This window comes from Populus alba, chromosome 15 (genome assembly GCF_005239225.2).
Source record: "Populus alba chromosome 15, ASM523922v2, whole genome shotgun sequence".
Lineage (NCBI taxonomy): Eukaryota > Viridiplantae > Streptophyta > Magnoliopsida > Malpighiales > Salicaceae > Populus > Populus alba.
Genome location: NC_133298.1, coordinates 483350 through 553083, shown reverse-complemented (window position 1 = coordinate 553083; position 69734 = coordinate 483350). Strand labels below are relative to the sequence as shown.

The following is a 69734-nucleotide window of genomic DNA, read 5'->3' as shown; positions in this document are numbered from 1 at the left end:
CCGACCCATAGAGGGCGTTTAAGCCGTTCTTGGACGTAAAACCAAGGAAAGATGTGAGCCACAATCACAACTACCTGTACATACATGCTTTTTGAAATAAATAATTAATAAAGAGAGAGAGAGAGTGTGTGAGACTACAGTTGGCCTACATATAGGTGGTATGATTGCATTTTCCATTTTTCATCTTTAAATTCTTCTCTCCTTCCCTTCATTTCTACTCATCCCATACATTCATCAAATATAGAAGTGTGTAGAAATGGCAGGTTCCTCAAGTCATCATATAAGAAATAGTTGTGTTTTCGGTGGATCCAGTCCTGGGAAAGAAAAAGAGTTTTTAGAATCAGCAAATCATCTTGGTCGGGTACTAGCTAAGAGAAAGATTCATTTAGTATATGGGGGAGGCAGTCTTGGGTTAATGGGAGGTGTGTCAATGGCTGCATTTTTAGGAGGCAGTCAAGTTTTCGGGGTTGTCCCCAAAGCTTTAGCAAATGGGGACATCATTGGAAAAACAATTGGAGAGGAACTACAGGTCCCAACAATGTCTGACCGACTGAATACCATGTTTAACCATGCTGATGCCTTCATTGCCTTACCAGGTGGTCTGGGCACATTGGAAGAGATCTTTCATATTTCATCTTGGGCCCAACTGCACATTCACCATAAACCTATAGGTTTGTTAAATGTTAATGGTTTTTATGATAAGTTGCTATCTTTCCTTGATCAAGCTGTGGAACAGGAATTTCTAACATCTTCGGCACGACAAATCATAATCTCTGCTGCTACTGCTGAACAATTGATTGACCAACTACAATCTTTCATCCCTGTCATTGATCCTTACATGAGTCGCCTAGATTGGTCAGCTAAGGAAAGCCGTAAAAAGCTTAGATTAGATTTGAGCCTTTATTTGTGAAACCTTGTGTCTTTTGTGTTATTAATAGCATATTATTTTGTTTTTGTTACTCTTATATTTGTTTAAGTGTGTTTCAGGTTTGTCATTGTTCGCTGTTTCAGGTGATGTCTTCTATACTCTATCTTTCTACCTTCGAACATTGAGGACAATGTCTCGTTTTGGTTGGGGGGAGAGGGTAGTAGTTAAAAAAAAAAAAAAAAAAACCTAACCAACTAACTGTGTTTGTTTTTTATAAAAAAACCATTTGGCAAAACTGTTATTACTAGGATGGCAGAGTAAAGAGGAATTATTCTTGAGACGCATCTTAGTAAAAATTTTCTAATGGTTATTTGCAATATTCATAACAAGGCCTATTAGAATACTTCTTGAAATATTCAGGTTTACAAACTCTCGCATTGTTATCACTTGATTCTGCTCCTATACTCATTTAACAAGTATTATTAAACCTTCATTTTCACACACACACACTTTAACATATGATTGTGGGTTGCACATTAGATTATTACATTAATTATGTTCTTTTGTTGAAGGTAACAACTAAGGGAAAAGGATAGTATATAATTTTCAAAAAAAAAAAAAAAAAAGATAGTATTGATGATAATAAAATGTGGATAAGTTTGGTTTCTTAGCCTCCCTAACCTAAGCAATTAAGCTCGAAGGGGTGTTTTAACACCTAATACCCTAAAGTTAACTGACTTGGGAGTTATTGGCCCAAAGCTTGTTACATGGGTTAAGGAGAAAAGCTTAAGGGAATCAAACATTGCACTATCTACGTATCAGTATCTGCAACCCGAGTTGTTAAGCTCGTAGGGGTGTCTCAACACCTAATGCCCTAAGACCAACTGGTCTGGGAGTCATTATCCTAAAACTTGTTACTTGGGTTAAAGATACATTATGTTTTAAGTTGTATGTGTATATAAATAAAATTAAAAAAAAAGAGAAAAAAAAAGTAATAATAATAATAATCCCAACCCAAGGAAGTTCACCTTAAACATTTGAACATAATATTGTTTTCTTCCAACAAAAGCCCCATCATCTATGTTTTCATATATTGAGCACATAAAAAGAAGGTTTATTAATATCTTGTTTAAGAAGTATGAAGCAGTAATATAAATTTAATGAGAGTTTGTTTATCTGGATAGAGTAATAGAAGTTGAATGATGAATGCCTTGCTTTGTGAAACTTGCAAATTGTTTCTCTATTTTAACGCTTTAGATTACTAGGGACTAGTAATAAGCTGGTTGGGGGGTGTGATTAGTACTTAAAAGTGCATGTTTATCAAGGTTTTATATCATCATTTTGCACTTGAAGTATCAATAACTCCTTAACGAAAACATGTTTTATAATAACAAGTTTGATAGTATAAGATACCTTAATTTATGGTAAATGCTCATTTTAAATGCAGGACTATCACATAAATAAAAGGATTGATTGATGAGTTTAAGCATTGAAAGTTAAAGGACAAAGAGATGGCCAAACTTAGAAAAGAGATGTCGGTGCAGTCCAAACCGGAACATTGCTCGGTAATTGGATCATATCTGGAGCTCTAAATCTCGGATTTAGGTCCATTTTATATGGATGGAAAGGTAAGATAAAGGCCTACAACTTTCATGAGGAGCCCAAGATCTAAAAAGGTCGTTTTGAAGTCCAAATTGAAGAAACAACGAAGAAGTCCGAAGTTGTCCTGCAGCCCAGACACTATTTAGTGTTCAGCCCATATCTTGAGTTCTAGAAGTCCAAATGACCTCATCTTTTTTTTTGTTGAAAGCTGAGACAATTTTCCTAGAACATTCCTGAGGATTCTGGGCAAATTATGATGTTAGCAATGACGTCTTGTTCAGACAAGAAGATAAGGATTGTTATCAAGTCAAGATGTGGCCACCCACTCATCAATTAGTCAACAAATCAATAGTTCCAAATTTTGGCCTATAAAAGGAGGCACTTACCATGTATTGAGGCATCTTGGTTTTCAGATCAAGATCATGCTCTTGCTTTCTCTCTTTGTATTACTTATGTCTTGCTTTCATTTAATATCAAGTTTATGACACTTCATTTCCTTTCCTTTACTTAAGTTAACTTCTTTCTCATTTATGTTCTTATCTTGTTCATCTATGTTTCTTTCTTTCATTATGTTTGGCTAAGTTAATTATGTCAAGGTGAAAAGGGTACACTAATGGTGTAAGAATAAGTATAATATAAACTTAACATGGACCTTAACATTGGATACTAACATGTTTTATATTTGTTATCTTGTTCACTTTTAATACTTTGCTTGTTAAATGGTTAATCTAGATTCATGTTGTATAACACTTGGTACAACAAATACTTGGTACTTTCATAGCCCATACTGTATGGTATAACCGACACCTGAGCTATAAAAGGGACTTGATTTGTTGTTAACATAAGTTATAATCATGAATGCCTGCCAACATTTACAAGTATTAGCTTTATTCGAATAAGATAACTAATGTAATCATGTTAACAATTTATAATCTGATTGGAACCTCCTTTATGTGTGGTTTCCAATTGAGTAATAAGAGTTTATATTATACTTGTTTGAAGTACCATTAGTGGATCCTCTAACCTTGACATTTGTTTTTATCGTTGTTTAATCCTTACATTAATCTTCCAACTCAAAGTTCTCATTAATTTCTTCCTTCTCTTCTTTATTATTGTTATTATTATTATTATTATTATTATTATCTGTTCATAAACTCAGTATATAGGCTGGAAACCTGTGACCCGATTTTTAGATAATTCTCAGGTATAACAACGTCACGTACTGAATATTATTATTATTATTACTATTACTACTACTACTATTGTTATTATTATCGTTATTATTGTTATTGTTGTTGTTGTTGTGTTGTTATTTATAATTTATACAATTAACCTCTCTGTGGTTCGACCCCGGTCTTGCCGGGTTATTTATTACTTCGACACTCCTGCACTTGGGAAAAGACATCAAGCTTTTGGTCGTGTCACTCACCGAGTCAAAGCATTTTGCCGTTTGCGGAAGAAGTCTGATGTGGAACAAGTACTAGAAGCATACATGATTAAGAGGGATCACCCGAAATTCAAAGGCAACAGAATTTCGGCAACTGGGGATCGAAGGCGGAATGCAGCGAAACTCACCGAGTCAAAGCCTTTTGCCGTTTGCGGAAGAAAGTCTGATGTAGAACAAGTAGTAGAAGCATACATGCTCAAGATGGATCACCCAAAATTCAAAGGCAACTGAATTTCGGCAAAACGGGCATCGAAGTCGGAATGTCGCGAAACTCACCAATCAAAGCATTTTTGCCATTTGCGGAAGAAGTCTGATGTAGAACAAGTACCAGAAGCATACATGATGAAGAGGGATCACCCCGAAATTCAAAGGCAACTGAATTTCAGCAACCGGGGATCGAAGGCGGAATGCAGCGAAACTCACCGAGTCAAAGCCTTTTGCCGTTTGCGGAAGAAAGTCTGATGTAGAACAAGTAGCAGAAGCATACATGCTCAAGAGGGATCACCCGAAATTCAAAGGCAACTGAATTTCGGCAAAACGGGCATCGAAGTCCGAATGTCGCGAAACTTACCGAGTCAAAGCCTTTTGCTGTTTGCGGATGAAAGTTTGATGTAGAAAAGTAGCAGAAGCATACATGCTAAAGAGGGATCACCCGAAATTCAAAGGCAATTGAATTTCGGCAACCGGGGATCGAAGTCGGAATGCAGCGAAACTCACCGAGTCAAAGCCTTTTGCCCGTTTGCGGAAGAAAGTCTGATGTAGAACAAGTAGCAGAAGCATACATGCTCAAGAGGGATCACCCGAAATTCAAAGGCAACTGAATTTCGGCAAACCGGGCATCGAAGTCGGAATGCGTGAAACTGACCGAGTCAAAGCCTTTTGCCCGTTTGCGGAAGAAAGTCTGATGTAGAACCAAGTAGCAGAAGCATACATGCTCAAGAGGGATCACCTGAAATTCAAAGGCAACTGAATTTCGGCAAACCGGGGCATCGAAGTCGGAATGTCGCGAAAACTCACCGAGTTTTTGCTGTTTGCGGATGAAAGTCTGATGTAGAACAAGTAGCAGAAGCATACATGTTAAAGAGGGATCACCCGAAATTCAAAGGCAACTGAATTTTGGCAAAACGGGCATCGAAGTCGGAATGTCGCGAAACTTACCGAGTCAAGCGCCTTTTCGCCGTTTGCGGAAGAAAGTCTGATGTAGAACAAGTAGGAGAAGCATACATGCTCAAGAGGGATCACCTGAAATTCAAAGGCAACTGAATTTCGGCAAAACGGGCATCGAAGTCGGAATGTCGCCAAACTCACCGAGTCAAAGCGTTTTGCTGTTTGCGGATGAAAGTCTGATGTAGAACAAGTAGCAGAAGCATACATGCTAAAGAGGGATCACCCGAAATTCAAAGGCAACTGAATTTCGGCAACAGGCATCGAAGTCGGAATGCAGCGAAACTCACCGAGTCAAAAGCCTTTTCCGTTTGCGGATGAAAGTCTGATGTAGAACAAGTAGCAGAAGCATACATGCTCAAGAGGGATCACCCGAAATTCAAAGGCAACTGAATTTCGGCAAACGGGGCATCGAAGTCGGAATGCAGCGAAACTCACCGAGTCAAAGCAATTTTTTACCGGAAAGAAAAGTCTGATGTCGAGAACAAGTAGCAGAAGCATACATGCTCAAAGAGGGGATCACCCGAAATTCAAAGGCAAGTGAATTTTCGGCAACCAGGATCGAAGTCGGAATGCAGCGAAAACTCACCGAGTCAAAGCCTTTTGCCGTTTGCGGAAGAAAGTCTGATGTAGAACAAGTAGCAGAAGCATACATGCTCAAGAGGGATCACCCGAAATTCAAAGGCAACTGAATTTCGGCAAAAACGGGCATCGAAGTCGGAAATGCGCGAAAACTTACCGAGTTAAAGCCTTTTGCTGTTGCGGATGAAAGTCTGATGTAGAACAAGTAGCAGAAGCATACATGCTCAAGAGGCATCACCCAAAATTCAAAGGCAAATGAATTTCGGCAACCGGGGCATCGAAGTCGGAATGCAGCGAAACTCACCGAGTCAAATGTTTTTGCCGTTTGCGGATGAAAGTCTGAGGTAGACCAAGTAGCAGAAGCATACATGCTCAAGAGGGATCACCCGAAATTCAAAGGCAACTGGATTTCGGCAAAAGGGGCATCGAAATGTCGGAAACTCACCGAGTCAAAGCGTTTCGCTGTTTGGGGAAAAGTCGAGGCGTTTCGGCGAAAAAGTCAAGCGTGGATGTAGACCAAGTAGCAGAAGCATACATGCTCAAGAGGGATCACCTGAAATTCAAAGGCAACTGAATTTCGGCAAAACGGGCGTCGAAGTCGGAATGTCGCCAAACTCACCAAGTCAAAGCATTTTGCTGTTTGCGGATGAAAGTCTGATGTAGAACAAGTAGCAGAAGCATACATGCTAAAGAGGGATCACCCAAAATTCAAAGGCAACTGAATTTCGGCAAAACGGGCATCGAAGTCCGAATGTCGCGAAACTTACCGAGTCAAAGCCTTTTGCTGTTTGCGGATGAAATTTTGATGTAGAACAAGTAGCAGAAGCATACATGCTCAAGAGGGATCACCCGAAATTCAAAGGCAACTGAATTTCGGCAACCGGGGCATCAAAGTCGGAATGCAGCGAAACTTACAGAGTCAAAGCCTTTCGCCGTTTGCGGATGAAAGTCTGATTTAGAACAAGTAGCAGAAGCATACATGCTCAAGAGGGATCACCTGAAATTCAAAGGCAACTGAATTTCGGCAAAACGGGCGTCGAAGTCGGAATGTCGCCAAACTCACCGAGTCAAAGCGTTTTGCTGTTTGGGGATGAAAGTCTGATGTAGAACAAGTAGCAGAAGCATACATGCTAAAGAGGGATCACCCGAAATTCAAAGGCAACTGAATTACGGCAACCGGGGCATCGAAGTTGGAATGCGGCGAAACTCACCGAGTCAAAGCGTTTCGCCGTTTGCGGAAGAAAGTCTGATGTAGAGCAAGTAGCAGAAGCATACATGCTCAAGAGGGATCCCCCGAAATTCAAAGGCAACTGAATTTCGGCAACCGGGGCATCGAAGTCGGAATGCAGCGAAACTCACCGAGTCAAAGCCTTTTGCCGTTTGCGGAAGAAAGTCTGATTTAGAACAAGTAGCAGAAGCATATATGCTCAAGAGGGATCACCTGAAATTCAAAGGCAACTGGATTTCGGCAAAATGGGCATCGAAGTCGGAATGTCGCGAAACTCACCGAGTCAAAGCGTTTTGCTGTTTGGGGATGAAGTCTGATGTAGAACACGTAGCAGAAGCATACCTGCTCAAGAGGCATCACCCAACATTCAAAGGCAACTGAATTTTCGGCAAAACGGGCATCGAAGTCAGAATGTCGCGAAACTTACAGAGGTCAAAGCGTTTCGCCGTTGCGGAACAAAGTCTGATGTAGACCAAGTAGCAGAAGCATACATGCTCAAGAGGGATCACCTGAAATTCAAAGGCAACTGAATTTCGGCAAAACGGGCTTCGAAGTCGGAATGTCCGCGAAACTCACCGAGTCAAAGCCTTTTGCTGTTTGCGGAAGAAAGTCTGATGTAGAACAAGTAGCAGAAGCATACATGCTCAAGAGGGATCACCCGAAATTCAAAGGCAACTGAATTTCGGCAACCGGGGCATCGAAGTCGGAATGCTGCGCGAAACTCACCGAGTTCAAAGCGTTTCGCCGTTTGCGGAAGAAAGTCTGATGTAGAACAAGTAGCAGAAGCATACATGCTCAAGAGGGATCACCCGAAATTCAAAGGCAAATGAATTTCGGCAACCGGGGCATCGAAGTCGGAATGCCGCGAAACTCACCGAGTCAAAGCGTTTCGGCCGTTTGCGGAAGAAAGTCTGATGTAGAGCAAGTAGCAGAAGCATACATGCTCAAGAGGGATCACCCGAAATTCAAAGGCAACTGAATTTCGGCAAACGGGCATCGAAGTCGAAATGCAGCGAAACTCACCGAGTCAAAGCGTTTCGCCGTTTGCGGAAGAAAGTCTGATTTAGAACAAGTAGCAGAAGCATACATGCTCAAGAGGGATCACCCGAAATTCAAAGGCAACTGAATTTCGGCAACCGGGCATCGAAGTCGGAATGCCGCGAAACTCACCGACTCAAAGCGTTTTGCCGTTTGTGGAAGAAAGTCTGATGTAGAACAAGTAGCAGAAGCATACATGCTCAAGAGGGATCACCCGAAATTCAAAGGCAACTGAATTACGGCAACGGGGGAATCGAAGTCGGAATGCCGCGAAACTCACCGAGTCAAAGCGTTTCGCCGTTTACGGAAGAAAGTCTGATGTAGAACAAGTAGCAGAAGCATACATGCTCAAGAGGGATCCCCGAAATTCAAAGGCAACTGAATTTCGGCAAAACCGGGGCATCGAAGTTGGAATGCTGCGAAACTCATCCGAGTCAAAGCGTTTCGCTGTTTGTGGAAAAGTCTGATGTAGAGCAAGTAGCAGAAGCATACATGCTCAAAGAGGGATCCCCCGAAATTCAAAGGCAATGAATTTCGGCAACCGGGCATCGAAGTCGTCAATGCCGCGAAAGTCACCGAGTCAAAGCGTTTCGGCGTTTGCGGAAGAAAGTCTGATGTAGACCAAGTAGCAGAAGCATACATGCTCAAGAGGGATCACCAGAAATTCAAAGGCAACTGAATTACGGCAAACCGCGTATCGAAGTCGAAATGCCGCGAAACTCACCGAGTCAAAGGGTTTCGCCGTTTGCGGAAGAAAGTCTGATGTAGAGCAAGTAGCAGAAGCATACATGCTCAAGAGGGATCACCCAAATTCAAAGGCAACTGAATTTCGGCAACCGAGGTATCGAAGTCGGATTGCCGCGAAACTCACCGAGTCAAAGCACTTCGCCGTTTGCGGAAGAAAGTCTGATGTAGACCAAGTAGCAGAAGCATACATGCTCAAGAGGGATCACCCGAAATTCAAAGGCAACTGAATTACAGCAAACGGGGAATCGAAGTCGGAATGCTGCGAAACTCACCGAGTCAAAGCGTTTCGCCATTTGCGGAAGAAAGTCTGATGTAGACCAAGTAGCAGAAGCATACTTGCTCAAAAGGGACCCTCGAAATTCAAAGGCAACTTAATTTCGGCAACAGGGGGCATCGAATTCGTAATGCCGCAAAACTCACCGAGTCTAAGCGTTTCGCCCTTTGCGGAAGAAAGTCTGATGTACAACAAGTAGCAGAAGCATACATGCTCAAGAGGGAACACCCGAAATTGAAAGGCAACTGAATTACGACAATCGGGGCATCGAAGTTGGAATGCGGCGAAACTAACCGAGTCAAAGCATTTCGCCGTTTGCGGAAGAAAGTCTGATGTAGAGCAAGTAGCAGAAGCATACATGCTCAAGAGGGATCCCCCGAAATTCAAAGGCAACTGAATTTCGGCAACCGAGGCATCGAAGTCGGACTGACGCGAAACTCAGCAAGTCAAAGCATTTCGCCGTTTGCGAAGAAAGTCTGATTTAGACAAGTAGCAGAAAGCATACATGCTCAAGAGGGATCACCTGAAATTAAAAGGCAACTGAATTACGGCAACTGGGGCATCGAGGTCGGAATGCCGCGAAACTCACCGAGTCAAATCGTTTTGCCGTTTGTGGAAGAAAGTCTGATGTAGAACACGTAGCAGAAGCATACATGCTCAAGAGGGATCACCCGAAATTCAAAGGCAACTGAATTTCGGCAACCGGGGCATCGAAGTCGGAATTCTGCGAAACTCACCGAGTCAAAGCGTTTCGCCGTTTGCGGAAGAAAGTCTGATGTACAACAAGTAGCAGAAGCATACATGCTCAAGAGGGATCACCCTAAATTCAAAGGCAACTGAATTACGGCAACCGGGGCATCAAAGTCGGACTGCCGCGAAACTCACCGACTCCAAGCTTTTCGCCGTTTACGGAAGAAAGTCTGATGTAGACCAAGTAGCAGAAGCATACATGCTCAAGAGGGATCCCCCGAAATTTATAGGCAACTGACTTACGGCAACCGGGCCATCGAAGTGGGAATGCTGCGAAACTCACCGAGTTGAAGCGTTTCGCCGTTTGCGGAAGAAAGTCTGATGTAGAGCAAGTAGCAGAAGCATACATGCTCAAGAGGGATCCCCCGAAATTCAAAGGCAACTGAATTTCGGCAACCGAGGCATCGAAGTCATCAAGCCGCGAAACTCACCGAGTTAAAGCGTTTCGCCGTTTGCGGAAGAAAGTCTGATGTAGAGCAAGTAGCAGAAGCATACTTGCTCAAGAGGGATCCCTCGAAATTCAAAGGCAACTGAATTTCGACAACCGGGGCATCGAATTCGGAATGCCGCAAAACTCACCGAGTCTAAGCGTTTTGCCCTTTGCGGAAGAAAGTTTGATGTACAACAAGTAGCAGAAGCATACATGCTCAAGAGGGAACACCCGAAATTGAAAGGCAACTGAATTACGGCAACCGGGGCATCGAAGTTGGAATGCGGCGAAACTCACCGAGTCAAAGCGTTTCGCCGTTTGCCGAAGAAAGTCTGATTTAGAGCAAGTAGCAGAAGCATACATGCTCAAGAGGGATCCCCCGAAATTCAAAGGCAACTGAATTTCGGCAACCGAGGCATCGAAGTCGGAAATGACGCGAAACTCTCCAACTCAAAGCATTTCGCCGTTTGCGGAAGAAAGTCTGATTTAGACCAAGTAGCAGAAGCATACATGCTCAAGAGGGATCACCCGAAATTAAAAGGCAACTGAATTACGGCAACCGAGGCATCGAAGTCGCAATGCCGCGAAACTCACCGAGTCAAAGCTTTTCGCCGTTTGCGGAAGAAAGTCTGATGTAGAACAAGTAGCAGAAGCATACATGCTCAAGAGGGATCACCCGAAATTCAAAGGCAACTGAATTTCGGCAACCGGGGCATCGAAGTTGGAATGTCGCGAAAATCACCGAGTCAAAGCGTTTCGCCGTTTGCGGAAGAAAGTCTGATGTAGAACAAGTAGCAGAAGCATACATGCTCAAGAGGGATCACCTGAAATTCAAAGGCAATTGAATTTCGGCAACCGGGGCATCGAAGTCGCAATGTTGCGAAACTCACCGAGTCAAAGCGTTTCGTCGTTTGCGGAAGAAAGTCTGATGTAGACCAAGTAGCAGAAGCATACATGCTCTAGAGGGATCACCCGAAATTCAAAGGCAATTGAATTTCGGCAACCGGGGCATCGAAGTCACAATGTCGAGAAACTCACCGAGTCAAAGCGTTTGGTCATTTGCGGAAGAAATTTTGATGTAGACCAAGTAGCAGAAGCATACATGCTCAAGAGGGATCACCCGAAATTCAAAGGCAACTGAATTACGGCAAACGGGGCATCGAAGTCGAAATGCCGCGAAACTCACCGAGTCAAAGCGTTTCGCCATTTGCGGAAGAAAGTCTGATGTAGAACAAGTAGCAGAACATACATGCTCAAGAGGGATCACCCGAAATTCAAAGGCAACTGAATTACGGCAACCGGGGAATCGGTGTCGGAATGCCGCGAAACTCACCAAGTCAAAGCGTTTCGCCGTTTGCAGAAGAAAGTCTGAAGTACAACAAGTAGCAGAAGCATACATGCTCAAGAGGGATCACCCTAAATTCAAAGGCAACTGAATTACGGCAACCGGGGCATCAAAGTCGGAATGCCGCGAAACTCACCGAGTCAAAGCGTTTCGCCGTTTGCGGAAGAAAGTCTGATGTAGACCAAGTAGCAGAAGCATACATGCTCAAGAGGGATCCCCTGAAATTTATAGGCAACTGACTTACGGCAACCGGGGCATCGAAGTTGGAATGCTGCGAAACTCATCGAGTTGAAGCGTTTCGCCGTTTGTGGAAGAAAGTCTGATGTAGAGCAAGTAGAAGAAGCATACATGCTCAAGAGGAATCCCCCGAAATTCAAAGGCAATGAAATTTCGGCAACCGAGGCATCGAAGTCGTCATGCCGCGAAAGTCACCGAGTCAAAGCGTTTCGGCGTTTGCGGAAGAAAGTCTGATGTAGACCAAGTAGCAGAAGCATACATGCTCAAGAGGGATCACCAGAAATTCAAAGGCAACTGAATTACGGCAAACCGGGTGTCGAAGTCGAAATGCCGCGAAACTCACCGAGTCAAAGCGTTTCGCCATTTGCGGAAGAAAGTCTGATGTAGAGCAAGTAGCAGAAGCATACATGCTCAAGAGGGATCACCCAAATTCAAAGGCAACTGAATTTCGGCAACCGAGGCATCGAAGTCGGAATGACGCGAAACTCACCAAGTCAAACCATTTCGCCGTTTGCCGAAGAAAGTCTGATTTAGACCAAGTAGCAGAAGCATACATGCTCAAGAGGGATCACCCGAAATTAAAAGGCAACTGAATTTCGGCAACCGGGGCATCGAAGTCGGAATGCCGGGAAACTCACCGAGTCAAAGCGTTTTGCCGTTTGTGGAAGAAAGTCTGATGTAGAGCAAGTAGCAGAACCATACTTGCTCAAGAGGGACCCTCGAAATTCAAAGGCAACTGAATTTCGGCAACCGGGGCATCGAATTCGGAATGCCGCGAAACTCACTGAGTCTAAGCGTTTCGCCCTTTGCGGAAGAAAGTCTGATGTACAACAAGTAGCAGAAGCATACATGCTCAAGAGGGAACACCCGAAATTGAAAGGCAACTGAATTACGGCAACCGGGGCATCGAAGTGGGAATGCGGCGAAACTCACCGAGTCAAAGCATTTCGCTGTTTGCGGAAGAAACTCTGATGTAGAGCAAGTAGCAGAAGCATACATGCTCAAGAGGGTTCCCCCGAAATTCAAAGGCAACTGAATTTCGGCAACCGCGGCATCGAAGTCGGAATGACGCGAAACTCACCAAGTCAAAGCATTTCGCTGTTTGCGGAAGAAAGTCTGATTTAGACCAAGTAGCAGAAGCATACATGCTCAAGAGGGATCACCCGAAATTAAAAGGCAACTGAATTACGGCAACCGAGGCATCGAAGTCGGAATGCCGCGAAACTCACCGAGTCAAAGCGTTTTGCCGTTTGCGGAAGAAAGTCTGATGTAGAACAAGTAGCAGAAGCATACATGCTCAAGAGGGATCACCCGAAATTCAAAGGCAACTGAATTACGGCAACCGGGGCATCGAAGTCGGAATGCCGCGAAACTCACCGAGTCAAAGCGTTTCTCCGTTTGTGGAAGAAAGTCTGAAGTACAACAAGTAGCAGAAGCATACATGCTCAAGAGGGATCACCCTAAATTTAAAGGCAACTGAATTACGGCAACCGGGGCATCAAAGTCGGAATGCCGCGAAACTCACCGACTCCAAGCTTTTCGCCGTTTGCGGAAGAAAGTATGATGTAGACCAAGTAGCAGAAGCATACATGCTCAAGAGGGATCCCCCGAAATTTATAGGCAACTGACTTACGGCAACCGGGCCATCGAAGTTGGAATGCTGCGAAACTCACCGAGTTGAAGCGTTTCGCCGTTTGCGGAAGAAAGTTTGATGTAGAGCAAGTAGCAGAAGCATACATGCTCAAGAGGGATCGCCCAAAATTCAAAGGCAACTGAATTTCGGCAACCGAGGCATCGAAGTCATCAAGCCGCGAAACTCACCGAGTGAAAGCGTTTCGCCGTTTGCGGAAGAAAGTCTGATGTAGAGGAAGTAGCAGAAGCATACTTGCTCAAGAGGGATCCCTCGAAATTCAAAGGCAACTGAATTTCAGCAACCGGGACATCGAATTCGGAATGCCGCAAAACTCACCGAGTCTAAGCGTTTGGCCCTTTGCGGAAGAAAGTCTGATGTACAACAAGTAGCAGAAGCATACATGCTCAAGAGGGAACACCCGAAATTGAAAGGCAACTGAATTACGGCAACCGGGGCATCGAAGTTGGAATGCGGCGAAACTCAACGAGTCAAAGCGTTTCGCCGTTTGCGGAAGACAATATGATATAGAGCAAGTAGCAGAAGCATACATGCTCAAGAGGGATCCCCCGAAATTCAAAGGCAACTGAATTTCGGCAACCGAGGCATCGAAGTCGGAATGACGCGAAACTCACCAAGTCAAACCATTTCGCCGTTTGCCGAAGAAAGTCTGATATAGAACAAGTAGCAGAAGCATACATGCTCAAGAGAGATCACCCGAAATTCAAAGGCAACTGAATTACGGCAACCGGGGAATCGGAGTCGGAATGCCGCGAAACTCACCGAGTCAAAGCGTTTCGCCGTTTGCGGAAGAAAGTCTGAAGTACAACAAGTAGCAGAAGCATACATGCTCAAGAGGGATCACCCTAAATTCAAAGGCAACTGAATTACGGCAACAGGGCATCAAAGTTGGAATGCCGCGAAACTCACCGAGTCAAAGCGTTTCGCCGTTTGCGGAAGAAAGTCTGATGTAGACCAAGTAGCAGAAGCATACATGCTCAAGAGGGATCCCCTGAAATTTATAGGCAACTGACTTACGGCAACCGGGGCATCGAAGTTGGAATGCTGCGAAACTCATCGAGTGGAAGCGTTTCGCCGTTTGTGGAAGAAAGTCTGATGTAGAGCAAGTAGCAGAAGCATACATGCTCAAGAGGGATCCCCCGAAATTCAAAGGCAATGAAATTTCGGCAACCGAGGCATCGAAGTCGTCATGCCGCGAAAGTCACCGAGTCAAAGCGTTTCGGCGTTTGCGGAAGAAAGTCTGATGTAGACCAAGTAGCAGAAGCATACATGCTCAAGAGGGATCACCAGAAATTCAAAGGCAACTGAATTACGGCAAACCGCGTATCGAAGTCGAAATGCCGCGAAACTCACCGAGTCAAAGCGTTTCGCCGTTTGCGGAAGAAAGTCTGATTTAGACCAAGTAGCAGAAGCATACATGCTCAAGAGGGATCACCCGAAATTCAAAGGCAACTGAATTACGGCAACCGGGGAATCGAAGTCGGAATGCCGCGAAACTCACCGATTCAAAGCGTTTCGCCGTTTGCGGAAGAAAGTCTGAAGTACAACAAGTAGCAGAAGCATACATGCTCAAGAGGGATCACCCTAAATTCAAAGGCAACTGAATTACGGCAACCGGGGCATCAAAGTAGAAATGCCGCGAAACTCACCGACTCAAAGCGTTTCGCCGTTTGCAGAAGAAAGTCTGATGTAGACCAAGTAGCAGAAGCATACATGCTCAAGAGGGATCCCCCGAAATTCAAAGGCAACTGAATTTCGGCAACCGAGGCATCGAAGTCATCAAGCCGCGAAACTCACGGAGTCAAAGCGTTTCGCCGTTTGCGGAAGAAAGTCTGATGTAGAGCAAGTAGCAGAAGCATACTTGCTCAAGAGGGATCCCTCGAAATTCAAAGGCAACTCAATTTCGGCAACCGGGGCATCGAATTCGGAATGCCGCAAAACTCACCGAGTCTAAGCGTTTCGCCCTTTGCGGAAGAAAGTCTGATGTACAACAAGTAGCAGAAGCATACATGCTCACTAGGGAACACCCGAAATTGAAAGGCAACTGAATTACGGCAACCGGGGCATCGAAGTTGGAATGCGGCGAAACTCACCAAGTCCAAGCGTTTCGCCATTTGCAGAAGAAAGTCTGATGTAGAGCAAGTAGCAGAAGCATACATGCTCAAGAGGGATCCCCCGAAATTCAAAGGCAACTGAATTTCGGCAACCGAGGCATCGAAGTCGGAATGACGCGAAACTCACCAAGTCAAAGCATTTCGCCGTTTGCGGAAGAAAGTCTGATTTAGACCAAGTAGCAGAAGCATACATGCTCAAGACAGATCACCCGAAATTCAAAGGCAACTGAATTAAGGCAACCGAGGCATCGAAGTCGGAATGCCGCGAAACTCACCGAGTCAAGGCGTTTTGCCGTTTGTGGAAGAAAGTCTGATGTAGAACAAGTAGCAGAAGCATACATGCTCAAGAGGGAACACCCGAAATTGAAAGGCAACTGAATTACGGCAACCGGGGCATCGAAGTTGGAATGCGGCGAAACTCACCGAGTCAAAGCGTTTCGCCGTTTGCCGAAGAAAGTCTGTTGTAGAGCAAGTAGCAGAAGCATACATGCTCAAGAGGGATCACCCGAAATTCAAAGCCAACTGAATTTCGGCAACCGCGGCATCGAAGTCGTCATGCCTCGAAAGTCACCGAGTCAAAGCGTTTCACCGCTTGCGGAAGAAAGTCTGATGTAGACCAAGTAGCAGAAGCATACATGCTCAAGAGGGATCACCCGAAATTCAAAGGCAACTGAATTTCGGCAACCGAGGCATCGAAGTCATCAAGCCGCGAAACTCACCGAGTTAAAGCGTTTCGCCGTTTGCGGAAGAAAGTCTGATGTAGAGCAAGTAGCAGAAGCATACTTGCTCAAGAGGGATCCCTCGAAATTCAAAGGCAACTGAATTTCAGCAACCGGGACATCGAATTCAGAATGCCGCAAAACTCACCGAGTCTAAGCGTTTGGCCCTTTGCGGAAGAAAGTCTGATGTACAACAAGTAGCAGAAGCATACATGCTCAAGAGGGAACACCCGAAATTGAAAGGCAACTGAATTACGGCAACCGGGGCATCGAAGTTGGAATGCGGCGAAACTCACCGTGTCAAAGCGTTTCGCCGTTTGCGGAAGACAGTCTGATGTAGAGCAAGTAGCAGAAGCATACATGCTCAAGAGGGATCCCTCGAAATTCAAAGGCAACTGAATTTCGGCAACTGATGTAACCATATTATTCGATAGTTTCACCCGCATTTAACTAGTGTTTTGCATATGTTATTTATATAAAATGCCTTGATATTCTTTGTTTTATGTTTTGAAGGCATTTTTTGATGAAAGATGCAAAAAGGAGTAAATTGGAGGTAATTGGCAGATTTGATGTTCAGTCGGTATTTTGTGCAGAGCGTGAGTTCCAGAGATCGAAATGAAGTGATTCCAGTGGCATTAAAAAGCTAACATCCATACCTTTTTGGAAATGTAATGCAAGAAAAATAAAAAGAGAAAGATCATGGAAATCACATCCTTCAAAGTCAAATCTCGCAGTCTGCCAATGTTGACCTTTGCCCATTCAAAATTCAATATCTGGAGCTTTAGAAGTCCAATTGATGCAAACTCAATTGTGTTGGATTCCTTACTCAAAGATCTATAAACGCTCCAAATTTCAGCCAAAAACGATGTCATATGAGGAGATATGATTTTTTCAAAGATGACAGCTGAATTCTGCCAGCAAGCAGGTTGCGTGAAGAAACGAATCAAAATTTCATCCAGAAGCATCCAAACCGACCAGCAATTTAGCTCCTCTAGTAAATATTCTAGAAGGTCAAGGAAGGTAGCCACCAACCTCAAGGAAGGCAGCCACCAACCTCAAGGCAGCCACCAACCTCATGGCAGCCACCAACCTCAACCCAGCAGCCAGCAGCCTTCACACTACCACCATCTATTGATGTTCACACTTGAGCTTTGATATTTTCTTACTTACAATTTGTGTATAAATAGAGGGTGAGTAGAAGGAGGTAGAGAGAAAGAAGAAGGGAGGAAACACAAACTCTCCTCTCTACAAATCAGAAATTATGTATTCTTTCATCTTTAGGAGTAGTTGTTCAATAGATATGCAAGGCTAAGCTCGTTTTCTTGGTTGCAAGGACACAACAAACCTTCGGATTTCAAGAACTGTGAGATCTATTCTTCCTTTTATTTTCAGTTTATGTTATGAATGAGTATGATTGTTTTCCTATGCATATTTCTTATGATTGTTTATCTTAATTGCTAGAGCGGACTCTAAGTTATTATTGTGAACAATCCATTGCTAAGTTTGATATCAAAACCGGGAGTTGTGGTATATAAACTTGTGAAGCAACTAAGCTTGATAATTGTAGCGGAACTACGTTATTAAACTTAGGGAGAACATTCGATCATAGCAACACAAATTGACAACTTGGTTGTTAAGATTAATGAATTTATCTGGATCTTAAGGCTGCCATTGGATTAAATCATTAGTGCGGACACTGTGATTGTTTGTTGGTTAGGGCTAGTTATACGGCGGATCCGTTAATTAACCAATATTAAGAAAAGATAAAATTCATAATATAAACTGGAGTTTCGTTTCAAGGATCAGTTCTAATTTCCGTTGGTGGATGTGTGCTTGCAACCAAGGTTTGTTTTCTTGATATATTTCAGTTTCAATTGATTTTGTTTGCTAGTTTAATTTCTTCTATATTTTAGATAATCACAAACCAAACCCCCCCAATTACATAACGTACAACATAAAAATCTGACTTCAAACTTCCTCGTGGGATCGACCCCTTGCTTGCTCTATACTATCTTGTGTTGTGTGTTTTAAGCTAGGGTAATTAATTTGTGCGACCGCGACATCGCAACAGCAACCGAGGCATCGAAGTCGGAATGACGCGAAACTCACCAAGTCAAACCATTTCGCCGTTTGCCGAAGAAAGTCTGATTTAGACCAAGTAGCAGAAGCATACATGCTCAAGAGGGATCACCCGGAATTAAAAGGCAACTGAATTACGGCAACCGGGGCATCGAAGTTGGAATGCGGCGAAACTCACCAAGTCCAAGCGTTTCGCCATTTGCGGAAGAAAGTCTGATGTAGAGCAAGTAGCAGAAGCATACATGCTCAAGAGGGATCACCCGAAATTCAAAGGCAACTGAATTACGGCAACCGGGGAATCGAAGTCGGAATGCCGCGAAACTCACCGAGTCAAAGCGTTTCGCCGTTTGCGGAAGAAAGTCTGAAGTACAACAAGTAGCAGAAGCATAGATGCTCAAGAGGGATCACCCTAAATTCAAAGGCAACTGAATTACGGCAACCGGGGCATCAAAGTCGGAATGCCGCGAAACTCACCGACTCAAAGCGTTTCGCCGTTTGCGGAAGAAAGTCTGAAGTACAACAAGTAGCAGAAGCATAGATGCTCAAGAGGGATCACCCTAAATTCAAAGGCAACTGAATTACGGCAACCGGGGCATCAAAGTCGGAATGCCGCGAAACTCACCGACTCAAAGCGTTTCGCCGTTTGCGGAAGAAAGTCTGATGTAGACCAAGTACCAGAAGCATACATGCTCAAGAGGGATCCCCCGAAATTTATAGGCAACTGACTTACGGCAACCGCGGCATCGAAGTCGGATTGCCGCGAAACTCACCGAGTCAAAGCGTTTCGCCGGTTGCGGAAGAATGTCTGATGTAGAGCAAGTAGCAGAAGCATACATGCTCAAGGGGGATCACCCGAAATTCAAAGGCAACTGAATTTCGGCAACCGAGGCATCGAAGTCATCAAGCCGCGAAACTCACCGAGTTAAAGCGTTTCGCCGTTTGCGGAAGAAAGTCTGATGTAGAGCAAGTAGCAGAAGCATACTTGCTCAAGAGGGATCCCTCGAAATTCAAAGGCAACTGAATTTCAGCAACCGGGACATCGAATTCAGAATGCCGCAAAACTCACCGAGTCTAAGCGTTTGGCCCTTTGCGGAAGAAAGTCTGATGTACAACAAGTAGCAGAAGCATACATGCTCAAGAGGGAACACCCGAAATTGAAAGGCAACTGAATTACGGCAACCGGGGCATCGAAGTTGGAATGCGGCGAAACTCACCGTGTCAAAGCGTTTCGCCGTTTGCGGAAGACAGTCTGATGTAGAGCAAGTAGCAGAAGCATACATGCTCAAGAGGGATCCCTCGAAATTCAAAGGCAACTGAATTTCGGCAACTGATGTAACCATATTATTCGATAGTTTCACCCGCATTTAACTAGTGTTTTGCATATGTTATTTATATAAAATGCCTTGATATTCTTTGTTTTATGTTTTGAAGGCATTTTTTTGATGAAAGATGCAAAAAGGAGTAAATTGGAGGTAATTGGCAGATTTGATGTTCAGTCGGTATTTTGTGCAGAGCGTGAGTTCCAGAGATCGAAATGAAGTGATTCCAGTGGCATTAAAAAGCTAACATCCATACCTTTTTGGAAATGTAATGCAAGAAAAATAAAAAGAGAAAGATCATGGAAATCACATCCTTCAAAGTCAAATCTCGCAGTCTGCCAATGTTGACCTTTTCCCATTCAAAATTCAATATCTGGAGCTTTAGAAGTCCAATTGATGCAAACTCAATTGTGTTGGATTCCTTACTCAAAGATCTATAAACGCTCCAAATTTCAGCCAAAAACGATGTCATATGAGGGAGATATGATTTTTCAAAGATGACAGCTGAATTCTGCCAGCAAGCAGGTTGCGTGAAGAAACGAATCAAAATTTCATCCAGAAGCATCCAAACCGACCAGCAATTTAGCTCCTCTAGTAAATATTCTAGAAGGTCAAGGAAGGTAGCCACCAACCTCAAGGAAGGCAGCCACCAACCTCAAGGCAGCCACCAACCTCATGGCAGCCACCAACCTCAACCCAGCAGCCAGCAGCCTTCACACTACCACCATCTATTGATGTTCACACTTGAGCTTTGATATTTTCTTACTTACAATTTGTGTATAAATAGAGGGTGAGTAGAAGGAGGTAGAGAGAAAGAAGAAGGGAGGAAACACAAACTCTCCTCTCTACAAATCAGAAATTATGTATTCTTTCATCTTTAGGAGTAGTTGTTCAATAGATATGCAAGGCTAAGCTCGTTTTCTTGGTTGCAAGGACACAACAAACCTTCGGATTTCAAGAACTGTGAGATCTATTCTTCCTTTTATTTTCAGTTTATGTTATGAATGAGTATGATTGTTTTCCTATGCATATTTCTTATGATTGTTTATCTTAATTGCTAGAGCGGACTCTAAGTTATTATTGTGAACAATCCATTGCTAAGTTTGATATCAAAACCGGAGTTGTGGTATATAAACTTGTGAAGCAACTAAGCTTGATAATTGTAGCGGAACTACGTTATTAAACTTAGGGAGAACATTCGATCATAGCAACACAAATTGACAACTTGGTTGTTAAGATTAATGAATTTATCTGGATCTTAAGGCTGCCATTGGATTAAATCATTAGTGCGGACACTGTGATTGTTTGTTGGTTAGGGCTAGTTATACGGCGGATCCGTTAATTAACCAATATTAAGAAAAAGATAAAATTCATAATATAAACTGGAGTTTCGTTTCAAGGATCAGTTCTAATTTCCGTTGGTGGATGTGTGCTTGCAACCAAGGTTTGTTTTCTTGATATATTTCAGTTTCAATTGATTTTGTTTGCTAGTTTAATTTCTTCTATATTTTAGATAATCACAAACCAAACCCCCCCAATTACATAACGTACAACATAAAAATCTGACTTCAAACTTCCTCGTGGGATCGACCCCTTGCTTGCTCTATACTATCTTGTGTTGTGTGTTTTAAGCTAGGGTAATTAATTTGTGCGACCGCGACATCGCAACAGCAACCGAGGCATCGAAGTCGGAATGACGCGAAACTCACCAAGTCAAACCATTTCGCCGTTTGCCGAAGAAAGTCTGATTTAGACCAAGTAGCAGAAGCATACATGCTCAAGAGGGATCACCCGGAATTAAAAGGCAACTGAATTACGGCAACCGGGGCATCGAAGTTGGAATGCGGCGAAACTCACCAAGTCCAAGCGTTTTCGCCATTTGCGGAAAGAAAGTCTGATGTAGAGCAAGTAGCAGAAGCATACATGCTCAAGAGGGATCACCCGAAATTCAAAGGCAACTGAATTACGGCAACCGGGGAATCGAAGTCGGAATGCCGCGAAACTCACCGAGTCAAAGCGTTTCGCCGTTTGCGGAAGAAAGTCTGAAGTACAACAAGTAGCAGAAGCATAGATGCTCAAGAGGGATCACCCTAAATTCAAAGGCAACTGAATTACGGCAACCGGGGCATCAAAGTCGGAATGCCGCGAAACTCACCGACTCAAAGCGTTTCGCCGTTTGCGGAAGAAAGTCTGAAGTACAACAAGTAGCAGAAGCATAGATGCTCAAGAGGGATCACCCTAAATTCAAAGGCAACTGAATTACGGCAACCGGGGCATCAAAGTCGAATGCCGCGAAACTCACCGACTCAAAGCGTTTCGCCGTTTGCGGAAGAAAGTCTGATGTAGACCAAGTACCAGAAGCATACATGCTCAAGAGGGATCCCCCGAAATTTATAGGCAACTGACTTACGGCAACCGCGGCATCGAAGTCGGATTGCCGCGAAACTCACCGAGTCAAAGCGTTTCGCCGGTTGCGGAAGAATGTCTGATGTAGAGCAAGTAGCAGAAGCATACATGCTCAAGGGGGATCACCCGAAATTCAAAGGCAACTGAATTTCGGCAACCGAGGCATCGAAGTCATCAAGCCGCGAAACTCACCGAGTTAAAGGCGTTTCGCCGTTTGCGGAAGAAAGTCTGATGTAGAGCAAGTAGCAGAAGCATACTTGCTCAAGAGGGATCCCTCGAAATTCAAAGGCAACTGAATTTCAGCAACCGGGACATCGAATTCAGAATGCCGCAAAACTCACCGAGTCTAAGCGTTTGGCCCTTTGCGGAAGAAAGTCTGATGTACAACAAGTAGCAGAAGCATACATGCTCAAGAGGGAACACCCGAAATTGAAAGGCAACTGAATTACGGCAACCGGGGCATCGAAGTTGGAATGCGGCGAAACTCACCGTGTCAAAGCGTTTCGCCGTTTGCGGAAGACAGTCTGATGTAGAGCAAGTAGCAGAAGCATACATGCTCAAGAGGGATCCCTCGAAATTCAAAGGCAACTGAATTTCGGCAACTGATGTAACCATATTATTCGATAGTTTCACCCGCATTTAACTAGTGTTTTGCATATGTTATTTATATAAAATGCCTTGATATTCTTTGTTTTATGTTTTGAAGGCATTTTTTGATGAAAGATGCAAAAAGGAGTAAATTGGAGGTAATTGGCAGATTTGATGTTCAGTCGGTATTTTGTGCAGAGCGTGAGTTCCAGAGATCGAAATGAAGTGATTCCAGTGGCATTAAAAAGCTAACATCCATACCTTTTTGGAAATGTAATGCAAGAAAAATAAAAAGAGAAAGATCATGGAAATCACATCCTTCAAAGTCAAATCTCGCAGTCTGCCAATGTTGACCTTTGCCCATTCAAAATTCAATATCTGGAGCTTTAGAAGTCCAATTGATGCAAACTCAATTGTGTTGGATTCCTTACTCAAAGATCTATAAACGCTCCAAATTTCAGCCAAAAACGATGTCATATGAGGGAGATATGATTTTTCAAAGATGACAGCTGAATTCTGCCAGCAAGCAGGTTGCGTGAAGAAACGAATCAAAATTTCATCCAGAAGCATCCAAACCGACCAGCAATTTAGCTCCTCTAGTAAATATTCTAGAAGGTCAAGGAAGGTAGCCACCAACCTCAAGGAAGGCAGCCACCAACCTCAAGGCAGCCACCAACCTCATGGCAGCCACCAACCTCAACCCAGCAGCCAGCAGCCAGCAGCCTTCACACTACCACCATCTATTGATGTTCACACTTGAGCTTTGATATTTTCTTACTTACAATTTGTGTATAAATAGAGGGTGAGTAGAAGGAGGTAGAGAGAAAGAAGAAGGGAGGAAACACAAACTCTCCTCTCTACAAATCAGAAATTATGTATTCTTTCATCTTTAGGAGTAGTTGTTCAATAGATATGCAAGGCTAAGCTCGTTTTCTTGGTTGCAAGGACACAACAAACCTTCGGATTTCAAGAACTGTGAGATCTATTCTTCCTTTTATTTTCAGTTTATGTTATGAATGAGTATGATTGTTTTCCTATGCATATTTCTTATGATTGTTTATCTTAATTGCTAGAGCGGACTCTAAGTTATTATTGTGAACAATCCATTGCTAAGTTTGATATCAAAACCGGAGTTGTGGTATATAAACTTGTGAAGCAACTAAGCTTGATAATTATAGCGGAACTACGTTATTAAACTTAGGGAGAACATTCGATCATAGCAACACAAATTGACAACTTGGTTGTTAAGATTAATGAATTTATCTGGATCTTAAGGCTGCCATTGGATTAAATCATTAGTGCGGACACTGTGATTGTTTGTTGGTTAGGGCTAGTTATACGGCGGATCCGTTAATTAACCAATATTAAGAAAAGATAAAATTCATAATATAAACTGGAGTTTCGTTTCAAGGATCAGTTCTAATTTCCGTTGGTGGATGTGTGCTTGCAACCAAGGTTTGTTTTCTTGATATATTTCAGTTTCAATTGATTTTGTTTGCTAGTTTAATTTCTTCTATATTTTAGATAATCACAAACCAAACCCCCCCAATTACATAACGTACAACATAAAAATCTGACTTCAAACTTCCTCGTGGGATCGACCCCTTGCTTGCTCTATACTATCTTGTGTTGTGTGTTTTAAGCTAGGGTAATTAATTTGTGCGACCGCGACATCGCAACAGCAACCGAGGCATCGAAGTCGGAATGACGCGAAACTCACCAAGTCAAACCATTTCGCCGTTTGCCGAAGAAAGTCTGATTTAGACCAAGTAGCAGAAGCATACATGCTCAAGAGGGATCACCCGAAATTAAAAGGCAACTGAATTACGGCAACCGGGGCATCGAAGTTGGAATGCGGCGAAACTCACCAAGTCCAAGCGTTTCGCCATTTGCGGAAGAAAGTCTGATGTAGAGCAAGTAGCAGAAGCATACATGCTCAAGAGGGATCACCCCGAAATTCAAAGGCAACTGAATTACGGCAAACCGGGGAATCGAAGTCGGAATGCCGCGAAACTCACCGAGTCAAAGCGTTTCGCCGTTTGCGGAAGAAAGTCTGAAGTACAACAAGTAGCAGAAGCATAGATGCTCAAGAGGGATCACCCTAAATTCAAAGGCAACTGAATTACGGCAACCGGGGCATCAAAGTCGGAATGCCGCGAAACTCACCGACTCAAAGGGTTTCGCCGTTTGCGGAAGAAAGTCTGATGTAGACCAAGTACCAGAAGCAACATGCTCAAGAGGGATCCCCCGAATTTATAGGCAACTGACTTACGGCAACCGGGCCATCGAAGTTGGAATGCTGCGAAACTCACCGAGTTGAAGCGTTTCGCCGTTTGCGGAAAGAAAGTCTGATGTAGAGCAAGTAGCAGAAGCATACATGCTCAAGCGGGATCCCCCGAAATTCAAAGGCAACTGAATTTCGGCAACCGAGGCATCGAAGTCATCAAGCCGCGAAACTCACCGAGTCAAAGCGTTTCGCCGTTTGCGGAAGAAAGTCTGATGTAGAGCAAGTAGCAGAAGCATACATGCTCAAGAGGGATCACCCGAAATTCAAAGGCAACTGAATTACAGCAAACGGGGAATCGAAGTCGGAATGCTGCGAAACTCACCGAGTCAAAGCGTTTCGCCGTTTGCGGAAGAAAGTCTGATGTAGAGCAAGTAGCAGAAGCATACTTGCTCAAAAGGGACCCTCGAAATTCAAAGGCAACTGAATTTCGGCAACCGGGGCATCGAATTCGGAATGCCGCAAAAACTCACAGAGTCTAAGCGTTTCGCCCTTTGCGGAAGAAAGTCTGATGTACAACAACAAGTAGCAGAAGCATACATGCTCAAGAGGGAACACCCGAAATTGAAAGGCAACTGAATTACGGCAACCGGGGCATCGAAGTTGGAATGCGGCAAAACTCACCAAGTCAAAGCGTTTCGCCATTTGCGGGAAGAAAGTCTGATGTAGAGCAAGTAGCAGAAGCATACATGCTCAAGAGGGATCACCCGAAATTCAAAGGCAATTGAATTTCGGCAACCGGGGCATCGAAGTCGCAATGTCACGAAACTCACCGAGTCAAAGCGTTTCGTCGTTTGCGGTAGAAACTCTGATGTAGACCAAGTAGTAGAAGCATACATGCTCAACAGGGATCACCCGAAATTCAAAGGTAACTGAATTACGGCAAACGGGGTATCGAAGTTGCAATGCCGCGAAACTCACCGAGTCAAAGCGTTTCGCCGGTTGCGGAAGAATGTCTGATGTAGAGCAAGTAGCAGAAGCATACATGCTCAAGAGGGATCACCCGAAATTCAAAGCCAACTGAATTTCGGCAACCGCGGCATCGAAGTCGGATTGCCGCGAAACTCACCGAGTCAAAGCATTTCACCGCTTGCGGAAGAAAGTCTGATGTAGACCAAGTAGCAGAAGCATACATGCTCAAGAGGGATCACCCGAAAATTCAAAGGCAACTGAATTTCGGCAACCGAGAGGCATCGAAGTCATCAAGCCGCGAAACTCACCGAGTTAAAGCGTTTCGCCGTTTGCGGAAGAAAGTCTGATGTAGAGCAAGTAGCAGAAGCATACTTGCTCAAGAGGGATCCCTCGAAATTCAAAGGCAACTGAATTTCAGCAACCGGGACATCGAATTCAGAATGCCGCAAAACTCACCGAGTCTAAGCGTTTGGCCCTTTGCGGAAGAAAGTCTGATGTACAACAAGTAGCAGAAGCATACATGCTCAAGAGGGAACACCCGAAATTGAAAGGCAACTGAATTACGGCAACCGGGGCATCGAAGTTGGAATGCGGCGAAACTCACCGTGTCAAAGCGTTTCGCCGTTTGCGGAAGACAGTCTGATGTAGAGCAAGTAGCAGAAGCATACATGCTCAAGAGGGATCCCTCGAAATTCAAAAGGCAACTGAATTTCGGCAACTGATGTAACCATATTATTCGATAGTTTCACCCGCATTTAACTAGTGTTTTTGCATATGTTATTTATATAAAAATGCCTTGATATTCTTTGTTTTATGTTTTGAAGGCATTTTTGATGAAAGATGCAAAAGGAGTAAATTGGAGGTAATTGGCAGATTTGATGTTCAGTCGGTATTTTTGTGGCAGAGCGTGAGTTCCAGAGATCGAAATGAAGTGATTCCAGTGGCATTAAAAAAGCTAACATCCATACCTTTTTGGAAATGTAATGCAAGAAAAATAAAAAGAGAAAGATCATGGAAATCACATCCTTCAAAGTCAAATCTCGCAGTCTGCCAATGTTGACCTTTGCCCATTCAAAATTCAATATCTGGAGCTTTAGAAGTCCAATTGATGCAAACTCAATTGGGTTGGATTCCTTACTCAAAGATCTATAAACGCTCCAAAGTTCAGCCAAAAACGATGTCATATGAGGGAGATATGATTTTTCAAAGATGACAGCTGAATTCTGCCAGCAAGCAGGTTGCGTGAAGAAACGAATCAAAATTTCATCCAGAAGCATCCAAACCGACCAGCAATTTAGCTCCTCTAGTAAATATTCTAGAAGGTCAAGGAAGGTAGCCACCAACCTCAAGGAAGGCAGCCACCAACCTCAAGGCAGCCACCAACCTCATGGCAGCCACCAACCTCAACCCAGCAGCCAGCAGCCAGCAGCCAGCAGCCAGCAGCCTTCACACTACCACCATCTATTGATGTTCACACTTGAGCTTTGATATTTTCTTACTTACAATTTGTGTATAAATAGAGGGTGAGTAGAAGGAGGTAGAGAGAAAGAAGAAGGGAGGAAACACAAACTCTCCTCTCTACAAATCAGAAATTATGTATTCTTTCATCTTTAGGAGTAGTTGTTCAATAGATATGCAAGGCTAAGCTCGTTTTCTTGGTTGCAAGGACACAACAAACCTTCGGATTTCAAGAACTGTGAGATCTATTCTTCCTTTTATTTTCAGTTTATGTTATGAATGAGTATGATTGTTTTCCTATGCATATTTCTTATGATTGTTTATCTTAATTGCTAGAGCGGACTCTAAGTTATTATTGTGAACAATCCATTGCTAAGTTTGATATCAAAACCGGAGTTGTGGTATATAAACTTGTGAAGCAACTAAGCTTGATAATTGTAGCGGAACTACGTTATTAAACTTAGGGAGAACATTCGATCATAGCAACACAAATTGACAACTTGGTTGTTAAGATTAATGAATTTATCTGGATCTTAAGGCTGCCATTGGATTAAATCATTAGTGCGGACACTGTGATTGTTTGTTGGTTAGGGCTAGTTATACGGCGGATCCGTTAATTAACCAATATTAAGAAAAGATAAAATTCATAATATAAACTGGAGTTTCGTTTCAAGGATCAGTTCTAATTTCCGTTGGTGGATGTGTGCTTGCAACCAAGGTTTGTTTTCTTGATATATTTCAGTTTCAATTGATTTTGTTTGCTAGTTTAATTTCTTCTATATTTTAGATAATCACAAACCAAACCCCCCCAATTACATAACGTACAACATAAGAATCTGACTTCAAACTTCCTCATGGGATCGACCCCTTGCTTGCTCTATACTATCTTGTGTTGTGTGTTTTAAGCTAGGGTAATTAATTTGTGCGACCGCGACATCGCAACAGCAACCGAGGCATCGAAGTCGGAATGACGCGAAACTCACCAAGTCAAACCATTTCGCCGTTTGCCGAAGAAAGTCTGATTTAGACCAAGTAGCAGAAGCATACATGCTCAAGAGGGATCACCCGAAATTAAAAGGCAACTGAATTACGGCAACCGGGGCATCGAAGTTGGAATGCGGCGAAACTCACCAAGTCCAAGCGTTTCGCCATTTGCGGAAGAAAGTCTGATGTAGAGCAAGTAGCAGAAGCATACATGCTCAAGAGGGATCACCCGAAATTCAAAGGCAACTGAATTACGGCAACCGGGGAATCGAAGTCGGAATGCCGCGAAACTCACCGAGTCAAAGCGTTTCGCCGTTTGCGGAAGAAAGTCTGAAGTACAACAAGTAGCAGAAGCATAGATGCTCAAGAGGGATCACCCTAAATTCAAAGGCAACTGAATTACGGCAACCGGGGCATCAAAGTCGGAATGCCGCGAAACTCACCGACTCAAAGGGTTTCGCCGTTTGCGGAAGAAAGTCTGATGTAGACCAAGTACCAGAAGCATACATGCTCAAGAGGGATCCCCCGAAATTTATAGGCAACTGACTTACGGCAACCGGGCCATCGAAGTTGGAATGCTGCGAAACTCACCGAGTTGAAGCGTTTCGCCGTTTGCGGAAGAAAGTCTGATGTAGAGCAAGTAGCAGAAGCATACATGCTCAAGCGGGATCCCCCGAAATTCAAAGGCAACTGAATTTCGGCAACCGAGGCATCGAAGTCATCAAGCCGCGAAACTCACCGAGTCAAAGCGTTTCGCCGTTTGCGGAAGAAAGTCTGATGTAGAGCAAGTAGCAGAAGCATACATGCTCAAGAGGGATCACCCGAAATTCAAAGGCAACTGAATTACAGCAAACGGGGAATCGAAGTCGGAATGCTGCGAAACTCACCGAGTCAAAGCGTTTCGCCGTTTGCGGAAGAAAGTCTGATGTAGAGCAAGTAGCAGAAGCATACTTGCTCAAAAGGGACCCTCGAAATTCAAAGGCAACTGAATTTCGGCAACCGGGGCATCGAATTCGGAATGCCGCAAAACTCACAGAGTCTAAGCGTTTCGCCCTTTGCGGAAGAAAGTCTGATGTACAACAAGTAGCAGAAGCATACATGCTCAAGAGGGAACACCCGAAATTGAAAGGCAACTGAATTACGGCAACCGGGGCATCGAAGTTGGAATGCGGCAAAACTCACCAAGTCAAAGCGTTTCGCCATTTGCGGAAGAAAGTCTGATGTAGAGCAAGTAGCAGAAGCATACATGCTCAAGAGGGATCACCCGAAATTCAAAGGCAATTGAATTTCGGCAACCGGGGCATCGAAGTCGCAATGTCACGAAACTCACCGAGTCAAAGCGTTTCGTCGTTTGCGGTAGAAACTCTGATGTAGACCAAGTAGTAGAAGCATACATGCTCAACAGGGATCACCCGAAATTCAAAGGTAACTGAATTACGGCAAACGGGGTATCGAAGTTGCAATGCCGCGAAACTCACCGAGTCAAAGCGTTTCGCCGGTTGCGGAAGAATGTCTGATGTAGAGCAAGTAGCAGAAGCATACATGCTCAAGAGGGATCACCCGAAATTCAAAGCCAACTGAATTTCGGCAACCGCGGCATCGAAGTCGGATTGCCGCGAAACTCACCGAGTCAAAGCATTTCACCGCTTGCGGAAGAAAGTCTGATGTAGACCAAGTAGCAGAAGCATACATGCTCAAGAGGGATCACCCGAAATTCAAAGGCAACTGAATTTCGGCAACCGAGGCATCGAAGTCATCAAGCCGCGAAACTCACCGAGTTAAAGCGTTTCGCCGTTTGCGGAAGAAAGTCTGATGTAGAGCAAGTAGCAGAAGCATACTTGCTCAAGAGGGATCCCTCGAAATTCAAAGGCAACTGAATTTCAGCAACCGGGACATCGAATTCAGAATGCCGCAAAACTCACCGAGTCTAAGCGTTTGGCCCTTTGCGGAAGAAAGTCTGATGTACAACAAGTAGCAGAAGCATACATGCTCAAGAGGGAACACCTGAAATTGAAAGGCAACTGAATTACGGCAACCGGGGCATCGAAGTTGGAATGCGGCGAAACTCACCGTGTCAAAGCGTTTCGCCGTTTGCGGAAGACAGTCTGATGTAGAGCAAGTAGCAGAAGCATACATGCTCAAGAGGGATCCCTCGAAATTCAAAGGCAACTGAATTTCGGCAACTGATGTAACCATATTATTCGATAGTTTCACCCGCATTTAACTAGTGTTTTGCATATGTTATTTATATAAAATGCCTTGATATTCTTTGTTTTATGTTTTGAAGGCATTTTTTGATGAAAGATGCAAAAAGGAGTAAATTGGAGGTAATTGGCAGATTTGATGTTCAGTCGGTATTTTGTGCAGAGCGTGAGTTCCAGAGATCGAAATGAAGTGATTCCAGTGGCATTAAAAAGCTAACATCCATACCTTTTTGGAAATGTAATGCAAGAAAAATAAAAAGAGAAAGATCATGGAAATCACATCCTTCAAAGTCAAATCTCGCAGTCTGCCAATGTTGACCTTTGCCCATTCAAAATTCAATATCTGGAGCTTTAGAAGTCCAATTGATGCAAACTCAATTGGGTTGGATTCCTTACTCAAAGATCTATAAACGCTCCAAAGTGCAGCCAAAAACGATGTCATATGAGGGAGATATGATTTTTCAAAGATGACAGCTGAATTCTGCCAGCAAGCAGGTTGCGTGAAGAAACGAATCAAAATTTCATCCAGAAGCATCCAAACCGACCAGCAATTTAGCTCCTCTAGTAAATATTCTAGAAGGTCAAGGAAGGTAGCCACCAACCTCAAGGAAGGCAGCCACCAACCTCAAGGCAGCCACCAACCTCATGGCAGCCACCAACCTCAACCCAGCAGCCAGCAGCCAGCAGCCAGCAGCCTTCACACTACCACCATCTATTGATGTTCACACTTGAGCTTTGATATTTTCTTACTTACAATTTGTGTATAAATAGAGGGTGAGTAGAAGGAGGTAGAGAGAAAGAAGAAGGGAGGAAACACAAACTCTCCTCTCTACAAATCAGAAATTATGTATTCTTTCATCTTTAGGAGTAGTTGTTCAATAGATATGCAAGGCTAAGCTCGTTTTCTTGGTTGCAAGGACACAACAAACCTTCGGATTTCAAGAACTGTGAGATCTATTCTTCCTTTTATTTTCAGTTTATGTTATGAATGAGTATGATTGTTTTCCTATGCATATTTCTTATGATTGTTTATCTTAATTGCTAGAGCGGACTCTAAGTTATTATTGTGAACAATCCATTGCTAAGTTTGATATCAAAACCGGAGTTGTGGTATATAAACTTGTGAAGCAACTAAGCTTGATAATTATAGCGGAACTACGTTATTAAACTTAGGGAGAACATTCGATCATAGCAACACAAATTGACAACTTGGTTGTTAAGATTAATGAATTTATCTGGATCTTAAGGCTGCCATTGGATTAAATCATTAGTGCGGACACTGTGATTGTTTGTTGGTTAGGGCTAGTTATACGGCGGATCCGTTAATTAACCAATATTAAGAAAAGATAAAATTCATAATATAAACTGGAGTTTCGTTTCAAGGATCAGTTCTAATTTCCGTTGGTGGATGTGTGCTTGCAACCAAGGTTTGTTTTCTTGATATATTTCAGTTTCAATTGATTTTGTTTGCTAGTTTAATTTCTTCTATATTTTAGATAATCACAAACCAAACCCCCCCAATTACATAACGTACAACATAAAAATCTGACTTCAAACTTCCTCGTGGGATCGACCCCTTGCTTACTCTATACTATCTTGTGTTGTGTGTTTTAAGCTAGGGTAATTAATTTGTGCGACCGCGACATCGCAACAGCAACCGAGGCATCGAAGTCGGAATGACGCGAAACTCACCAAGTCAAACCATTTCGCCGTTTGCCGAAGAAAGTCTGATTTAGACCAAGTAGCAGAAGCATACATGCTCAAGAGGGATCACCCGAAATTAAAAGGCAACTGAATTACGGCAACCGGGGCATCGAAGTAGGAATGCGGCGAAACTCACCAAGTCCAAGCGTTTCGCCATTTGCGGAAGAAAGTCTGATGTAGAGCAAGTAGCAGAAGCATACATGCTCAAGAGGGATCACCCGAAATTCAAAGGCAACTGAATTACGGCAACCGGGGAATCGAAGTCGGAATGCCGCGAAACTCACCGAGTCAAAGCGTTTCGCCGTTTGCGGAAGAAAGTCTGAAGTACAACAAGTAGCAGAAGCATAGATGCTCAAGAGGGATCACCCTAAATTCAAAGGCAACTGAATTACGGCAACCGGGGCATCAAAGTCGGAATGCCGCGAAACTCACCGACTCAAAGCGTTTCGCCGTTTGCGGAAGAAAGTCTAATGTAGAACAAGTAGCAGAAGCATACATGCTCAAGAGGGATCACCCGAAATTCAAAGGCAACTGAATTACGGCAAACGGGGCATCGAAGTCGGAATGCCGCGAAACTCACCGAGTCAAAGCGTTTCGCAGTTTGCGGAAGAAAGTCTGATGTAGACCAAGTAGCACAAGCATACATGCTCAAGAGGGATCACCCGAAATTCAAAGGCAACTGAATTACGGCAAACAGGGCATCGAAGTCGGAATGCCGCGAAACTCACCGAGTCAAAGCATTTCGCCGTTTGCGGAAGAAAGTTTGATGTACAGCAAGTAGCAGAAGCATACATGCTCAAGGGGGATCACCCGAAATTCAAAGGCAACTGAATTACGGCAAACGGGGCATCGAAGTCGGAATGTCGCGAATCTTACCGAGTCAAAGCGTTTCGCAATTTACGGAAGAAAGTCTGATGTAGATCAAGTAGCAGAAGCATACATGCTCAAGAGGGATCCCCCGAAATTCAAAGGCAATTGAATTTAAGCAACCGAGGCATCGATGTCGGCATGCCGCGAAACTCACCGAGTCAAAGCGTTTCGTCGTATGCGGAAGAAAGTCTGATGTACAGCAATTAGCAGAAACATACATGCTCAAGAGGGATCACCTGAAATTCAAAGGCAACTGAATTTCGACAACTTGGGCATCAAAGTCGCAATGCCGCGAAACTCACCGAGTCAAAGCGTTTCACCGTTTGCGGAAGAAAGTCTGATGTAGACCAAGTAGCAGAAGCATACATGCTCAAGAGGGATCACCCGAAATTCAAAGGCAACTGAATTTCGGCAACCGCGGCATCGAAGTCGGCATGCCGCGAAACTCACCGAGTCAAAGTGTTTCACAGTTTGTGGAAGAAAGTCTGATGTAGAACAAGTAGCAAAAGCATACATGCTCAAGAGGGATCACACGAAATTAAAAGGCAACTGAATTACGGGAACCGGGCTATCAAAGTCGGAATGCCGCGAAACTCACCGAGTCAAAGCATTTCGCTGTTTGCGGAAGAAAGTCAAAGTACAACAAGTAGCAGAAGCATACTTGCTCAGGAGGGATCACCCGAAATTTAAAGGCAACTGAATTACAACAACCGGGGCATCGAAGTTGGAATACCGTGAAACTCACCGAGTCAAAGCGTTTCACCGTTTGCGGAAGAAAGTCTGCTGTAGAGCAAATAGCAGAAGCATACATGCTCTAGAGGGATCCCCCGAAATTCAAAGGCAATTGAATTACGGCAATCAGAGAATGGAAGTTGGAATGTCGTGAAAGTCACCGAGTCAAAGTGTTTCGCCGTTTGTAGAAGAAAGTCCGAAGTACACCAAGTAGCAGAAGCATACATGCTCAAGAGGGATCACCCGAAATTTAAAGGCAACTGAATTACGGTAACCGGGGCAACAAAGTTGGAATGCCGCGAAACTCACCGAGTCAAAGCGTTTCGCCGTTTGCGGAAGAAAGTCTGATGTAGAGCAAGTAGCAGAAGCATACAAGCTCAAGAGGGATCCCCCGAAATTCAAAGGCAACTGAATTACGGCAACCGGGGAATCGGAGTCGGAATGCCGCAAAACTCACCGAGTCAAAGCGTTTCGCCGTTTGCGGAAGAAAGTTTGATGTACAGCAAGTAGCAGAAGCATACATGCTCAAGAGGGATCTCCCGAAATTCATAGGCAACTGAATTTCGCAACCGGGGCATCGAAGTGGGAATGCCGCGAAACTCACCGAGTCAAAGTGTTTCGCCGTTTGCGGAAGAAAGTCTGATGTAGAACAAGTAGCAGAAGCATACAGGCTCAAGAGGGATCACCCGAAATTCAAAGGCAACTGAATTACGGCAAACGGGGCATCGAAGTCGGAATGCCGCGAAACTCACCGAGTCAAAGCGTTTCGCCGTTTGCGGAAGAAAGTCTAATGTAGAACAAGTAGCAGAAGCATACATGCTCAAGAGGGATCACCCGAAATTCAAAGGCAACTGAATTACGGCAAACGGGGCATCGAAGTCGGAATGCCGCGAAACTCACCGAGTCAAAGCGTTTCGCAGTTTGCGGAAGAAAGTCTGATGTAGACCAAGTAGCACAAGCATACATGCTCAAGAGGGATCACCCGAAATTCAAAGGCAACTGAATTACGGCAAACAGGGCATCGAAGTCGGAATGCCGCGAAACTCACCGAGTCAAAGCGTTTCGCAGTTTGCAGAAGAAAGTCTGATGTAGAACAAGTAGCAGAAGCATACATGCTCAAGAGGGATCCCCCGAAATTCAAAGGCAATTGAATTACGGCAATCAGAGAATGGAAGTTGGAATGTCGTGAAAGTCACCGAGTCAAAGCGTTTCGCCGTTTGCAGAAGAAAGTCTGAAGTACACCAAGTAGCAGAAGCATACATGCTCAAGAGGGATCACCCGAAATTTAAAGGCAACCTAATTACGGTAACCGGGGCAACAAAGTTGGAATGCCGCGAAACTCATCGAGTCAAAGCGTTTCGCAGTTTGCGGAAGAAAGTCTGAAGTACACCAAGTAGCAAAAGCATACATGCTCAAGAGGGATCACCCAAAATTTAAAGGCAACTGAATTACGGCAACCGGGGCATCGAAGTTGGAATGCCGCGAAACTCACCGAGTCAAAGCGTTTCGCCGTTTGCGGAAGAAAGTCTGATGTAGAACAAGTAGCAGAAGCATACATGCTCAAGAGGGATCCCCCGAAATTCAAAGGCAATTGAATTTTGGCAACCAGGGCATCGAAGTCGGAATGCCGCGAAACTCACCGAGTCAAAGCATTTCGCCGTTTGCGGAAGAAAGTCTGATGTAGAACAAGTAGCAAAAGCATACATGCTCAAGAGGGATCACCCGAAATTCAATGGCAACTCAATTATGGCAAACGGGGCATCGAAGTCGGAATGCCGCGAAACTCACCGAGTCAAAGTGTTTCGCCGTTTGCGGAAGAAAGTCTGTTGTAGAACAAGTAGCAGAAGCATAGATGCTCAAGAGGGATCACCCGAAATTCAAAGGCAACTGAATTACGGCAACCGCGGCATCGAAGTCGGCATCCCGCGAAACTCACCAAGTCAAAGCGTTTCGCCGTTTGCGGAAGAAAGTCTGATGTAGAACAAGTAGCAGAAGCATACATGCTCAAGAGGGATCACCCGAAATTCAAAGGCAACTGAATTACGGCAAACGGGGCATCGAAGTCGGAATGCCGCGAAACTGACCGAGTCAAAGCGTTTCGCAGTTTGCGAAAGAAAGTCTGATGTAGAACAAGTAGTAGAAGCATACATGCTCAAGAGGGATCACCCGAAATTCAAAGGCAACTGAGTTACGGCAACCGGGGAATCGAAGTCGGAATGCCGCGAAACGCACCGAGTCAAAGCATTTCGCCGTTTGCGGAAGAAAGTCTGAAGTACAACAAGTAGCAGAAGCATACATGCTCAAGAGGGATCACCCGAAATTTAAAGGCAACTGAATTACGACAACCGGGGCATCGAAGTTGGAATGCCGCGAAACTCACCGGAAGAATTCTGATGTAGAACAAGTAGTAGAAGCATAATGCTCTAGAGGGATCACCCGAAATTCAAAGGCAACTGAATTTCGGCAACCGGGGCATCGAAGTCGGAATGCTGGGAAACTCACTATGTCAAAGCGTTTCGATGTTTGCGGAAGAAGTCTGATGTAGAACAAGTAGCAGAAACATACATGCTCAAGAGGGATCACCCGAAATTCAAAATGCTTTTGAAAGAGTTAAACTCAATATCATGTGTATGTTAAGCTCAAGTCAAGATAGACCTACCAAATTGCTAAACCTAATATATTTACTATTTAGATTAAGTATATAAGATCATTTGGAATTGTGGTTGCTGTTTAAGTATTTTTTGCTTAGAAATATATCAAAATGATTTTTTTAAAAAAGAATTATTTTTGAGATTAGCATATCAAAACAATCCAAAAACATAAAAAAATAATTTTTAGTAAAAAAAATTAATTTTTTTTGAAAATGTGGGTTGAACCGTGTTTCTAAACGGTCTCATACTAAGCTCAATATACCATGAGACTAGCATGTTACCAAACCTAATATACTTGGGTTCAACCAAGTGTTGAGTTCAAATCAATGTAGATAAGGCAAGTTGCCAAATCTAATATATTTAGGTTCAAATGTGTCCTAAGTCCAAATTAATATGGATATGATAGGTTGCTAGATTCAATATATTTTGGTTCAGCCATGTGTTGAGCTTAAGACATCGTGGGTCTGACATATTACCAGGCTCAACATACTTGGAATAGGCTAAGTGCTGAACCCAAATCAACATGGGTTTATTAAGTTACTAAGCCTAATATGCTTGTGTTTAACAATGTGTTCAATGCAAATAACATGAGTCTGATAAACTTCCAAATTCATCTTCCCTATGCTTAACTATGCATCAGATCCAATTGGTATGGGTTCTATCCTAAAACCTATTAACATGAATTATTCATATCATGAATAATTATTTCTTTACATCTACATGTAAAAGGATTTCTAAAAGTCAGCCGCATTTTCATCTCATTAATAATCTATAAAAAATATTTATCTCTCATTAATAATATATCATTATCTTACATTAATGTCATCAGAACTAAATGACTTTCCAGTCCCTTCATTTCATCAAAATAACAAGTTCATGTATTATAAATACTCTTGAACCATTTAGGTAAATGTTTCACTTTATTTACTCTCAAAGTATTTATACCTTAACCTTTAGAGTATTTATAATATAAAAATAACAAACATTCTTGTTCTTGGAAATGAATTTTTTATTTATTTATTACAATCTTTATTTAAAATTATTAACTTTATTATCAAAGATTCCTTAAATCTCATAAAAAAAAACTGTTTTGTAAGAACTTTCTCAATCAATTATGGACTTCCTAAGCTATAGAGGATAAAAGTCTGATTAACAAATCCGAACATCAAATAACCTAGCTACTATACTACTTAGATTTTTGGAAGATCATCATCTTAGTAAAGTTAGAGGTTTATGCTATTGATGACTGAACAGGCTGACAGTTTGTAATCTAAATAGAAGTTCTTACAGGAGGATTAGCTGAGGTATGCTGCCCGACTTTCCTTCTTATATTAGCTTCTTTTAGTTTAGCCTCATCGTTCTTACAACTTTTCGTGATTAGTCTGTACCTTTCCTACTTACAAAAGCTCATATGACTATCTTGTTGCTATAACTTACGAGAAATTTAAGGTGCTCAGAGTAACTAAAGATATCCTATTAGTTACGAGCACCATAAAATTTTCCATAACTTACTCTGTTTCAACTGCTTCAGGTCACAAACAAAATAAAATATGCTACAGAAATTTATAATCTTCATCAGCTCTTCCTGAATTTCACAAGGTGCACATATTTTAACACTCGTAATCTTTTGCCGAGTCTGGTTATTACTTTGAGGTGTGTGTCACCCACATGACCATTTCACTACTCCTATATTGGATGTTGGTCGTGGGATATATACAGCCTAATATATTCTTAGCTTGTGCAGTGATTTCAGAGATGTCTTGAAGACGAAATGAAGAGGCCGAGCATTGAGGGTTTGGTACAGAAACGTTTTTACCTGTTGATGCAGTGCATTGAGTGTAAGGTAGGTAATGAAACATACATAATTTGCTGATTTCTTGATGGATCATAAAGCCCCGGAAATTTTAACAGTTTCCATTTAAATTGTGCTCTGCGTCGATCAATCAAGGACATTGAGATTTGGACCTCATATTGTTTGTTTTAGGATGACGGTAAACAGGAAAAATGTCATTTCGAAAGTAAAGAGTTATAATTATTCCATATCGTGTTAATTTGATGCGTTTTTTCTTCTCATCATAGCTTTTTTTCCCTCTTTCTTTTATGCATCACGAGCCCCCTATCAGCCTCAGTATGTGAGCTGGTGGATTTCAGCCTGTAACCTGGATATGTTTGCTCAGTTACTTTGGCCGAAGAAAAGATAACTAGTGAAGACTAGGAAACAGTTTGTGAGGGAGAGAACACAACAATCCTTGCTCGAACATATCTATGCATTCAAAAAGAAAAAGAAAACATACATTTAATTACCAAACAGGTTCTATACATTGGTTTTGTATGCTGCCAATGTAGCTGGCCAGCAATTTCTTACCTTGTGAAAAGGTATCGGCACTAGACTCTTCTGCTATTTGCTCCAAGGATTCTAATGATACATGGAATAATGGCAAGTTGGTTAACAGATCAACAGCTATAACTAATCTGGGAAGCTATCTTTGATACTCCATGCTGCTCCTGTTCCCCGGTTAGGCTGTAGCTTATCTGATGATATATATGAACAACACCACCTACTCTGCTTCCATCCACTTTCAGACAACTCTATGAGTGAAGTCCTTTATAGATTTTCTGAGCATTCTTGTAAGTGGGCGTACAGATCGAGCCAAAGCAGACATAGTTGATGACAATATTGTTGTGGTTAACTGAACATATAGATAGAGGTTGGATGGCACAATGCATGATAACGCAGTGCCATAAGTACAATACATAGCAAGCAGACATATTTGAAGCTCAAATTGCAAGGGGAATTTACTTGTGAGGACATAGAGCATGTAAAGAGACATGGAAAATCCAACTGAGTTGAAAAACACAAACAGCATAAAACCAACTGTGTTTGTGGTTGCCATAATGGACTGACCTGCAAAGTGTGCAGTGTTACTGCTGGTAATATTTTTTTGGTCAGGTATGCTTGTATCTTGCCAAAGACCTCCTGGAGGGCTGACTCCAACTTGGAACGTTGCAGTTGCAACCAAAACCGCTATAACTAGTAGTGTCCCGCGAGCTTCGCTAGGTGAATCCCTATCCTTCTTAAACTTGAAGTATTCTACCAAGTTATCTCGGTTTGACCAGCATCTCTCTGATGTTGAGGGGTTGTCGGTAGAGGTCTGGCTGTTGGTAACAGTAGAGGGGACAGTATCTCTTGCTCTCATTGCTCCAGCACTTCGAAGGATCTCAACAATTTCTCTATCCCCTGCTTCGCTTGGGAAAAGTAGTATCACGTCGAGGGCGGTGATGCCAGTATGGTTAATGGCATTCACTTCCACCGAGCCTGTACTTACAGATCCACTTCCAAGAAATATTTCTACCACCTGCAAGGATAACTTCTCTTACTTTCGCATATTTCTGAAAGAGCTAAATCTTAAGACAGTAGTCAAATTACAGCAAAGTTTGATTACTATCTGCAGGGGTCATGCTGAAGTGTTGATAAGTTATCTCCGTTGGCATGTTGAGCATCCCCCAACATTTGCAAGACCATAGGTTTGATTCTAGTAAGCTTAAAAAGAAAAATATGATGCATAACTACTACTAATTTGGAAACAAAACTGCATGCTTTAGATGAAGTGCTGTAACCCCCAATCCCTCTCAAGTCCTAAAATTGATGGTGGCAAGATATATATGGACCTCTTCAATTGCAGAATACAAATAGATATGTGATATTCGGAGATCAGACTGTTAGAAATGTGGAGGCTGATTGCTTTCCTGGTCTCGAGACTTCTGTACTGTATCATTTGTGTTTGCTTGGTCTGATAAAAAATCTCAGCCTCAGCAATAGTTAACAGTGGAAATCCCTTTTCTGTTTCGAATGGACCGAGATTTATATATACACTCCCATTTGGTTGTAACATAGAAATTCCACCTAGTGATGGGGCTGGTGCTAATCTCTCTTTCAACAGCATGAACTCAAGATGTCTCGGGAGAAAAGTTCCCAGTCTAACAAAATGTAAGTACGGGCCATCTAAGAACTTCTCTGATGATTATTCTCAATTATTTAACTGGGTCTAGGTTAGAAGAAACAACTGGAAATGAACACCGATCGTTGACCTATCTTGCTTTCATAGTCTAAGAAAGCAACTTTATTTTAATATAAGTGTTTTGAATAATAGCCTGATTACGTTGTCTAAGTCAATGCCTGGTTTCTCTTCCTCACAAGAAAAACATCACAAAAACAAAGGTCAATGGATCTGCACTTGTGTATTACCTAGGACTCTCTGAGTTTAGCTTGAAATCTAATGTGCAAGTGTAGCTAGTTTGAATAGAAAACTTTATCAACCATATGAGCTAGTAAGCACCGGGAATCAAAAAGGAAAAAAACGGGAGAAGAATTTATTACCCGACGTTGTTTTTTCCAGCTTGCAAGGTGCAAAACTGTATTCCCCTGCTCATCCTTCATGTTCAGCAAGTATTCCTTGTTCATTTGCCTGATCCAATCCACCAACTTCTTTATTGCTTCAAATCTGTTATTCCTGACAGCAAGGTGCAAAGCATTCTCCCTTCGTTCAGTCTCATCTTCGATACAATCCGGACAACCTGAAAGCATTAAACCGATCACCTCAGCCCTCCCTCTGATAGCAGCGTGGTGAAAAGGAGTCATTTTCTGTCTTCCCTCTAACCGGCAGAGTTTGATGTCGACTTTCATTAGCTCCTTCACAATCTCAACCTGGCCATTATCTGCAGCTATATGCATAGGACTAAATCCTTCTTGATTCACCTCTCTGGAAAAAACTGGTTTCAACCTTATAATCTCCTTCACAAAGTCAACGTGCCCCATAGCAGCAGCAATGTTCAAGGGATTCTCGGCAGATAACTGTGTGTTGTTGAGGATAAATGGATTTTCTGCCAGCAACTGCTGCGAATAATCAATGTCTCCTGTTTGAGCAGCCTCAAACAGCCTTGTATCCATTGTGTGATGATGCAGTGACCTTAGCTAGGAAGGAAAGAGGTTGTCTTTGCTGAAAGTCTATAGTTTTTTTTAAGGTGCTGACTCTATAAATAAGGGTTGAAGAAGAAATCTTGTGCGAAGAAGAAATCCATTTCCTTTACTTTTCTTGGAAGAAATCATTTTATCTTATTATGTAAGGCCGTTATTGTGAAAAACACACAGGATAACACCACTAAATGCCTCTAAAATTCCAATACAATTGACCAATGAAGCTGAAAATACTTCAATCAGTTGGCGAATCCTTTGTAAATCATATTTGTGTGGAAATTAAAAGTTCTTGTGAGCCACTATTGTGTAAAAAAGTGGCAATGGATACATATGTTGTAAGTTTAATAATGCTGCTTCTTTGAATTATTGGAAGCCAGCTGCCTCAGATGATGACTTCATGAATCATACAGTAGAAATTATGGTCGGTCTATATATAATTTGAAGAACAAATAAAACCAGTATCATATATGTTGCGTATGTGACCTGGAAAACTTGGAAAAGGAATATGATATTAAAAATGTGATCTGCTCCTATCAATAGCCCTTGTAAATCCATGCTCCTACTGGTTATTTTAAGTAACAAGTGTTAAAGATACAGTGTTTTCCTCTTTAGTTTTTTATCATCATTAGTTTTTATTCAATAATCAATAAACCATGCTGCTAAAAAAAATAGTATTGTAAGAGCAAAAAAAAAAAAATACAGGAATGAAAAAAGACAATTTTTACTATAAAGAAATTACATTTTTCCTCTAGAATTTTAACAATTACCTTTCTTATAAATGTAATTTTGATTTTTATATAATTAAAAAAAAATAGATTTTCAAAATTGCTCCACAGCAGCACACAGCACTATGCTAGTAAAGCAAATTGAATTAATGATAGGCAATGGTTAGTAAAGAAGGGAGGGGAATTTTTAAATCAAGAAAACAAAAATACTGAGACTACAGCAAATATTTAAGCGCGAAGAGAAACCCAAAGGAGAGTATTTTATTTACAACAAGAAAATTCATTTCCAGAATTATTACATCAGCAATTATATTGCTCCTTGCCCTCATTTTCTATTTCCCGACAAGAACTCCGCTGATGGGAACAGCCTCCTCGGAAGGACAAAAATGCCTGTGTGACTGTGTCTAGATGAAACCATAATCTACACTAAATACATGCAAGCGGTAATGACTCGGATACATTGAATGCCATTAACCCCATCATTTTATTCTTATACAATGAGCAGAAAGCATCTGCTTTATAACAAATGTGAGAACTGAATCGTAAAAGAATAATTGGGGTAGTTCTGATGACGAAGATGAATGGGTCACCGGAGAAGATTACAGCCCTGGAATGGATTCAAGATTATATTTCTGAGAAGGCGAGGCTTCATCCTCTCTGCTTTCCTGTGATTTTGGCTTCTTGATGGCATCAAGAGTCTGTAAATATGTGTAGGAAGGAACCCGATTAGATGGAAGGACTGGATTGCTTATTCTACTAGCAAGGAGGCGTCGGATCAGGACTCTCAAGAATGGAGCCATAGTGTCTGGTTCATGTTCCAAGTAGTACATAACTCCTCCCATACATGCACAAAATAAGGCCACCTGCAAAATCACACAAGCAGCATCTCACTCAGCCATACAAGTTTGAATTGTGTTTCAGGCAAAATATTTGTGGTATCTAATGTTCACTGGGGACATTATCCGTGTCAGGTAAGTGTTTTAGTGTCTCTTCGTGCACGCACGCGCTCACATTTGAGGGCAAATCAATTTGTTAATCTGTCGCACAAATTATGGGTGCAAACCCACACATGCAGAGACTAAACCCCAGCCATTAACTGATTCCTGCTTGTCTCCCAGCTGAAAAATGAGTTCTTTAATTACAGTTGCAAATGGCAACATCGTCAGTCAGTTGATTTTTTTCTTTCCGTTTTGATGGATGATCCTATTGATGCCAATAGCAGAATACAAAAGGAGAGGTGCAATTCAAAAGAGGTTCCACTCAAGTGATATGGTGCAGTATATTCATGCCACAACCTTTTTTCCGTTAATGGATGGGAATGTAAACAGAAAATCAACAGGGAGCATCACACAGAAAAAGCCAGCGTCATCGAGAATAAAGCAAGCAAAATAGATAACTGCATCTGGAATTGTGTTGAGCCAATGCAAGAAGGCTATATTATACAAAAGTAATACCTCAGCATTCCTAATATTTGGAAGCAGGTGGCGGTTCACTAAAATATACCACAGTGAATCTCCAGCCCGTGGAAGAACATACAAGGCAAGTTCAGCACGTCTAGATTTTTTCTCCAGTAGTACAGAAAGGGCAGATATTCCACCTGCAATCCAATATACAAGCTTGTGGTCCCTTGTTGCTACTTTTCGATGAAGGCATATCACCCCCTTGGATCATCCACAAACTACTAAGAACATATTCACCATTTTAAAATAAGAAAACAAAAAAAAGTCAAAAGCTACCTGAAAAATTCCAACAAATGCAGACAAGAATGTCGTTGAGTGAACAGCATCTCTAAGAGCAAACCAAGATGTATGTGCAGGCGCATCCATGAACTTGAAGGGAAGGATATATTGGACAAAAGAAACATTAGTTCCAGAAATGAAAACATTGATCATCATCCTTCACATGACATAAATACAATCCCTTCCAAACGAATAAAATGTGGTCAAGACAACTTTATGTGAAAAAGCATCTGAAACAATCTAAAGATGTGAAATTATTCACAACCACAAATACTGTAATTTGAAAATTAGATATAGCCTGGCAGCTGTTTATATAATTAAAATTTTCATTTTTTAAGCATAAATTTTTGTTTCCCATTTCCCTCCCAGGACCCTGCTTAGGCAGAACCATGACTAGTTGATTGCTTTGATTTTTCTTTTCTGGTCCAGACCTTAATGTCTGAACATGGCATAAACATGCATTAATAATTTAATATCACAAATCTCTGATATAATTTTCTACGAGGGGGGAGCACAAAAAAGAAAATAAAAAATATACATAATCAATTTGAGTCAAAGATTACCTTCTGCAGGTGCAGAACAACATAAGGTACAAAAGTCAATGAGAAGTAAAGTGGAAATGTTTTCCTGAATGTAGCTGATGCTGCATTAGCATTCTGAGTTAAACATGAATTTGTGTCTGGATGAATAACAGAACAAGGAATAATTGAAGGGAATTCTTCCAACTTCACAGAGTCAGGTTTTCCTCTGCGAGATAAAAAAGCTGATAATGAAGCAAGATGCACTGGGCCACATCTACAGCACTCTCTTATAGACTTGTAAACAGGAGCTGCAACTGGTCCAGTCTTCTGAATGAAGTCCTGATATGCTTTTGGCAAGCTCTCAGGATGCATTATAAAGGCATACATAACCTGAGAAGCGATAATAAAAAAGACAAGACAGTGACCAAAGGCATATAAGACCTGAAGAAGTTCAGCAATTTATAAAATGATGATGGAAAAGTTATGAGAATATTATTTGACATGCATATGCAGATGAATGGAGAAGAGATGGGATTAAAAAAAAACTAGCTCAAAACATGAGAAACAAAGAAATTAGAATTTTTCCAGCAGGGATGAAGATTTCACAACCATTCCTATTAACCAGTATATAAATCTTTGGAAGAACCTAATAAGTAGTGGCTGGTGTCATTCCCAGCTTGCATATTTTCCAAGGATTTAAATATGGCTAATTATCAAAAAAGAGTTCCTCTCATACAAGATTCATATAGATTTCCCTCTGATAATCATTCTTGAACTTAGATCATACACTATAAACCCATGAACCAACTTAATTTGAGAAAGTCCGTATCCATCCAAGGCCAGCGACATCGCTACACCTTATCTTATAACAGCAACTTAGTATTGTACATGGACTTTTCTAATAAACCATCTAATTCCTCGGGCCTCTGCCAAATCTTCAACCAAAACTACAATACTCTTCATTGGTATAGCAATGTCTTTGTGGAAGCCAAAATGTCAAATCAGTTATCCTACTTGCATCCAGTAACTGTTGTAATTCAATTGAATACATTTTAAACCCTCTGCTTTCCCATTTTACTACTCAATCATCCATCTTTAATTAGCATTCCAATGAGGCTAACTTTACTTTAATGTTAGCCAGAGTTCCATACTCCACACAAACATAGCTGGCCATGTAGCTGCATAACTAGACTTCAGTATCAACTACATAATTCTAATTGAAAGATTCAGATGGAGCAACTTCGTCCACCACTTCTAGTTCCACTCACACAATTAATTCTCTATCCAATACAAAAATGAGTAGTCCACGTTTGCTCTTTTGGTTGCATATCACACCAGCTTATTCACTTTCTGCCTGTTCCACTATTATTACATTTTGATTAGCAGGTCTGAATCATGAAGGAAACGTTCTTACAAATACATGGTCCCATGTATCAGGTAGAACTTTGATTTACCTGGGCACAAGAGATTGAAAAGAGCAAAGAATCTCCGTGTCTCCAACGGCTTCCCCAAAAGTGAAACTTGTTTTTTGATTTCGCAGAATTATAAGCACACTGATGATAAAACCTAGTGTTAAAGACAGGCAAAATAAAGATCAAAATCTTACCACTATAATATCAAATTGATTATACTCAAATACCTGAGCTACCCTGGCCAAAAGATAAAGAGCAAGAGTACGCCTCCTGTTTGAGTCATCTAATGCTAAAACAGACAACCCTGCAACCGAACCTGCTAAAATTCTGCTCCATAATCCCCTTAAACAATGTCATAACCAAGGAATAGATTGTATCAAAGCAGCTATAAATCATCATAAAATAAAAGAAATAATTTGTGTATTCAGTGGCAACTTACGCATTGAATGGCGTCTCTTTCCTTCTAAACTTCCTCAAAAAACATCTCAGTGCATGATATGATCCAGTAAATCCACCAAAAAGTAACCCAATGCGACATGACTCCTCTCTCACTATTAAATCCTTCTCCGAAACAAGTCGCTGTGAAACAAAATCCAAATTCTCACACTTTGCTAATAAAAAATCCTCCATATCCATTTCTACACCAAATTAAGCAAATTCATCACATGATTTAACAATTTTAATGCAAAAAAAAAAATCCACTGAATTCAATCAAATTGAATAGTAGAAGAAACCAAACATTCAGATTACTGCCATTTCCAGGGGCCGCATTAAATCCAAAATTTGAACTATTTTGATGCAAACTCTCTCTTAAATTAAATTCAATCAATAACACAGTACAAAAAATTGAGCCTAGCTTCCACTACAAAGTTACGGGGCTGCCATGAGATGTGTAAACAGTCTACCTTGAGGTCGAGGAGAGAAGAGTAAGACTTTCCTTTAGCGAGCTTAAAAGCACGAAGCAAAATGCCGATGCCGACACGAACACCGTAAGTGAGAAGGAAGGTTTGACAGAGATTACCAATGGCATGAGCGGCACAGGATTCATCAGGCCCGTGATCGCAAGGAGGATAAGGATCACGTACGGCGTTTCTACTGTGGAGTTCTTCTATTGCCTCGCGGAGGCGTTCCTCGGCCTCGAGAAGGCGGCGCTCGGCGTCGGAATTGTCGTGGTGGAGGTGTGGTGGTGGAGAGAACAGTGGTTTGGCGAGAGCCGGCATTTCCTTTGTGTTTCGAGGGGAGAGAGAGAGAGAGGAGCGGGAGTGACGTAGAATGGAAGGAAATGAAATCGTTTTCTTTTAAAATGTTTTTTATTAGTAATATATTAAAAAAATATTTTTTAAAATTTTATTTTTTATAATAATATATTAAAACTATTTAAAAAATAAAAAAATAAAAATTCAAGAAATTCGGTTGCTTGGTTGGGAGGAGAAGAAATAAAGGAAAGTTCGGTGGTTGTGTTTTTGGATTGGAGGAAAGTGATTGACGGCATTGGATATTTTGGTCTTTTAAGGAAAAGGAAATTGCTTGGCAGAGGCACCTGGTATCCAATCATAGTAGTTCTTCTCGGATTATTTTACGTTTCATTACAAATTTAATTTATTTTTTCGACGAGTTTGAGAACATCCTCTGGTGTGAATAAAAAACCATAGCTATTTTTTAAAAAATAAATATTTTTTCTTTTCAGTTTAAAAATTTAATTTATTTTCCTATATAAAAAGTTACAATAATTCTGTACAGAATGAGATTTTAAACGAACAAATTTTGTGATGGGTTGACAGTACATTTAGGAACGCGGTGCAAATTGTATTTTTATAAATTTTGAATTTTTATTTTTGTTAAAATTAAGTCTGGTTTGTATATTTTGAATCGTTTTGATGTGCTGATATCAAAAATGATTTTTAAAAAATAAAAAAATATATTATTGGCATGTATTTCAGCACAAAAAGTTATTTGAAAAGTAATCGCTATCACACTACCAAACAAACACGTTGATATTAAACCAAATAGTAGAAAATTTTGTGAGGTTTGGGGTGCCCTGGCACCTGTAGCTCAAGCCGTATATATGCCCTGCTTGTTTGGTTATCTTTATGCAGCAAGATTGTGACAGTAGTGAGGTCTGCTAGCTACTGTTATTAGAGCAGTTTATGAAGGAGCTTGACGGAGTGCTGTTTCGGAATGCGTTTGAAATCGTATTTTTTTTAAAAGATTACTTTCTTGTGTATCAAAACTGATGCACAAGGATCAAATTATCAGGATGCAGTTTCGGTCTTAAATCTCCAGTTGAAGATCACAACATATTTCAAGAGTCAAAATCAATAGCTGTAATAATGGGAGCATCTGATTTTGGTAAGTGCTGATGGGAAGAATTTCAAGTCCTGAACAACTCCCGATGAACACATTTCTGTAATAATGGATTGGTGACTTCATCTGCAAGACGATAAACGAGGCAAAAAAAAAAAAAACTGCAGCTTGAGGAGACGACTTATGCTTCCCATCCCCTCAACAGAGTGGCCCTTGCAACTCTGCTTACGCCAAGAGTGAACGCACCCATCCGAAGATTGCAATCATGTGTCTGGCACATGCTCTTGATGTTATGGAAGGCTCGAGTCATGTAGTTCTGAAGAGTGTTGTTCACTTGCTGCTCATCCCACATAAAACCTTGAATATTCTGCAAAATTAGACAGATCAAAGCATGTTAAAACGCCGCCCCTCAAACTTCCTGAATCTGTTTCAACATCTCATGTAATGTGTGTCTTTTTTATTACAGTTCAAGACGGATCTGATGATGGTTTAAATCTCCCTGGAGATAAATTCACTCATAGCAAGCACAATCCAAAACGCATTCCTAAATTACCTAGAAAGTGCAAAAAACTAGTGTGTTCTTCACTAACTAGCTGAATAAGATGAAACAATAGTATTTCACTGTATTGCACAAGCACAAAAGTCAGATGTTTGTGAATCAGATTCAAGGTTTCCATTGGTTTGCAAGTCACTTGAGTAAAATTTTAGGAAGATCTTTGCTTCACTTCCCCACTTCTAATCTCATTCGAGTTTAGATGCTGAGCAGCTAGGTTAGAGGTATTCAGGACGCATGCAGACTCATTCAACATAAAGTGTTCTTCGTAACCTTTCCAAAGCCATGTAAAAATTCTCAGCAGAACAATGTTTTTCCTTCATTTTAATCCATTACCTGAACCCATTCAAAGTAGCTGACAGTGACACCTCCAGAATTCGCATATATGTCAGGAAGTACCACGACTCCTTTCTTTGCTAAAATCTGCAATATTTATTTCATTAATCAGAATAATATTTTCTTACATTATTTTTTTCCTTCTTTTTTCATGGATGACAACAGGAGTAGAAGTTCAATGCTACCTCGTCTGCTTCTGGATCAGTAGGATGGTTTGCTGCCTCTATTATGAACTTGGCCTTCACATCTGCAGCATTTTCCCTTCAAAAGCCAAACCATATTCAGGAAAAGTTAGTTTTGGTTTATCAATTTGGTTAAAAGAAAAAAAATTCTTAAAAATCTTCTAACACACAGAAGGAAGAAGCTCAACATCAAATTTAAATCATGTATGATATAGACATGGAAGAAGCTCAATAATTCAGATAAAATTATCTCAAAGGACATGCATGAGACCAACTCAAGATATGATGTGTTTTGCAAGGGAAATAAAATCACAAGGGCAACAATAAAGTTCAAAATAATATATAGAAGCCTTCAGTGAAGAAGGAAGAAAACAGAACATGTACTAGAAGCTGAAAAGCAGGGAGCAACTTTCGGCAAGATGCTGAACCTGTTTAGAACTCCACCCAAAGCACATGGGATAAGGACATCACATTTATGAATGAGCAGTTCGTTGGCATCCATGGATTCTGCGCCCTGGAAATCTTTCAAACTACCAGTGGTTTCTTTATGCCTGAGCAATTCCGGAATATCAATTCCATTTGGATTCTTAACTGCACCAGTGACGTCGCTCACAGCGATGACTTTCCCACCTCTCTCATGTACGAGCTTCGCTGCCCAGGACCCCACATTTCCAAAACCCTACATGATTCATTGATAAGTTTTTTTTTTTTTTCCCTTCACATGACACTATCTAGAAAAGCAGGTATTTAGCCTGCAATTAATAAAATTGAGATTTATTCCAAGTTTACCTGTATTGCAAATGTCAAATCTTTGATGGACTTCCCATGTTCAGCAAGTAAAGCTTCTGTAGCAAAAACAACTCCACGCCCAGTTGCAGCCTCCCTACCCAGTGATCCACCAAGATCCTAGCATCCATGGATATGAGAGAAAGAGAGAGAGAGAGGTCATTCTGTTCAGCTTTTACATGTTATTGAAAAGGAAAACAAACTTGGGCATGACAGTCTTTAGCACTTACTATGGGCTTCCCTGTCACAACAGCAGGTGAGTGACCATGGAATTTTGAGTATTCGTCCAATATCCATGCCATGGTCTGTTCATCCATTTTATCCCCGCGATTACAGCTTCTTGTTAGAAATAAAATTGGATAAATTGAATACATCAAAAGATCTATGGAAAGTTAATAGGTGACAAGGATATACCTGGGCATTAGTGCCCATGTCTGGTGCTGGAACATCTGTGTGGACACCAATGAGATCGTGGATCTTCTGGGTGAAGACACGGGTTAGACGTTCTAACTCAGTTTTACTCAAATCCCCTGGGTTGCATCCAATCCCTCCTTTAGCTCCACCATATGGTATGTCTGCTACAGCACTCTTCCATGTCATTAATTGAGCCAGGGCATTTACTTCATCAGGGTCAACCTTCCAAGAACAAATAAGAAGCATCAACATCAATCTCAAAGGCAAGTCCTTGAAAAAAACAATCCAATACTGTTACAGGGACAGCAGAACAAAGATATCTTCGTGACATTGCTCTGGAAAATTTGGCACATAATTAACATAAAAACAGGAAAGTTGAATGAAGATTATGTATGTAGAACATGAATTCAATTTATCCAATTTATCAGACAGAGCAACCATTTGGCCTAATAAGACATCAAATCATCGAGAGAGAAAAGAAACGCAGATTAGTACAGAAGAAAAAAAAGAAAAGGAATGATCAGACACCCACCTCAGGATGATATCTAATCCCTCCCTTCATGGGCCCACGAGCATTATCATGTTGCACTCTAAACCCAACATAAGACACTAGAGTCCCATCATCCTTGGGAATTGTGCACTCCACCTGATCATAAATAAACAGAACAAAAAATATATATAAATAAAAACAGTATTTTTTTCTCTGTTCCTACCCAAGAAGTTCTCTTTTATTAGTATTATTATACCTTGATCTCTCTAAAAGGGATCAAAAGACTCTTCTCAACTTTAGAGTCCAAACCAAGAAGGCGGGCAGCATGTCTGAAATTACGGCTTGTAGCAGCAAGAGCATTCATGGTTAATGTCTAAAGAATAATAATAATAATAATAATAAAGCCTAAAAGGAAACAAAAAGAACCCAGGTAAGGAAAACTCAAAAGAAAAGCCAAGAAACAAGAACAAGACTGTTCTTGAATGAAACTCCTTTCAAGAACAGTTACGAGCAGTGACTAGACAGGAGGCAAACAAGATTAGTGTGAGAGGCTTGCAAAAGGGAAGTGTGTGTATATATAGGAGAATTGAAGGGACGGTGCTGACTAGGGACGGAGCTATTTGGGTCCCAAATCCAGATGGGATTTGAGATGACCATTAGGAAAAAAAATTTCACTTTTCTTTTGTTTTCCCTAAGATTTCTTGAAGGAAATCTTTACATTGGTGATGTTAAGTAGGTGAGAGAATCTTGATTGATTAAACTGCCTGAATTTAGGGAAAAGACAAGTGAAGTTAAAGCATTCTGTTTAGGTTCGAAGTTGGTTGTGTCTTATTGATGGTTTTACCTTTTTCTATTTTGAGGGAGAAAAAAAATCCCTTTTTTTTTTTTTTTTTTTTTTTATTTTTAGAATAAGAGTTTACTATATTCCCTCATGTAATTGCTTAATAAGTCCTAAAAGATATAAATGCTACTAATTAAATTTTTTAATTCAAAGTTGCAATTTAAGTAGTTTGTTGTTATTATTTTATATAAGATATGATATTTTTGTATAATGTGTTTTTTCTATTTAATTAAAGATAAAATACTTCAATCTAGTTTAATGAGATGAGAATCACTTTGTTTTTTATTATTATTTATTTTAGTTTTTATAATTTGTTAATATTTTTTTTTTCTTTTTAAAAGAATAAAAACACTTTTTAAAATTTAAATGAAAAAACAAATTTATCTCATATATATTACAAGCCCAATAGCCTTGTATGACATGTCAACCATCAAATTTTACCAACTATTTTTCTCTTTCAAAACCACAACTATATAATTTAACTAAAATCAAAACCATGTATGATTTAAGGATGTTTTGTTGCATCCATGGAGTGTTTTGGTATAAAGGGAGAACTTAGGCTTTGACTCAATAAATTTTTGGCAAAAATTATATTTAAGATTTATGAAATCTCAAAGAAATTCCAATTCAATTTATATTTTAATCCCTTTCCTAATTTGCATGTAAAGAGAAAATGTTAGCTCCCATTAACTCTTTCATGTGTTTGTGACAGTCGAATAAAAAAAATATTATTTTAATATATTTTTAAATAAAATATATTTTCTATACTTCCAAATATATTACAGCATAAATTATAATATTGCATCATACATACAACTGCAAGTTACAAGTTTTACCCATTACACTTAAGTCTGACCCATTACACTTAAGTCTGAATATAAATCTAATTTCATATGTATGGACATGAAAATAAAATGTTAGTTCATAGCACTTAATAGGGTAGATATAAACTTAATTTAAAATCCAATGCATTAAGATCAAATATGAACCTAATTTTATATATGCATTTGTACATTATATTTATTGTATATTTAGTATTGGGGTGAATGGTGCTTTATTAAAGTATTTTTTATTTAAAAATATATGAAAATAATTTATTTTCAGATTTTTTTTTAATTTTTAACATCAGCACATCAAAATCACTTGAAAATAATAAAAAAAAATTTTTTTTAAATCAAATATATTTTTAAAATATAATCAAACATAATTTTAAAACAAAACAAAACCAAAACGATACCTTAGTGAAATAGAGATAAACCTAATACATAGATATAAAGATGTAATTTTCGCAATTGTGTATTTAGTCTATCAATTTATACACTCAATTTATTAATATATAAAAGGACAAAATAACACACTAATTAATGAGGCAAGTGATATGTGATGTACTGTGAATTTCAAAAATCTTGGATTATTTATTAAATATATTAAAAAATTGTCTAAATTATTTATATGAACGATGAAAAACTCATAAATTCTTGATTTTTCTAAAAAAAATAATTTTCAACCAAAAAAATATTTTCTAGATTGAACTCTCTCCTGGCAGGTGACGTTAAGCTTTACGTTGACGCGGCGAGCCGCCAGTGATAAGAGAGGAGGCGTTTTCTTTTCTCCGCGTATGTGATGACGTGGTAGATATGATTCAAAAAAGTAAGGAGCTTTATTTTAATCTTTTTATAGGGTGTACAAGTTAGACGTGAGGTGGCAGGTATGCGATTTGCCACGTCACTATGACAATCTTATCTCTAAAAATTATTATTTTATTATTTATTACTAAATTTGGACACAACTTGATGGATAATTACATAATAATCAGCCACCTTAGATTTTTGTTACCAACATTACTCAATTCATCAGAGTTGGCGAGAAGGAACAAAATGAACACAAACTATGTGAGAGATAAAAATATAATAATAAATTTATTTTAAATATTTTTAAAGTGAATTTTTATTTTTATTTTTTAAAAAAGACATTTCTGTTCTGAAAAAATCAATGATAGTTTGTTAACATGAAAATATTTTATAATCATCTTGTGTTTTAGCTCTTGTTTTGTTGATATATGAGATTAAAAATCCATAAAAATCTTATTTTTTTTTTAAATTAGTTTTGACAGGGAATCTTCTTCAAAATTGAGGGAGATTTTGGATTTTATTTTAAATAAACATGGATGTTCAAGCTAGCTTATATACATAGGACCCTGAAATTAACGATTATACAAATCTTCAATGACCCCAAAATTTATAAAACTTGAATTAATAACCTCTAAAAAACAAACTCAAAATCTAACCAATTAAATTACACCATCTCATTATTGTTTTTAAGCTTTTTAAGCTTTATAATTTTGGATTCTTCTTAAGCTCTAGGGGCAATGGCTACCAATGGCCTAGTGGCCTGTGCTTGAATTCATGCCGGTCCAATTCATAATTAAGCCTGTTCTAAATAATCAGAGCTCGTTGAACTTGAGAGGAATGGTATGATTATCAAGACATGTGCTCTTATTAGGGTTCAAAACCTTGAAATGGTAGCAAGGAGCAAAACTCTAATGAATCTCCTAAATCTGATATGAATAATATATTCTTAATCCGATAGAAAAATAAATTTAATCTTAAGATCGTTGGCTACCATTCACTTGATGAATGATATTACAAGCTAAAATTTCTTTCGATGATTTTCCTCCCTGACTGACAGTAGGGACTGAGAAGCTTCAGACATGGTTGTCAGATTTCGATACAGGGACCAACTCTGAGGCTCACCGTGGGGTGGAACCAGAAACAGAAACGAAGCTATTTTTCTTTTTATCCTGACCCATCTAAGAATCCTGAATCTGAGTGGTTCAATTAGGCTTCACCACCTTCATAAAATCAACAAGTATTTCAGCAGGTCCTCAAACGATAAAATGATGGTTGCTCTATCATTCTTTTTACCAGTATGGTACAACTATAATTCATGAAATACCTGGTCAGTGAACAAGAAGACGCAAAATGGACAAGAAAAAGGCCATCAAATCTATCTTTGACACCTTTTCAGCACTATAGACCCAGTCGACGAGTTTGCATAGCTACCTTACCAGACATACTGGTCCCGCTACTTTTAACATAGATGGTAGAGTAGTTCAAGTTAAACTTCTTTCCTGCAATATCCAGAAGACAAATGCATTAGAATGCTGGTAATCATGGTCTTTTGTGAAAGAAATGAGAGGATGCGTCTAATTAATGTATTTTTTCACTACTAATTCAGAAAAAAAGGTCAGTCACGTACTTCCTCTTTCTTCTATCACTTCCACTGCTCCTGATATCGATTTTTCCAAAAGCAGAACCAGGAGGCATGCCATAAGGCATGGGAGAGGGGACTGCACCAGGAGCAGCCGGCATGCCAAGAGTTGCAGCAGACACAGGTGGTGCAGGTTGAACAGGAGGTTGAGCTGGAGCAGGGGGTGCAGTGACAGGTTCAGGGAGAGGTCTGGGTAAAATATGCTTCAACCGGTTGTTCCTATAGTTCTTCCAGAAAAAGAATTGCTGTCTATGTGCCAACTCCTAAAAGTTTCAATATGAAAAAGTGAATTGAGAAATATCCAAGAACAAAAAACTCAATTTTGTGCAAATGTTATGTTAATATGCATGGATTTCTCCCGCGAAACCATAAAGATTGGAGGAACTTATTGTTAAAGCCAACCGCTTGTAACTGGCTTTCCCAAAAAGGCCTCTTGAAGCACTTAGAATATCTGAGCTAGGTCAGCGCTAAAAACACCAAAAAACCGACTACATGGATATTGACCTTCATTATAATGCTTAATAAGAACCTCAGACCATGGTCAGGACAAAACTATCACCATTCTGTAATATAAACCTTGAAAGGAAGACAAGAGAACCAAATGTCAGTCACATCAAATGCTAACAAATCCAGCGGAATAAACCTTCAGCCAGATGGCATCCCATGCATGCTAATACAAAGCAACAAGAAAGAAATTTTAGCCATGAAAAGTCATCTGGCATTTAAAGCATGAACAGATAAATATGTATAATTAGGAGAAAAAAAAATCTCAGAGAGGCCCTAATCAATAAAAAAGATTTAAATAAATCACGAATGCGGTTTATCTCAAATATCTATTTATCGCATCAAACCAATGTCAAGATTGAAAAAAACAATCTGATGGCAAGATAGAGGGTGATCAGAAAGCCAAATCTAACCTTGTTGCCAGGATGTGCCATTGCATTGCGGAAGTTTGCATTTTGGAGAAGTTCAAGAAAATATAAGCAATGAGGATACCTGAAGAAATCCTACTTGGTGAGTTCATTGATCAAAAGGTAAATAAAAAAATGCTAGAAAGGGAAAAGAAAACGTTGCACTACATACATCAAAAGACTTGTTAATCGCTTGATCTCAAATTTAAAGTTTATCGAAGAGACAGATCCTAAAGCAATAAAATCAATACTTTTGGAGATTTGCTCACATTATAAATTTCACGTACTCTGGACGTTGCCAGTACTGTAGGTACTTTAAATAGCCAATAAATGCTTCATCTTCAAAATAACGATTCTGAGCCAAATCTACATATTAAGGGGAAAAAAAGAAAGAAAAGAAAAGCCCGACATCAGTAGAAGATTCACAATACGCAAAAACACTAGTAAGCACCGGTGTCTCCTAGCATTAAAAGACAAAGACGTAAGCGGGAGGGGACACATTCACACACAAAACAACACACCAAGCTAACAATCTCCTTCTCCGCTAATCACTATTTTAATTGATTCAAGACATGAAAAGAAAAGATCAATGCATGATCCACCAGTATGATCCATCGAGGTTAGCTTAATTTTAATCAGCATTAAAATGAGCAAATAACACAAGTCTAAAATTGGACACAATAGTATCCGAATCCATTTAAGTTTGAGACGTAACAAAAGCATAAACTTTAGAAACAAATCCCCACAATTATTCACTTTGGATAAAATACAAGATACGAAAACTCTCAAAACCACTGCAAACCACAAATATGAACGCTAACGACAAATGAAAAAACAAAAAGGATTTAATGAACCTACAATGGATGTAAGTGGGGTTAGCAAGACATTGAACAAACTCCAATTCCAACAAAAACCGTTGCCTCCCATCATCTGGGTCTTTATATATCTTCTTTGGCCTAAGAATTTCAAACCCAAAAAACAATAAAAGAAACTGAATGAGCTCAAGTGAACAAAGGAAACAATAATGATATTTTTTTGAGAAAAATATGCGTACTTACGAGGATGGAGTGTCTGGATTATTATCGGTTTCTTTAGAGGAAGCCATTGAAATATTTGCTACAAAAAAAGAGTGATTGGAAAAATAAGCACAGAAGACAAAGGTTTAAGGTTTTAGGAAATAAAGGTGGAACGAGGAAGAGCTTGAAAATTACCTGATCTTGAGATTTCTTCGAGGAATTGCAAGAAAGAGAGGGGGGCTAACGAGCCAACAGCCAAGTGTCCAGCTGCGGTTTACATTAATACTGGAGTACTAAAGGGGCTCGGCTATGACCCTATGCCGATCCAGGACTGTTGGGCTTGAGCTGGGTTGAGTTTATGTCAAGTTTAATAGATTAGTCAAAATTTAAATTCTGTAATTCTAAAAATCCTGTGATCAATTAGGGTAGGAGAAAAAACAAGGTGATCGTAGCTGACCTGAGATCACTTAAAACATAAATTGTGTTAATTTATCATAAAACAAGTACGGTGTTCATCTTTGTAGTTTTGGATGATGATTACCCAGAATTGTTGAATAAAGCACACACAAGAAAATTACTCTTAGGGCCATGCATCCTAACACCAGCCGCTCAATTTCAAGTTCAAACAAGATTATTTTTTTTGATTTTTTAAAAATATATTAAAATAATATTTTTTATTTTTTAAAAAATTATTTTTAAACTGCACATAAAAGTAAATCAAAAACATGAAAATTTAATTTAAAACAAAAACAAATCAAAAAAATTACAAAACTACAATTTAACCGTAACTCCACTTGATCACCATCGCTGCACAGTGCAGATCACCACTTGATCTTTAACTTTGGATTTCCCACTGACCATTTGCTTTGTGATGGATGTGCGAAAAGAGAATGACCGACCCTCCAAACTGGTTTTTTTTTTTTTAGAAAAAAGAAGAAGAAATGACTTGCTGGAGAACTTCGTTGTTCACAATAAGTGGTCAGCAATTCTTGCACCTGAATTTTCTATCTTCACTTTGAATTAATGAAAATATATTTGATAGATTAATGCCCATGCAGCTTATTCAATTGACGGAAGCTCGGCAAGATGACATACTAACTCTGGTCTCTGGATAAAAAAAAAGATAACTCGGTTAGGCAGACTCAGGAAAAAATTCATCACAGCCTGATAAACTACATGGCAATTTCCCATATATAGAGTCACATTAGCGCAACTGCAGAAATAGCTCCAACTTCCCCCAAGTTACACAGTTTCGGGTGTTGCGTTTCTCTATGAATAAAGGCCGAACATCAATCAACCATAATGCAAGACTTAATCTGATAATCAATGTGATAATAAGGGAACGAACGCGTCATCTATAAACTGAAGAACAAACCACTTGAGTTATAAGCTATAGAAGCATGAAGGTCAGCTATGAATCCTCCAGAGTTTTGACTGAACCTCACTTAAGAACTCAAATTGCTAGATGAAGTCACAAGTACATGAAAATCATTTCCAAAACATTTTGCATGTTTGGCACCCTTTGTCCATCCAAAGCAGGTAAATGCAAGATTTGGTGAACATGAATCCAGCACTCTTGCAAGCTATTGATTGCGAAAAATCTTTCCAGCCTTTGCCATGCAAATAACGATACACTAGTCTTTTCGCCCCTTAAACTATCACAATATTGATATGGTCATCACAAAGCATCAGCCAACTGTCTTCAGACCACTTTTATCACTACTAACAGAATACATGTTCACTAGTATGGCCTGTATCGCATAGGTCTCCTGAACCTCGGAACCCTTCTGCACATGAGATTATATTAAGGTTAATACTTCCCAAAAAACAAACAAACAAACAAACAAATGAGTTACATGCCACAGAAAGTAATCTATACCATAAAATGCACCAAAATGAAATCACAAACACTTTGGTGGAAATTGTACGATACACACTGGTAAAAAGAAAAACTCCAGAATTCCTATCCATCAAAAAGCAAGACATGGTTTGAATGGCACAGGTTTTCCCTAACTTGATCTCCCTCTAAATGAAACCAACAACAGCCAAGCCTCAATAACAAACTATTCCAGCCAGCTAAGTTCCACTCAATCCTCAACTTGATCTCCCTCTACAAAGAAATAAATTTTCATTGTGGTAGAGATAGCCGCTTTCAAAGAGTATTAGACAGATGGCCTTCCCCACTTTTAATATTGGCACATTATAACCATGTCGAAGTGGAACTGTAGAATTCTACCTAATCCAATCATATGTGGAAAGGACACCCAATTAACTTGTGAACAGCCATAGTCATCAACCTAGCAACTAAGCTTCTCATTCTCCCAATGCTTGTAAAGAGGTCACACTTGTGCAGTCACAGTTATCTCAAATGCATGCAGAGAAAGAGAACCAGGATACATATACTCGTGAAAGAGAACTAGGGTACATATACCACAGTGAACTAATAAATTTTGCTAATCTTCCAATCAAAAGACAAATGATTTAGTATCCACTTAAGGTGAGGGATAGAATTCATTACACTAAACCCCAACATATTAATGAACTACATCACAGGTCTAACAATTCAGTTCATAACATCCTAACCATCAACAGTAATATCTGCTGCTTAAAAAACTAAAAAAAACATTAATATCCCTGCAAGGAATATGACAGAATGAAGAGGTAGACTGAGCAACATATAAGTTGGTAGAGAGGGCATGAAGTAATGGAATCTGTTTGAAACCTCCTCCCTTTTATTGGATTCATTGCATCTTCATTCTCATAATGCTGTTTTAGATCTTATGGACTGCTAGAAAAATATCAAATAATCTATTAAGAGAATAAAAGGTAAAGTGAAATGTTTCTAGATAAAGTATGCATATCAAATAGTTTGAATATCAAAAGAATATCCGATAGAAAAACAGTGGAGACATAAAATTTCATTTATCAACACACAAAAATATTTCAGTTGCTTACCCATAACCGTATGCAGGATAGAAGGGAGCTGCCATGAATGGCCTCCGGGACCTGAACCCATAAGGGCTTGGGCGCCTTCCTCGAAATTGCTTCATTCCAGGAACATTGGTTCGCTTCGCAGAGACCTGAGAAAGAATCATAAACAATTACAATCTTATTAGGAACTTGTTAGTAATTATTGATTATAACAAGGGGCAAAAAGCCCTCCAGGTGAATCGTTGAAGTAGGAATCCTCCAAATCGGAGGTCTTTATATTCATTCTTTAGGAAGAAATTTATCAATCTAGGAGTAAGGATGGAAAAAATTTAATACAAAAGTAAAACATCTAAAGAAAAAAAAAAAACCTTTAACTGGCGGCCGTGAAGTTCTGATTCATTTAATAAGAGAGCATTCTGAATAGCATCAACCTCTACAAACTCAACATAAGCAAATCCCTTTGGTTGACCAAACTTGTCGGTCAAAATAGTCACTCTATTCACAGTTCCACAGGACTGAAAATGCTGCTGCACTTCTTCAGGGGTACAAGAATAATCCACCTGGTGTTAAGCACACAAGTAAATGTTATTCTCTGCCAGACAAGCTTCTTAAGAGAGTTGCTTGTTGAAACATGGAATACACAAAACAGTGCAACTTTCCACTCCAAAGAAATAAAAACATATCAATAAGTAACAGACAAAGGAAATCAATTGCAATGAATAAGAACTTGAATTCATGAACCAGGATCTATAACACTTGCCTAACATTATAAAGAATGAAGCAAAACCACAGGTTCATTAATGAGAGAAAGATTTTCCAGAAAAGAAATCATGACGCACAACTCACAGGGCAACTAAACTGGTATATTGCACTGCATCAAGTAACCAAGTTTTGCACCCTGAATTATATCCCCCATCAATACTTCTAATACATCAAATCATCATTCAAATGCTTCCCTCTGAAATACAGTTAATCACCATCTATTTATCATCATAAGAAAGTAAAGAAAAAGACACAAATTTGACATCACAAAATATACAACCACCAACAGACAGATTGACAGACATACAGGAAAACAATAGGATATATCATATATGCACACAGTCATGTAATGCAAATAAATGTGACAAATAAAGAGAGAAAAGGATAGCAAACCCTCACATTACCAACATAAATGGATCGGGAATCCACCTCCTCCTTTTCAGCTTGAGTAGCAGAAGCACCAGGAGAATCTTCACACATATCCAAAGGAAACAAAAGAGCATGTGAGTTTTGTAACAATAAAACTAACATTTGAAAACAGAATACAAAATATTATTTTTCCCTAAAATTACAAATTAAAGTAAACATAATTATCCACATAAAACACCATCAAGCCACATTAACGAGTCTCCTAATCAAGCTAACAAATCAATTCCCAACACCCAACGAAAAAATCACAAACACATTGCAAAAAGCAGATCCAAAAGATCAACAAAAAGAAACAAAAAATCCAAATAAATTAATTTTGGATTCAGCAACCCAAAATTTACCATAAATCTTCATCAACTTAATTATCTCAACTACAATTCAATCAAATCACTTCAAAAAAATCAACACATACCTTGAACAGCTCCCATCTCCTTCTCAACCTTAGCCTGCATTTCGCGTAGTGCACCGGCTTCTTCTTCGATCTCTTTCAATCTTTTCTTCATATCCTCTAAATCCTATAAAAAATACCAAAATTAAATAAAAAAATTCTAAACATTTCAAGAAGAAAAAAAAGAAGTATTTCATAGACAGAGAGCGATAATTGTTCATATCAAACAGACCTTGGAGTTAGGGTCCTGGTATTCATCTTCTTCAGCTCTAGACGACATGTCAACATCGGCATCCATCTCTCCTTCATCGGGGATTTCTCCTCCGTAGACCTCGTGCTCGTGCTCGTGCTCATCCTCTTCGTGATCGTGAAGGTGATCCATTATTAGTTATTTTATCAGGCTTTATTTTCTCTCGTGGAATTAATTTATTAGGGTTTTTTTAGGGTTTCAATTTGGGAAAAAAATAAGGGATTTGAGAGGTTGGTGTTCGTGTATGTTTTCATGTGAGTGATTGATATGATAGCGTGATCGATTTCTCTAATTGAGAGAGACAGGTTAATTTGTAATTGTTTTTGAATTTAAGAAGGGCTTTTTTGGGCTTTATGAAAACCCAATAATAGTACAGCTGAATTGGGCCCGTTTAGATTGCAAACCCGAACAATAGATGTTTAACTCAATCTCACCGTTAATCAACCAGGACAACCCGCTCCATCTAGGTAAGTGGGTTTTTAATTGAACTGAATACAAATATTAATATAATAAAATTTATTTAATCTAATCAGATTTTTAGTAATTTTACTTAATTGACCAAACACGACACAAATTTAATTGAGTTAATAAGTTGGAAAAAAATACTTAAACCTTGATGTTGACTTACTAATTTATATTTTTTTTCCAATCTGTACTAAGATAAATCTAACAGCTATAACCTCAATAGTAAAGAGATTTTTTTTTCTTCTCAACAAATTTTTTTATCTAGACATATTTTGATAGATAAATTACATAATAAAAATGGCATAGCCTCGTATGCTTAGTTATATTTGACATCTTAAACTCTAATTTTCCTATACATTTTTTAGGTGTATAAAAAATTCTTCAAGGACCCACCGTATTTTTATCAAACATTAGTATAGATGTAAGGAATACTTACATTTCATTAAATATTATTAGGGTAATATTACACTTCAAACCTTTTTTTTATGAAAAAACAAGACTCATGGATTATAAATACACCTAAGATCTTCAGAAAAAAAATTTTGCAATGTTCATTCTTTATTGTGTGTGTGTGTATTTAGAGTATTTTTTTTAAAATATTATTGTATTAAGCTTTGGAGAGTCTCCATCTTCGCTAGAAATTTTTTTTACAAGTGTTAACCGTAAGCTATTTTGGCTCACCAAGAATTAAGTATAAACTACAATTATTTTAGTTAGAAAAAAATAAAAAAGATTTATTAAAATTAATTAATTGTGCAACTGAAAGCTCTATCCCTGGAGTAGTAAACCAAAAGAATTTAAAAATTATATAATACATTTAAGAGTCCATCAAATTGCATTCAGTTCTATAAATGAGAAAAATTGCTTTCAATTCTACAGTTTACTCTTACAATTAAAATATTAAATGTAAACATAGCATCAAAGGCCCCCCTCTCTCTCATAATTATATTTACTTTCGAGCTCATTATTCTTTAATCTCTTATTACCAAAACATTTTTTTTTAATACCAATGTAATTTCTTTGGTTTTGAATGCATTTACTGTTTTCTTGTCTTTTTTTGGCGAGGTCAAACTATGTCAAGAAGCTCCAATCTGCAAAAACAAAGAAGGTAATCACTAAAACCAAGACAAAAAACGGAATTTGAGCATTGCATACAAATCTACGAGCACTGAGGAATACCTTTCAACTTTCAGCATGGCCAGTTAATCCTCTCACAGGATTCCCGTATATGTCTTCACTGGAAGCTGAAACAGACAAGACATGGGCTTTCTGTTCTGCAGTCATCAAATCCTGCCTTAATTTTGTATTGCTTTTGCTCCTCTGCGTGTATAAATAAGCTTTTAATGAATGATTCACTAATACCATCAATTTTTTCACACTAATAATCACCATGGAAGCAGTATTTGGCCTAGATAAGCTCTTTTCTGCAACTGTTACTAGTTTTGCCACCCTGACAACCCTTGTGGCGGTGATATGGACCTTTAGATTCTCACTAACACAGAGGAAGAAGCTTCCTCCATGGAAAATAGGACTTCCTTTCACTGGAGAGTCAATAAGCTTCTTTCGAGCCCACAAGCACAACAACATTGGTAAATGGATTGAAGAGCGTACTATCAAAGTATGGACCAGTATCCAAGACATCACTCATGGGTGAAAACGTGGCAGTGAAGCTAGTCATGGGTGTGGTCATGGGTGTGAAGATTTGTCCAGATTTTATTGATAATAATTTCAACCACCATCACTTTTATTTACTATATTTATTGTAATAGTTAGGAGTATGTTTTTTTGTTGGTTATTATCAATGCTTTCATATTTTTTATAAATGGAAATAAAAAGATAGCAAGTGCAAGTAAAGAGAAAGAATAGAGTGAAAGTATGGTGAGTATAAGTGCAACTTCAAGAGTGCTAAAGAGAAGATTTGAGAAAAACATTAAGTGTAAGAGTGAAACACTGGATTTTGTGGAATTATATTATGTTGAGTTGAGTATTTGTATCGGATTAAGTTGAGTATTTGTATTATTTCTCCAATAATATACAATTTATTGCCTCCGTGAACGTACCTAGTTTTGGGGAACCACATAAATTTGTTTATTTGGGTTTTTTACTTGTGTTTGCTTTCGGTCCAGCATGCACAACAATAGGTTCATATTTAGCGGCCGCAATAATGGGATTGCTGCCAAGCTAGCAACTTCTGCATTGGCCATACTAGGAAAGAACAGCACCTTTGATCTTCATGGATCTCCACATAAGCTTGTTAGAAGTGCTATAATGAGCTCTTAAATTCTGAGTGCATCCAAAGATATGTTAGCAAGATGGATTCTTTGGTGAAGGAACAAGTATTGCAGGTAATGGTAATTAGAACCCTTTAAGATTATGGCCCTGAAAGAGACTACAAATACATATATAAATCCACCTCTCACGGTTAGGTAGGTTGTTTTATATATATGCATGTCTTTGTTTGCTTTGTTTTCTTGATAAAATTTTGGTCTAAAAGGAGCATATATTTATGTTCTTAAGGAACAAGGCGTGTTGTTTAATCGGTTTGTTGAATTTTCTAAACAATTAAGGACATGGACTGATTCGAAGCAGAAAAAATTATGATAACAAGTTTTTTTTATAGTACTAAGAAAATTGTGGCTCTAACCATTAAAGACTTGGTCGAATTGCCAGCAAAGTAACACATTCGATATCTCGCCTCTCATCAAATTAAAAGGTTACAGATTCAAGTCTTCCATTTGGGAGGCTCAACCTTCCAATTTTTCATGTCTGCTCAGGCGCCGATCATGTTAGCCACCTCAACGTTGCTGTTGTAGTCGATTTAGTCTTCAATCCTGGCCTTCCTTCTTGTCGATTAATATATATATATGGTATTTGTAAGAACATGAACACGAGAGAATCCAATTTCCTTCATTTGGTTTCTTTGCATATTGATTTATTTCTCCACAAGATGGATTTTACTGCTCTATCTCTATTTCTATATGCCTAAGGATAATGATTTTTTATTTATATCCAGAATTAACTTGGAGGATGAAGCAGCCATTTGGAACCTTCAATGAAGCCAAGAGAAATGAAGGGAGCTGCTTGATCAGGTGTTAGCTGCTTGCTCGATTTAGCACGGCCTGCGGGGTTAGCTCCTTCCCCCTCGCACCTGTATTCTGCAAATAAAGCAGTCCTGGAAGCAATGCCTCGCATATATTAATAAAACATTCAAACCCTAAAATTTAATGATTCCACTCTCAAAAAATATAAACTTGATTTCATCTAAATAATTAACCAAACATGATTATCTTTTTCGTATCTTAAAACACAGAGTAAACACGATCTTAAGATTATTATAAATAAAAGATGGATTAAATATACATACTGGTCTCGTTCAGGGTGGAAATTATTGGACCATCCCTCAGGATTAACAACACTGCTCATGGAAGTGTATGAGAAGACCACTCGTGGCCTTGCCTGCCATGCTCGTCCCAAATACGCCCCCTTGGCGCCAGTGCCATCAACTTTACAATGCACGAACGAAAATCCAGTATCTTCTGCCTCGCTGTTTCTTGCATGGGCAGTGATGAAATTCCCATTTTTATCACCAATCACATGTAACTCTGTTCCCTGCATTTAATTGGATATTCAATAAATTACACCACATGTATGAACATCAATTGCTATCCATATCATAGCAGTCCATGACCCGGAACACGGGCTAAAAGGGTTAGTCCGTGGATCAACGAGTTGACATGGTCTATATAGTTTTTTTTAAAGAAACTCTATTGTTTCTAACAAGTTTTTTAAAACATTAAACGATGTTTCTTTTAACAAAAATTATAAAAACATTAACTAGCTCATAAGTTGACTAATCGAGTCACTCAAACTTAACCCGGTTAAGTCTCTAGACAATTCCAAAGTAACCCAAACAAAACTAGGGCTTGCGTCAGTAGGTTGAGCTCATCTATACATGGATCGACGAGATGACTAATTTTATTGGTTTTTTTCATTAAAAAAAATATCGTCTTGATAATTTTATTTTGAGAAAAAAAATAAAAACAATGCCTTTTTTGAATAAAAAAATGTTGATCGGGTCATTGGTTGACTCATCAAGTCACTCTAATTTAACCGGTAAACCCTCTTGGTTTAATAACAATTAATTTTTAAATAAAATTTAACTAGGAGAGTTAATTTTTGAAGGGTTACCAAATACAAGGACTTTCCACTTCCAAAAATGTATCTTAAAACACAGAGTAAACACGATCCATGGGCAGTGATGAAATTCCCATTTTCATCACCAATCACATGTAACTCTGTTCCCTGCATTTAATTGGATATTCAATATATTACACCACATGTATGAGCATCAATTGCTATCCATACAACAGTGGTCCATGACCCGGGATACGAGATATGAGGGTGAGTCCATGGATTGTTGAGTTGACAGGGTATATTTACTTTTTTTTTTTTTGAAAGAAATTATATTGTTCTTGACAAGTTTTTTTAAAAAATTTAAATGATGTTTTTTTTAAATAAAAATAAAATAAATAAATGTTGAACAATTTACAAGCTAACCAACCAAGCCAACTTAATTTATATCTAGTCTCTAGGCAGTTCAAAAATGAACCCAAACAAAAACTAGGGCCTGGATCAACGGGTTGAGCTCGTCATTATGTGGATCGACGAGTTGATCAGTTTTATTGGTTTTTTCATGAAAAAAGATTGTTTTGACAAATTTATTTTGAAATAAAAAAATAAAAAACCGTGCCTTTTTTAATAAAAAAAAAATGTTGATCAGATCATTGGTTGCTCATTAAATCATTTAAATTTAACCGGATGAACTCTTTAGATTATTTAAAATCAAACAAAGACCCCCGGGGTCTCCTAGTCTTGGTTTAATAACTATTAGCGTAACACAATCAATTTTTAAATAGAATATAATTAGGAGAGTTAATTTTGAAGGTTACCAAATACAAGGACTTTCCACTTCCAAAAAATGTAATCAACGGTGCCTTCAATATAACAATTCTTGAAGAGATGCCGTCCCTTGTCATCACACAATGTGTCTTGAAATCCAATGAATCTGCAGTTATAGAAAGCAGACTTGTCCCCAGCAATCCTCAGAGCAACTGCTTGTTCTCCTTTCAATTCCCCATTTGGCCTCGACGCAGAATTCTGTCCCAACAATTCCACAGAAAAGAAAAGGCAACATAAAATAACCTCAAAAAAGAAAAAGAATCTGTGAGATGCGAAAATACGTTGTAATTTCAAGACGAGGGATCGAATTTGCCTCATCTATGATGATCAAGATGGCCTCAAGCTCCCTTCTTCGTCAACATTCAAGCTTCAGCAGGGCTATGTGAAGAAGTGAAAAGAAATGGAAATTTATAATATTTTATGAAACATGCACGCACCTTGAAAATGACATTAGCAGCCACAAAGTAATCAGCCTCAGCTTCCAAGGTAGCACTGTAAACAGTTCCGTATTCTTTTGCCGTGCCATCAAATGACAAGGTCGGGTTGTTACCAGGCGATCCGAAGAATGTAACAAAAGGTTTGCCGCGTTCGATTTTGAGTTTTTCAATGTACTCTCCGGGTCCGATATCCACAATCACTCGTTCTCTGTTCCCTGTTGGAATACTGTTAATGGCAGCCTTCAAGGTCTTGAACTCTCCACTTCCATCTTGTCGAACCTTGATGGTTCTTGGTTTGGCCTCCGCCGCTTCGAGGTCAGGGTCTATGGTGCCCTTACGGTCTGCCAGGGGCTTGACATTGTCTTGAAACCATGTGTTTAGGCTCGATGGATCGGCAGGTATCGGACTCTTATCATCGGAACTAACGATGGTGGACACAAGAAGAATTGCTGTAATGGCACAGTACTGGATAGCTGCAATGGAACCCATCTTTCTTTTTTTCTTTCTTTTTTCTGGTGAAATATTTTCTTGATATATATATATATGAAGCAAGACGATAGAATAGCATCTTCTCCTTCTTCTTTCCTTTTTCTTTCTTTCTTTTTTTAACATAGCCAAAGATAGCCATTAATTTTCTCCTTTGGCCAAAAACTAGGAAGGAACTACATTTTTTTCTAAACTTTTATGTGTCTCTCTATATATAAAAAAAGAATTAATATTCAATTTTTATACGTCTGTTCATCATCTAGCACCAAATTTAGAATAATATTCTTTTCCGTACAACATTTTCTTGTTGCAAAATCATTATAATACTAAATTTTAACATCGATCGTATGCTCTTTCTCTTACAACCTTAAGATTTTGGTTGCTTATTACATTTTTCTCTTTTATTTCTAATTGTCTACTTAACTCAAGATCATACATGCTCCATAATGAATTGTGATTTATAATAATTAAAAATATAGGTTATTGAAATATTGAAATTCTTTTAGAATAGGGAAAAAGATAATGTTTTTTCTGTTTATTGAGTAACATAATATTAAGGAAATAATCACTATAAATGAAAAGAAGAAATCAAGGCTCCAGTAAATCAAAAAATTTACTTAAATCACCTAATTAAAGGAGATGATCGGGCATCTTGTATAATTTGTTTATATATAATCACTAGGGTTAGAGTTTTGTAAGGGAGAGTTCACCACTCACTAAAGTTAATTATTTAACATTCCTCGAAAAACTATTTCATGGAGCAGGTTCATAAATGTGAAATCCGAAGCCATTTTTAAAATGAATAGTGCTAATTTAGTCCAAGCTTTTTCATGTCCTTTCGAATTTGAATATTTCATCAATATCCAAGTCAAAAAAACTCACAGATTTAATTCTTAGATATAATTATTTCCTTCTTAGATTGGAAACTTTTAGAGTGGCTTGGACTTGAATGCAATTGCCAAATAAGGCATGGAAAGCCATGCACGGCGGCGGCGGCGGCGGCTCCTTATTAACCATATTTTCCATACATAGTTGCTAGTTTTTCTTACCAATTACCTACCATGTATGACCTCACATGGATTTACTTAATCCATAAAAAATTAGTGAGATCGATTAATACTTGGATTAAGAACAATCTAATCCTAGGCAAAAGAGTTTCCCAATTCAGATTACAAAAAAATTTAACCATTAAAATTTATTAAAACACAGTATCTATTTTCAAATGATGAATATTTTTTGAAAAATGAATTGACGAGAGATATTAAAAAAAAAAAAACCGTAAGTAAATATGAAATCAAACTGATATAACAGAAATCAAGATCAATCCATTACCGGTCTCGTTCAGGGTGGAGATTATCGGACCATCCAGCAGGATCGACCCCGCTACTCATCTCTGTGTAAGCAAACACCACCGGAGGTCTTTCCCGGTTCCGTTTACCTTGCAATGCACAAAACAAAATCCAGTATCATCTTCCTTGTGTCTTGCTTGCGCAGTTATCGCGGCTAATCCTTGGTCTGCTAGCACCTTTTTCTTCGTTCCCTGCATTAATAAATTTCAGGCCAGCTTCAAATGTTCAAGAATTTAAATGCTTTTAAGAGTTAATTTTGGAGGTTACAAAACACAGGGACTCAATTCCCACTTCCGAAAATGAAATCAACAGTGCCTTCAATGTAACAGTTCTTGAAAAAATGCCGTCCTTGTCATCACATAAGGTGTCTTGAAATCCAATCAGTCTGCAATTGTTGAAAGCAGCCTTGTCCGGTC

General features: G+C 39.7%; 6 protein-coding genes and 1 long non-coding RNA gene across 18 annotated transcripts; 1 reads left to right on the top strand and 6 right to left on the bottom strand.

Annotated features, from left to right (window-relative positions):
- The first annotated feature begins 26745 nt into the window (after positions 1-26745).
- LOC140954601 (uncharacterized) lies at positions 26746-27326 on the top strand. The gene is made up of 2 exons (XR_012168003.1): positions 26746-27116; positions 27157-27326. It is a non-coding gene; the product is annotated as an uncharacterized lncRNA (long non-coding RNA).
- A 10947-nt stretch (positions 27327-38273) lies between these two features.
- Positions 38274-41682, bottom strand: LOC118036880 (uncharacterized). 2 transcript variants are annotated; one of them, XR_004685462.2, is made up of 3 exons: positions 40766-41682; positions 38753-39743; positions 38274-38650 (listed from the first exon to the last, which is right to left on the bottom strand). XR_004685462.2 is itself a non-coding variant. In XM_035042719.2 (2 exons), exons 1-2 carry the CDS (start codon positions 41333-41335, stop codon positions 38967-38969), a joined length of 1347 nt encoding a protein of 448 aa, XP_034898610.1. In that variant the 5' UTR covers positions 41336-41682; the 3' UTR covers positions 38656-38966. The 2 variants fall into 2 exon arrangements, 1 of the variants encoding a protein (XP_034898610.1); XM_035042719.2 differs by lacking the exon at positions 38274-38650 and having other exon boundaries at positions 38656-39743.
- Positions 41683-42328: 646 nt separating this feature from the next.
- Positions 42329-47361, bottom strand: LOC118036869 (uncharacterized). Of its 4 annotated transcripts, none has more exons than XM_035042701.2 (8): positions 46665-47150; positions 46199-46338; positions 45987-46101; positions 45802-45900; positions 44390-44737; positions 43824-43916; positions 43542-43748; positions 42329-42950 (listed from the first exon to the last, which is right to left on the bottom strand). In XM_035042701.2, exons 1-8 carry the CDS (start codon positions 46977-46979, stop codon positions 42687-42689), a joined length of 1581 nt encoding a protein of 526 aa, XP_034898592.1. In that variant the 5' UTR covers positions 46980-47150; the 3' UTR covers positions 42329-42686. The 4 variants fall into 4 exon arrangements, with proteins under 4 accessions (XP_034898592.1, XP_034898593.1, XP_073261009.1 ...); XM_035042702.2 differs by having other exon boundaries at positions 45987-46086; positions 46665-47147; XM_073404908.1 differs by having other exon boundaries at positions 46199-46397; positions 46665-46802.
- A 698-nt stretch (positions 47362-48059) lies between these two features.
- Positions 48060-51600, bottom strand: LOC118036881 (glutamate dehydrogenase 2). Its single transcript, XM_035042720.2, has 9 exons — positions 51081-51600; positions 50867-50980; positions 50335-50556; positions 50151-50225; positions 49924-50040; positions 49563-49813; positions 49138-49213; positions 48953-49039; positions 48060-48430 (listed from the first exon to the last, which is right to left on the bottom strand). The coding sequence occupies exons 1-9, from the start codon at positions 51186-51188 to the stop codon at positions 48245-48247; spliced, it is 1236 nt and encodes a 411-aa protein (XP_034898611.1). The 5' UTR covers positions 51189-51600; the 3' UTR covers positions 48060-48244.
- Positions 51601-54139: 2539 nt separating this feature from the next.
- On the bottom strand, positions 54140-57424 carry LOC118036876 (mediator of RNA polymerase II transcription subunit 31). Of its 8 annotated transcripts, none has more exons than XM_073404954.1 (8): positions 57058-57424; positions 56901-56962; positions 56705-56802; positions 56116-56201; positions 55853-55931; positions 54924-55198; positions 54621-54795; positions 54140-54516 (listed from the first exon to the last, which is right to left on the bottom strand). In XM_073404954.1, exons 3-7 carry the CDS (start codon positions 56774-56776, stop codon positions 54783-54785), a joined length of 525 nt encoding a protein of 174 aa, XP_073261055.1. In that variant the 5' UTR covers positions 56777-56802; positions 56901-56962; positions 57058-57424; the 3' UTR covers positions 54140-54516; positions 54621-54782. The 8 variants fall into 8 exon arrangements, with proteins under 8 accessions (XP_073261055.1, XP_073261054.1, XP_034898607.1 ...); XM_073404953.1 differs by having other exon boundaries at positions 56905-56962; positions 57058-57414; XM_035042716.2 differs by having other exon boundaries at positions 56134-56212; positions 56905-56962; positions 57058-57412.
- A 770-nt stretch (positions 57425-58194) lies between these two features.
- On the bottom strand, positions 58195-61917 carry LOC118036870 (polyadenylate-binding protein 2). Its single transcript, XM_035042704.2, has 6 exons — positions 61605-61917; positions 61397-61499; positions 60955-61025; positions 60162-60353; positions 59818-59942; positions 58195-58649 (listed from the first exon to the last, which is right to left on the bottom strand). The coding sequence occupies exons 1-6, from the start codon at positions 61752-61754 to the stop codon at positions 58604-58606; spliced, it is 687 nt and encodes a 228-aa protein (XP_034898595.1). The 5' UTR covers positions 61755-61917; the 3' UTR covers positions 58195-58603.
- Positions 61918-63158: 1241 nt separating this feature from the next.
- On the bottom strand, positions 63159-67972 carry LOC118036866 (putative pectinesterase 63). The gene is made up of 8 exons (XM_073404973.1): positions 67484-67972; positions 67057-67244; positions 66276-66294; positions 65452-65696; positions 65108-65259; positions 63477-63697; positions 63275-63407; positions 63159-63178 (listed from the first exon to the last, which is right to left on the bottom strand). The coding sequence occupies exons 1-8, from the start codon at positions 67970-67972 to the stop codon at positions 63159-63161; spliced, it is 1467 nt and encodes a 488-aa protein (XP_073261074.1).
- Positions 67973-69734: the final 1762 nt, after the last annotated feature.

Coding starts and splice junctions, on each gene's coding strand:
- LOC118036880 (XM_035042719.2), bottom strand. CDS start 41,335: ATGGATACAAGGCTGTTTGAGGCTGCTCAAACAGGAGACATTGATTAT. Junction 39,744..40,765: donor GCTGGAAAAAACAACGTCGG/GTAATAAATTCT, acceptor TTATCCTTGCAG/GTGGTAGAAATATTTCTTGG.
- LOC118036876 (XM_035042713.2), bottom strand. CDS start 56,951: ATGGCTTCCTCTAAAGAAACCGATAATAATCCAGACACTCCATCCTC. Junction 56,803..56,904: donor AATCCAGACACTCCATCCTC/GTAAGTACGCAT, acceptor TGAAATTCTTAG/GCCAAAGAAGATATATAAAG. Junction 55,199..55,852: donor TGGCACATCCTGGCAACAAG/GTTAGATTTGGC, acceptor TGAAACTTTTAG/GAGTTGGCACATAGACAGCA.
- LOC118036866 (XM_073404973.1), bottom strand. CDS start 67,972: ATGGGTTCCATTGCAGCTATCCAGTACTGTGCCATTACAGCAATTCTT. Junction 67,245..67,483: donor CTGCTAATGTCATTTTCAAG/GTGCGTGCATGT, acceptor TTGTTGGGACAG/AATTCTGCGTCGAGGCCAAA. Junction 63,698..65,107: donor ATGGCTGCTTCATCCTCCAA/GTTAATTCTGGA, acceptor ATACTTTGATAG/TACGCTCTTCAATCCATTTA.
- LOC118036881 (XM_035042720.2), bottom strand. CDS start 51,188: ATGAATGCTCTTGCTGCTACAAGCCGTAATTTCAGACATGCTGCCCGC. Junction 50,557..50,866: donor GGATTAGATATCATCCTGAG/GTGGGTGTCTGA, acceptor TGTTCTTGGAAG/GTTGACCCTGATGAAGTAAA. Junction 49,814..49,923: donor ATTTGACATTTGCAATACAG/GTAAACTTGGAA, acceptor TGAATCATGTAG/GGTTTTGGAAATGTGGGGTC.
- LOC118036869 (XM_035042701.2), bottom strand. CDS start 46,979: ATGCCGGCTCTCGCCAAACCACTGTTCTCTCCACCACCACACCTCCAC. Junction 46,339..46,664: donor CTTCTCTCCTCGACCTCAAG/GTAGACTGTTTA, acceptor TTTGTTTCACAG/CGACTTGTTTCGGAGAAGGA. Junction 44,738..45,801: donor TTTCAATCTCTTGTGCCCAG/GTAAATCAAAGT, acceptor ATCGCTTCTCAG/GTTATGTATGCCTTTATAAT.
- LOC118036870 (XM_035042704.2), bottom strand. CDS start 61,754: ATGGATCACCTTCACGATCACGAAGAGGATGAGCACGAGCACGAGCAC. Junction 61,500..61,604: donor ACCAGGACCCTAACTCCAAG/GTCTGTTTGATA, acceptor TATTTTTTATAG/GATTTAGAGGATATGAAGAA. Junction 58,650..59,817: donor TATCCTGCATACGGTTATGG/GTAAGCAACTGA, acceptor TCTCATGTGCAG/AAGGGTTCCGAGGTTCAGGA.